This window comes from Chamaea fasciata, unplaced genomic scaffold (genome assembly GCF_029207755.1).
Source record: "Chamaea fasciata isolate MVZ Bird 193981 ecotype frontalis unplaced genomic scaffold, bChaFas1.0.hap1 SCAF_4, whole genome shotgun sequence".
NCBI classification, from domain to species: Eukaryota; Metazoa; Chordata; class Aves; order Passeriformes; family Sylviidae; genus Chamaea; species Chamaea fasciata.
The window spans coordinates 76,672,323-76,741,541 of NW_027094089.1; the positions used below are offsets into that span (position 1 = coordinate 76,672,323).

General features: G+C 55.8%; 1 protein-coding gene across 4 annotated transcripts; it reads left to right on the forward strand.

The window, feature by feature from the left end:
• Positions 1–1,104: 1,104 nt before the first annotated feature.
• Positions 1,105–44,112, forward strand: STARD8 (StAR related lipid transfer domain containing 8). Of its 4 annotated transcripts, XM_066182133.1 has the most exons (15): positions 1,157–1,283; positions 3,558–3,591; positions 33,677–33,748; positions 35,052–35,133; positions 36,190–36,253; positions 36,532–37,892; positions 38,490–38,663; positions 39,121–39,280; positions 39,504–39,702; positions 39,817–40,027; positions 40,222–40,336; positions 40,633–40,848; positions 41,054–41,271; positions 42,184–42,360; positions 42,469–44,112. In XM_066182133.1, the coding sequence occupies exons 1-15, from the start codon at positions 1,239–1,241 to the stop codon at positions 42,584–42,586; spliced, it is 3,246 nt and encodes a 1,081-aa protein (XP_066038230.1). In that variant the 5' UTR covers positions 1,157–1,238; the 3' UTR covers positions 42,587–44,112. The 4 variants fall into 4 exon arrangements, with proteins under 4 accessions (XP_066038233.1, XP_066038230.1, XP_066038234.1 ...); XM_066182136.1 differs by lacking the exon at positions 3,558–3,591 and having other exon boundaries at positions 1,105–1,283; XM_066182137.1 differs by lacking the exons at positions 1,157–1,283; positions 3,558–3,591 and adding an exon at positions 8,151–8,255.
• Positions 44,113–69,219: the final 25,107 nt, after the last annotated feature.

Genomic DNA, 69,219 nt, shown 5'->3' on the forward strand with positions numbered 1-69,219 from the left:
CTGTGCCATGGCCTTCCATGCTTTTTGTTCTTGCCTTATCCCCCTTGTCCTTATGCCCTGGGGCCCCAGCATCCTGTCCTGGCCTGCCCTGTCTGATACATGGCACTGGACACAGCTGCCACAGGGACCAGCTGCTGGGGGTTGGGTAGAGCCATGTCACATCCTGAGCAGAACCACTGTGCTCTGGCTCGTGTTCCCACCCGCAGGTCCCATTGGAGTGGAGCTGACCCCAGACCGAGATGGGCAGTGGGCAGGAGCGATGCCACTGGAGAGCCTGATGCCAGTCCAGGGTGGGTGACAGCCACCAGTGGTCCTGTGGGAGCAGGGCTGAGCCCAGGCATCGCTGTGGATCTGCTTGCCCTTGCTTTTTCCAAACGACTGACACAAATCACCAATTTGTGGGGTGTTTTTATGTGCCTGCAGGAAGAATGCTGGCCCAGGGGGCTGCAACTGAGGAACTGGCAAAAATGTTTGTGATGTGACCTTTTATTGTGGTGCCTGTGAACAGCTGATGTTTGCAGAAGGCAGATGAGGAGCTGTGGGTAGCTGGAGTGAAGGGCTCAGCCGTATTTGGTGGCTGGAGGGGATTGCCCTGTGTTGTTTGCCCTTCTGAGATCCCTGGGTGCCCCTGCTGGTGCTGGGTGCCCCTGCTCTGTGATAGGGATGCCTGCTGTGCCCGTGGTGAGGCCAGCAGCACCTGAGCACCCAGGGTTGGCACCATGGCTGGGTACACCTTGTGCCTCGCAGAGGAGGGTGTGGGAGCTGCTAGTCAGCTCGGGCAGGACCAGAGTGACAATTTGAACCATCCAGGGTTTGGGTTTCTAACGTCGTACATGTGCCTTTGACAGCCAAACTCCCCCTGCCCACTCTCTGGAGTGCCAGTCACCCTTCGCCCCCTTCCCACTGCCTGGTAATGGGGAGCAGCTCGTTGCGTTCCAGGCAGGAAGGAAAACCTGGAGCTGTTTAAAACTCGCAATCTTCAGGGAATTTCAACCGCGTCCAAAGCCCGTTCCCAACCAACTGAGTAACGGTGCAGGGTTTGAATGCTGTCCCGCCTCCGCCGCTGCCTCCTGCTCCTCCCTCCCTCCGTCCCTCCGCGCCGGCCGCCGCTGCCCGCACTGGGCTGTGCCCGGCTCCGCCGCCGCAGCGCTGCCATGGGGGTGCCGGGGGGGGCTCTCCCCGCCGCCGGGGGCAGCGCCGCGGTCTAGGGGGGTCTGCCGGGCCCCCGCCCGCACATCATGCCATTGCTGGATTTCTTCTGGGCTTGCTTCAAAAGAGCCAAGGTAAGGGAGCGCTGCCCCGCGGTCCCCGTCCCTGACACCCTCCAGAAGCCTCTGGAAGGGGCGCTGGGGCCGCGGCCCCGGCGGGGCACGGTTTGCTCACGGTGTCGACGTCTGCTGTGAGGGGTGTCCGAGCCCCACGTGCATGTGAGAGGTTTTAATTTTGGCTGGGCCATGCGTAGGTGCGCTGGTCCCTGTGCCCTAAGCTCGCCCTTTACTGGGTCACCGTGTCCCAACCGCGGCAGCCCTGGGTGGGGGGGGGGCAAGGGGCTGTGCCCGGGGAGCGCGGTGCTGGGCTCTGTATGTGTCTCTATGTCTGTTTGTCCGTGTGTCTGTGTGTCTGTTGCACCCTCAGCCCCCGAGGTGGTCAGCACGTGCCAAGAGGGTCTTGCCGTGCCTGCTTTCATAGTGTGGCCAGGACATCCTTCCAAACCCAGAGGCTCAGGTCACCCGTGGTGTGGCTGTGGAGGGTCAGGGCAGCTGTGAGCAGGATGAAAAAGGAGCAGCGAAGCCAAGGGCCCCCAGTTTTTCATTTTCTGCAGCAGCAGTTCTCATAGCGTGGCGTCTGAGATTTTTCGTTAGGGTTTAATTCTTCATCTGTCACCTTAATAACAAACGGCTCTTCCCTGCCTGCTCCTGAGCACTGTTGGTTCATTGTGTCCCAGCCTATGCAGTGTGGTGGGAGGTGAGCCGGGGAGATTGTGGAGTCATAGTTAGTGTGACTTTTGGGAGTTTCAGATTGGGAAAAGTGGTAAAATCCACTTTTCAGGCAGTGCTGTACACTGGGCTGTGCTGGGTGAGTGGATCTGCTGTGGTGAAATGGATGTGGAATGCACACTGTCCCCCGGGCTTTCAGCGCAATGCTTAAAATAGTTGAGTCTAAAAATGACATTTGTGAAATTCATTGGTAATATTAGTGGCTGTCTTGTCCCTGCTGTCTCGTCCCCACTGTCTCTGGAGAGCTTAGCTGTCCTCATTAACCCTGCTTGTCCCTGTGTGCTCTGTGTTGGCATTGCCATCATCCTGGTGGTGGCACGGACATGGACACCAGGTTCTGCATCCCCACTGGCAGAGCTGCAGCTTGGGATGGCTCCAGCCTGGCCGACACAGACTCTGGTGCCCATGGGTTTCAACCTCCTTGGAAGCACCCAGCAGTCCACTGGCTTCAACCCTTCTCTTTGGCCCAGCATGGGGTCTGGTAGCCCAGATTGCCAGGGCACCCCCCTCCTGGTTGCCTTCAGTGGACACCAGTGGCTTCCTGTAGGGCTGAGGCTTCTGCTTCAGCCTGGACTGGCTCTCTTCCCCATGCCAGTACTGCTCAGCTGCTCACCATGAGCAGGCGAGGAATTCTCACCTTCCTTGCTGAGGAATTTCTTAAACGGGGAGAAACGTGCTGGGCTCTGTCTGGGGGATTAAAACTTTCCAGGTTAAACGAGGTGGATCTGTGGCTAGTAGAAGATTTCATGGGAAAAGGAAGACGTGGGATCAGACTGGGCAATGCCAAAGGATCCAGAGGAGCTGGGTGACCTCCCCTGTGGACACGAACATGCTGTGAGGCCACAGCGATGACTCCAGCCCTGGTGATGGCACCCCTCGGGCAGGAGGTGCTGCTGGAAGCACAGCAGCAGGGACATGGTTAAGCCTGTCTTCCCTGGGTCATCCTCAGCCCTGCTGCCCCGGCAGGAAGAAGGGTCCCGGGGGTCCGTGGGAAAGTCCGGCTCAGCAGTGCAGCGCATTCCTGCAGTGATCCCGCTGGCACCTCTGGGGCAGTGGCACTGGAGGGGCTCCTCTGCACCCAGAGGGGGATTGAGGAGCATCCTGGGCTCTGTGCTCACCTCAGGACTGGGAATGGGGACCTTCTGCTGCTCCTCCAGCAAATTGCTGCTGTCTCCCCAGTGGTGCTGAGGCTGTGCTGCTGGGAATCCCATTTCTCGTGGCTTCCCTTGGGAGCCGGGGTGGTGGGTGCATGCTGGGCACACCATGTTTGCCCAGTGCTCAGGGCCCTTGGGAGTGGCAATGGTGTTTAACAAACAGTGGGGCTGATGCCGTAGGGAGAACCCTTTGCCAGGGCCCTGCTTGTCCTGTGGCTGGAGCAGCATTGCTGGTCCCAGCACTGGATCAGCATTGCTGGTCTCAGGTCACCTCTGGGCAGAGGGGAAGCTGGAGCAGGGACCAAGCCCATATGTGAAGGGGTAGCATTCCACAAATGTGAGAATCAGAATGATTTTTAAAAAAATTATTTCCATTTTTTTTTTCTTTCTTTCTTTCTTTTCACAGAAATTCACGTTGTTAGAAGATAAAAAAGATGCAGGTAAGGTACAGCAATAATTTTTGGGGCAGGAATGCCCTTGCTGTGGGGTGAGCAGGGGTCATGGGAAGAGGATTGTCCTGTTGCTGGATTCTTCTGCCAGCAGTGTGATTTTCCCCCAAAACTGTTATTTTCAAGAGACTATATTTGCAAAGGGACCTTGGTTCCTTTTCAAGTCCTCTTGCCTTTGTGGTGAGCAGCTTTGTGCTGAGCAGGTAATCCTGCTCCCACGGGGAGCTCTAGAGCCTTGGCACTCAGTGCCACGGGCAGGAAGGCCACCCCTGGCTCAGAGTCCCTCGGCTCTGTGTGACTGGAGTGTCTCAGCCATGACTGTGAGGCAGCAGGGACTCGCAGTGCAGCTGCAGGCTGATCCATGAGGATTGTGCACGGCTGCTGCTGCCCTGATCAAACCTCTGCCAAGGTGGGGCACAGGCTGGGGTTTGGGCTGCCCTGCCATGAGGGGTTCGTGGGTGCTGGGGAGGTCAGTGTTGGTCTCTGAGAGCAGGAGGAGGAGTAGGGGTAGGGTGTGTGTGCCAGCAGGATCAGGAACCAGGGATGGGGCTGTGGCTGTGGGGTAGAGCTCCCGCCTTTCATCATCCCACTGGTTGGTGCCATGGGGGTCTCTGTGCAGTGACATCCCCAGAGTCAAACCTGTCCCGTCCTACACAGAGTGGCCCATGGCCATTGGCTCTGGTGGCCCTGGAAGTGGAGGGACCTGGAGCCAGGGTGGCTCCACAGCTTTAGGCACAGGGCTCAGGATATGCCCTGTGGATGGCGGCTCCGCTGTCAGAGGTAGGGACAGTGGGGATGCCCACACTGCTGGCTGGAGCCCTGGCACCATGAAAAGGGAAGACCACCGTGCAGGGAGCCCATGGGATATTCCTGGGGATCTCTGGGTAGTTCCCTGCCCAAAAGGTGATGCACTGAGAGGCCTTGTGTTCTCATGCATGTAAGGGTGAAATGAGCTCTGAGTCTGGCCAGTGAGAGCCCAGAGCACAGGAGAGCACTAGGTAACAAAAGGTGCTTTGTGAGAGAGCCCCTGAGGTATCTTGGGTGGTCTCTGGCCCTTGCACGGGAGAGATTAAGAACATAAATGTCAAGAGCTTGTTAAAAAGAGTTAAAGAGCCCTGTGGAAGGGAAGGGGCAGGGAAGGCTCCTATGGATCACGCTGTGACTGGGATTTTGGGGCAAAGAATATTCATAGGTGTTTTCCCCTTGGTTAAAACTGCCTGTAGAATCCAGGTCTCTCCTGGTGAAGGCTCAATGACACTCACATGACCCCAGCTGACACCTGCCTGTCACATGTCCCTGTCCCAGCTCTGGCTGCTAGAGGGATGCTGGGCAGCCATGGGCTCTGGGGGCAGAAGGAGCAGGAGCCTCATGTCCTGAGCAGGCGCCTCGTGTTCTGAGCAGCTGCACAGTTTCTCACTGTGGGATTTGTCATCTGTGACTTGATGTGATGAGGGCTGTAGCGGCTCCTGGTGTCACTGTGGCCTGCAGTAGCACAGTGCCTGGGGCAGGCTGAGGTCCTCCCTTCCCCATGGATTACACTGGACAGGGAGCAAGCCTGCAGGGGGGTTATGCCCTCCACTGGGAAGAGGCCAGGGCAGGTGCCTGCTGTCCTCTTCACTCATTGTCCCCAGAAGATGCCCAGACAAAGGGGACATTCAGGCTGTGGGCTTGGGGGACACCATTTCCTTCTATTTTGATGACTTTCAGTCTCTTTGGATGGGTGGCACAAGGACTCAAGCTCCCGACACGGTGGCATGAGGCAGGGTGAAGTTGTTTCTGGTTTATCCAAGTAGCTCTTGGCGAAGTGTCGCTTCCATGAGTTCCCAGAGCTTGCCTCTTGACTTTCCCTCTTCAGCACTGCTGCTCTCCCAGCACACGCGGCAAACTCCCTGAACTGCTTTCCAGTTGTGGACAGACCCATTCCCGGCCTGTTCTTTGGGACTGTGGTTGTGCTGCCACATCCCCTTCCCTGAACACCAGCTGGATGGCTTCTTCCCCCAGCACGAAAATACCTGGGTGTGCCACGGCAGCTCCTGCGGCAGTGATGGTGGAAAACAACGTGGATTTCATCTGTCTGCTAGAGGTGATGCTTCAGCCGTGGAGCACCTGGGGACTCCTGTGTCCCTACTCTCCCTCCTGCCACCCTGCCCCACGGCAGAGCCCTCCCTGGCCCACCCTGCAGTCCTCTAGGGCAGCACCCTCGGCTGGGTGGGACACAGAGCCCCCTGAACAGCCCCAAACCAAACCACTGGAACAATCCCAGCTGGGTCGGGTTTCCATGGATTTCCTAACCCTCTGCTTCCTCTCCAGCAGTCACTTCCCATGTATTGTTCTGGACTGAGCAGAAAGGAAAAGCTTGAAGAAAGGAAAGGCTTGCAGCCTGGCCATGCACCTGAAAACTGCATCCTCAGAATAAATTCCTTCCAACAGCAGCAGCAGGCCCTTCCAAAAGGGATCAGGAGGTGCTCTGCCCATGTCATGGAGCAGTGGCTCCTCTTGCTGCTAAAGGACAGGGACAGAGCTGGTGGTTCCTGCCAGCACAAACAGACAGCGGTGACATTGCAGCATTTCAGGGTGGGCTCCTGCGCCTGGATGTGGTGAACTAACAGGGAAAAGCAGCACCAGGGACTCGGCTGAACTTTTGCCCCTGCATGAAATAATAAGGTTGTATTTACCCAGCATCTGGATTACCGAAAATAACCTGCTAAATTTAGCTGTTGTTGATATGTGGTCACAGCTGAGCTGTTCTCCTCTCCCCGCACAAAAATCTCCTGCACTGACTTGGTGGGTTTGTGGCATGAGGCCCCTGTTCCTCACCTGACCTGAGCCCATGCGTGTGATTCCCTGGGTTTGGGAGAGAAGCAGGGCCCGGGATCTGGTTTTATCATTGTCTGAATGTTTTGGAAGAGAGAGGGGCCGGGGGCTGGCAGGGGGCTGTCCTAGGATGTGTGGGCATGCAGGGACCAGTGCTGCTGCTCTTGGCACTGGGGCCACGCTCTGGCTGTGGCATCAGAGCCAGGGAGATCAGAGGGGCCCCATGGAGTGAGTGGGATGCTGGATGTGGCAGCAGGAACCCATTCTGGGCACTTCTGGAACTCGTTGAGAAACTGCTGCTCTTACATGGTGGAAAAGGCAGTCATGGGGTTGGGTGTGGGTGAGAGAGGTGGGAAGTAGAAAAGCTGAACTGAATGTGATTATCTGTGGTTTTGGTGGGACATGTGATGAGGGGATTCTGTGCTGCTCCTTCCTCTTCCTCTTCCCTGCCCTCCTGGGTTCAGTCTTGGCTGGTGAATCACCAATTCTCATTCTTGTGTTCCTCTGCCTGTAAAATCTGTGTAGCTCTGACCCCCTGATGACTGCAGCAGTGACAGAGACCCCTCCCCCAGCTCAGCTCCTTCCTTCTGGGCTTTAATTCCAGGGCTGGAAGTTTTCCCATTTCCTGTAGCTAACAAAATACAGATTCCCCCCCTCTGGACAGCAGGATCTGCTCACAGGTTGGGGGATTTTCTTTGAAGGCCAGAAAGGAAGAGCCTGGGTTAGAGAGAAGGTTTTTCTGTGTTGGTGAGCTTCAGAGGACGTGGGAAGTACAGGGAATGAGCTGGGAAAAGGCCCCTTTAGCCACCTCATGCCCGGAGTGTTGCCAAGTTTTTCTCATGGCAGCAAGGACTGATTGAGGCTGACTGGAAAGTAACTGCAGGCAGGAAAGTACATTTCTTTTTGCATCCTCTGGTGGTTTGCATGAGACTGAAAGGATTGACAGGGAAGTTCCGAGTGTGGTCATTTCCCTGAAATTATTATGAGAACATACACTGAAAACTGGCAGAAAGGTTTGGCTGGGCAATGGTTTTTCTTTGGTCAGCACTTTGACATGCAAACTGCCTTAACATGCACAGGATGGTAATCGTGTGCCTGAAGTAGCCCCTCTGTCCTTCTGGGCAAAGCTGGTGCAAAAGGAGCAGGCATGGGACTGTGGGAGCCTCCTGGGGCTCTGTGATGCTCACGGGAGTTTGTTTTCAAAGCCCGAGAGGTCAGACGGGGGAAAAAGCAGTGTGAGGCGTTGGCAGGCCAGTCCGATCACGTTAATTTCTTCTCCTCTTAATGAAGAGCCCCTGAGTCCTGCCCGGCGCGTCCGCAGGGCTTTGAACATCCGCCCGCCCCCGCGAGCGGAGGCGGCAGCGAGCGCGCCCAGGCGCGGGGTGGCACCGGAGCGGGGGTGACTCAGTTTTGGGAGGATGCAGGTGGAACACGTGGCTAAGCATCACCTTCACCTTGGCCCCTCGTGATGCCCGACCCTGGGGGAAGGGGCTGAGCGGGGTCCCGGGGATGCTGCAGGACGCGGCGCGGGGAGCGGGCGGGAGCATCCCCCAGCGCGAGCGGCTTCCTCGGCCGGAGGCGCGGCCGGGGAGGCTCCGCGGGGGCTGCGGGGAACGGGCGGAAGGAGAGCGGGCGTTCCCCGGGAGTGGCCCCGATCCCGTGCCGGCATCCCGGCGGGGGAGGAGCCGCCGCTCTCGCCCGTCCCGCCGGAGCAGCGATGGGTCTCCGGGACGGGGCCGGGGTCGCGGCTCCGCGCCGGGGCTCCGGGCGCTCCCTGGGGCTGCGGCTCCGCCGCGCCGCGGCCGCGGCTCCGTGCGCGGGGGGACGGCGCGGGCGGGCAGGTGAGTGCGGGGCCCGGGGCTGCGGGGCCAGCCCGGTGCGGGAGCTGCGAGCAGCCCGGTGCGGGGCAGCGCCGAGAGCGGGGACGCCGCGTTTGCTGCGCGGCGAGGCGAGGGACGGGGCCGGCGCAGGGTGGGCTCCGTGCGTGTCAGTGCGGTGGATGCAAAGGACGGGGACGCGACTGAGAGGCTCGGGCTCTGCTTTCTTTCCAAACGCGAGCGGTTTTGGTGGTGTTCTGGGCCGTGCCCGGCTGTCTGTCATGTCTGAGTGATTCCGGTCCCAAAGCCAACTGGGGGTGCTGTTCTGAGCCGACTGGTAAAGGAGATCATCCGCCCGAGGGTCGGTCAGGTGAAAATAACTTCCACTTTTCATCAAAGAAAGGGCATTATTTTGTATTTGATAGTGTTTTAATGATGCTTGTATCAGTCATCTTGTCAAGGCTGTGAAAATGCTTAAGGAGTTTTTGTTCATTTGGAACTCCAGTGCTAAAACTGGTTTGATGTGGCTTGTAAAGATGCCTGTGATAACAGGGTGTGGGTAATGATCTTGCAAGCCATTTATTTTGGGTTGTGTGAAGGAGGAGCTGCTGCTGGCTGGTTTCTCCATTGGCGGTGATGCTTAGTGAACAATTCCACCTCACACCTGGCGACTCCTTCTTTCTGTTGATAAATGATCCCTTCAGGAATGGCCCAAAACACGCTGATTGGACAGGGGCTATTCCCCAGGGATGAGAAAATAGGCTTAATTTGTTGTAGGCGAGGGGGAAGTGGAGTTCTCTAAAGATCTCCCACTGCTGGACCCCGTGCCAGTGATGTTGCCCAGCTCAGTGCTGGCACACGGGGCAAGTTGCAGCCAAGGGCTGTTGGCCCCGTGGATCAGGGGACAAAATCTCTGCAGGGGACAGATTGTTTTGGGATCATCCACATGAGAGCAGGGAGCACAGATCCTCTGTGGGGTCTCCCGGAGGGTCTGTGGTTGGTCCCAGGAGCCAGCCCTGCCAGGAAGATTTTCATGAGATTGCTCCACATCCTGTCTCTTTTCACATGTGCTGGTAACCCTGTGGGTGCTTCCGAGGATGGGCCAGAATGAAAAACCACATTCTTAGACTTGCAAAGTGCCGCCCTTATCTTTGGGACCACAGACTGCTTGGCTTGTCCTGTGTTCCCCGAGCAGCCCTGCAGCACTGAGCCCCTTGTTTCCCTGCCTGCTGCAGCCAGGTCCACATGTCGGCTGGGGACCGGGGTCCTCACCCTCCCCTTGGTGGGACTGTCTGGAAGCAGGGCCAGCAGCAGTAATCCCCCTCACCACCGTTGTGATGAGAGGAGGCTCTGACTCGGGTGGGTGAGGCAGGAACAGTTGGATAATGGAGCTGGTTGCTCATCACTTGCCAGCATTTTTCCTTCCAGGAGCTGGGGGCTTTCTGCTCTGCTTCAGCAGTGGCCACATAATCCAGATTCCTCGGATAAATTCCTGCTGTTTCTCCTAGATCTGTGGCTGCTGTTTTAATTGCCCGGAGCTCTGAGCCAGACACAGGACCCTTGTTGCACAAACCCAGCTCCCATGAATGATGCTGTTGTGTGTGTCTCTGAGCTTCTCTTTTCCTCCCTCTCGCCCTCCTCCTTTGGAAGCCGGGGAATTCAGCACTGGTGAGATCCCGCCTGCTGTGTTCATGCAGCTGGCAACATGGCTCCAGCTGCCATTTCGGGTCTGCCAGTCGGCCTCCTTCCCCTGATTTTCCTCTCATGAAGGACGTTGAAGCCATCCTCCTCCTCTTGGCTGGAGCTGGTTTGCTCACTTCCTGCTGGTGTGAGGCTCAGTGCTGAGGCCAGAGGCTGAAACATCCCTGTGGTCCTGGAAGCTCCAAGTGAATGGGGCAAAGGTGGTTTCTGGGCTCTCTGTGCTGCAGATTCACTGTTCTTAGGGGTGTTGGGGATGCCCTGTGGGCCTGGGGCTCCTTGTGGGATTTTCTGGGTACCCCGTGGTTGGAAGGGCTGCAGTGGCACCAGGGTTCTGCCTTTAGGGGCGGGGGATTGGGAAAAGCCAACAAGTGTTCTGCACTAGGGTGGCTGGACAGAGATAAATGGGGCATCCCAGGGTGGGCAAGGGTGCCAGTACAGGCTGGGCCAGCTCTGCCAGCGAGTGACACCCTTCTTGTGAAAATACCACGAGTTCCTCCTGTTCCTCACCCATAGCAGTGGAAAAATAGGAGCCATGGATAATGCATTAGCAGAGCAGGAGTCCTCTGGCAGCTGGGTTGACACACATGCCCCAGACCCCATCGCCCCATCCCCAGACCCCATGGGTGACTTTCTGGGCTCTGTTTGTATTTATATACCTGAAAGAAAACTGTAACCTTTTTTTCCCCCCCGCGTTTATTCGGGCTGTTGGAAAAGAGCAGCAGTGAAAAGGCCGTGGCGTGCTGGTACAGGATGTGGCCGCCGGGGGTGCGTGGGTTCCCCTTCTGCGGGGGGGTCCCAGCTGGAGCAAAGGTGTTTTTCCCGCGGACTCAGGGTAGTTTTTTGTCCCTCTCTGCCGTTTCCTTGCTGTGACTCTTCCTTGGGGTTTCCTGTGCCAGGGGCAGCAGAGGGAGCCGTGTCCCGCGGGGCCGTGCAAGGATAGCCCCGGGCCCCGCTGGCAGCGGCCGCCCCCCGCTGCCCCCGCCGCCGCCTCTTTCCAGCTCAGCATCTCCGCCAGACCTCCTGCTCTCTGCCTCCACGCCCTCCCTTGTTCCTGCTTCACGCAAGGAACGAGCGGAGAAACGCCTGAAACCTCTGAGCCCACCGCTTTTCCAGTGGCCGTCACCGTGCTGGGACCACCCGGGTGAAAAAACCATCCCTTGGTGTGCTGGTTTTGGGGGTCAGTCAGCACGCCCAGGCTCTGCACCCTGGGCGTGTTTCCAGAGGCTTTGCTCGCTCTCTGTCCCTTTTTCTTCTCTCCCCATGAGCCGGGGAGCTGCACTCTGGCGGGGTTGGGACTTGTGGGGGTCAAGACTCGGCTGGGTCCCGACACGTGGATCCCCCTGACCCCTCCTCTGCCCGCGGGGGCTCACAGCCCTTCACTCCTCACTTAAATGACCTTCCAGTGATCCCCCCAGATCAACAGCTGCTCCCTTCGCTGGGGTTAAGCCCGCGGGGGGGCACCAGCTGCCTGCTGTCACCCCCCTGCCACCCCCTGCCCGCCCCTTGGGTCCAGCTGGGGAGGGGCTCTCACGCACAAAGCTGCGGGAGGACTTTGTAGCCAACAAGAGCCGCATTGAGCAGCCTGTGCTGGAGAACCTTCCCTCCGTGGTGAGAGCCAGGGCAGGGGGGGCTGCGGCTGGGCAGAGGCAGGAGGGAGGTTGGTGAGAGGAGAGTCAGGAGCTTGGGAAGGAAGGAAGGAGATGCGCCTCTCAGACTGTGAAAACAATGGGAAAAAAAATCCTGTTTTTTAACTTGATTCTCTCATTTTGGGAGCTTGGGCATCCCTCCAAGCAGTGATTTCCAGAGGAAAGCTGGTTTCTGGCATCCCTGCAACTTACCTGGTCTCTCTCCTCCTTTTCTGGTCATGCCACCCCAGATTGCTCCCTGCCTCAATCTCACCCTCTGCCTCTTCTGCCTCTTCCTCCATGCTCGGGCTGGTGCTTCCTGACCTCCAGCCCCTTCATCTCTCATTGGTTGCAAAAAATTCTGTCTTCAAGTTAATTTTAAGCACTGTTTTTCCCTCTTGCAAATCACCTGTGGCTGTGCCCGTCTGGTGTGACAGGAGTGTGTGGTCCAGAGCCGGGCTGTGCCGTGAAGAAGGTCCTCCTCATCCTGTGCTGTTCAAATAGTAACTACAGAGCAGTGCAAGGGGATTTTTGGGGACACGAGACCCTGCAAGCAGCCCTGCTGCTCCTCTAAATGCCTCACTGTGTCTTCCACCCCAGCTGTTCCATCTGCTGAGTCTGATGGACAGGGAGAGCTGGGGACAGCCAGGTGTGTCCAGACATTGTCCTGGGGCGCCTCTTTGTGGGGGGAGCAGCCTGAGGGATCCCTGTGGGTGCTCAGCCCTGCAGGGAGGTGGCAGCTGTTGGTGTCCCCATCCTGAGTCCCACGGCCCAGGCCAGGCCCTGCAGTTGCTGCTGCCAGTCTGGGAGTGGAGGGAGTGGGATGGCTGAGCTGGAGGGGGGCATGGGGGCCTGGGGCAGTGCGGGACATGGATGGGGTTTGGGGTTCCACTGGGTTTGGTTTCACATGTGACACAGGACCACAGAATGGTTTGGGTGGGAAGGATCCTTAAAGTTCATCTCATTCCAGCCTCTGCTGTGGAGGAACAACTCCCACTATCCCAGCTTGCTCCAAGCCCCATCCAACCTGGCCTTAGACACTTCCAGGGATGGGGCAGCCACAGCTTCTCTGGGCACCCTGTACCAGGGCCTCCCCACCCTCACAGGGAAGAATTTCACCCCGATATCCCACCTAACCCTTCTCTTTTTCAGTGAGAAGTCATTCCCACTTGTTTTGTCCCTCCATCCCTTGTCCCAAGCTCTCTTGGAGCACCTTTAGGCCCTGGAAGGGGCTCTGAGGTCTACCTGGAGCCTTCTCCAGGTGAACACCCCCAGCTCTGTCCCAGCCTGGCTCCATGGCAGAGGGGTTCCAGCCCTCGGAGCATCCCCATGTCCCCCCTCTGTCGCGGCAGCCCGTTCCCCGGCAGCGGCCGATGTGGCACCGGGGAGCCGCCGCACCTCCAGCGCAGGGCCGGGGGCGGCGGGCGCGGGGCGGTCCCGGGGGCGGCGGGCGGATCGCGGGGCGGGCGGTGCTGGGGAGGGGGAGGCGGATCCCGAGGGGGGAGGGCGGATCCCAGCGGCCCCCGAGCGCAGCCCCGCACCTGCCGCGGCCGCGCTCACACCGACAACAGCCGGAGCCCCGGCTGGCACTGCCCGAGGCTGCCCGCTGGCCCGGGCACCAGGGGTCCCCCTCTGCGCCCTCCATCCTCCTCCAGACCTCTCTCTCCTCCCAGTCCTCTGACAGGTCCCCCGAGAGCGCGGCTGGACGGGGCATAGCCTGAAGGTAAATCGGGAACCTATGGTTTGGGTGCGGGGAGTGAGTGCAGAGAAGGGGGTGGGTTTTGGGAGAAAGCACCCAGCAATCTGCTGTCTTTGCTCCTTGGCTCGGGCTGGGCTGTGGTCCGAATTTTGCACACGCATGGCAGAATCCCTTCCTGAAATCGCTTGCAGCTCTGTGTGTAATGGAGTAAGTAGACAGGAGGTGACAGAGAGATACAGTGGCTGCAAATTGTGCCGGGGAGGTTTAGTTGGATATTAGGAACAATTTCTGCCCTGAAAGGACTGTCCAGCCCTGGCACAGGCTGCCCAAGATAGTGGTGGAGTCACTGTACCTGTAGGGATTTGATAGCTGTGCAGCTGTGGTACTTGGGGACGTGGGTTAGTGGTGGCCTTGGCAGTGCTGGGGGAACAGCTGGGCTCGGTGGTCTCAGCGGACTTTTCTAACCCAGAATGAGGTTCTGTGGTTCACCTGTGGCTCCAGAGAATGCTGCTCAGTCCCTCTGCCTCCAGCAGCACCAGAATGCCGCCAGGTGGGATGTGTGTGCTCTGCCACCGGTGACCATGTCGGGACAGACATGGTGCCTGGATGAGGTGGTTGTTGCTGCAGCCGGGGAGGATGAGAAGCTTGGAGCTGGAACGCAGCTCCTGACAGCCTCGTGCAGTTAACTGGATCCCCCTCTGTCATTGCCGGGCTGAGTCAGTCAGGGCAGTGTGTGGGGTGTGAATCTTCTGCTGCCTTTGGAGCAGCCAGGTTCGGGTTTGGCATGTTCAGCTCCCGGCTCGGCCATGCTGACCTGCACACTGCTGGCAGGATTCAGGAGGGATGTTGGTTTGGGCCACCTGAGTTTTCCCAGGGCTCCTCCTCACCTCCTCTACCTGGGATTAGTGCAAGTAACTTGGCTGCTGGGAAAACACGAATTTGCCATTTGATTCAGTCAGTGAGTTCTTGGAGAAACTGTGCTGATCTCAGGAGACTCCAGATCAGGCCCTCTCGCTGCAGGGGAGGAGGCTGGGCTCTGTGTCCTGGCTTTCAATGCCATGGGCTCATGTTGAAGCTCATTTGGAGCCTTTTGTCGTTGGTAAGGACGGGTGGGTTTGCCGTTCGTGTGTCATTTATCACATTGTGACCCAGCCGTGCTCTGGAGAAGCGTGCTGCCAAGGTGAGAGGCTGCTTCCTCAGGGGCTCTTTGATCGTGCCGAGCTCAAACACCAGCTCTTTGTGCGTTTGGATTTGTGGTTTGTGTTCTAAAATGCTCCATGTGCCGAGGGCTGTAGAGCCTCTTCTACTTAAAGACCTTTGTACATCCAGCTCTTGGGTGTTGGAGTGCATATCGTGAATTTTTGGCAGAAATCCACGCTCTTTTCACTTGTGTACGTGAACTGTTATCAATGGCTGTGCCTTTTTCTGTTTGCATTCTCACCAAAGCCCAGCTGAGGAGGTGCCTGTGCAGCCGCCCCTTGCTGCTCTCGGCACGCGTGTGCCTACAGGAGCAGGGGGCATGGATCAGCTTGCATCCTATCAGTCTCCCTCCATTCTTGTGGGGGAAAAATCAGCTCCCACCCTTATCCTGAGAGCTTGTCAGTATTTTCCGTGTGTGACAAAACACAAAGTCCCAGCACAGAGCAGGTATCAAACCTCCTTCTGAGGGGCAGCTCACATTCATGCCGTGTGCTCACACTTCCTCCAAGAAATCCTTTTCTGTTAAAAGACTGACTGCATAAATCCAGCCGTGCTTCCGCTGAGCATTCCTTGTCTGCATTGCCTCCAATGCCCAAGCCCCAGTGTGTGTTCACAGGACAGGCTGCCAGCGGTTCAGTTTCGTAAGAGAACAAAATGTGGTTGTGCCCAAGGGCACGTCAGTACTTCCCTTTGGTTTTGTACTAATTTCAAAAAGATTTGAAGGTTCTCAAAGTCAATTGAAGTGAGTGGGGGAGCGAAAGGTCGCCCTTTCCCTGAGGGCATGCTGAGGTTGCTGCATGACTTTGGGCAGAGGGACCAAGCTGGGAAGTTGGCTGGCACTGTAGGGTGCAGGCGGCGCCGAGGGTAAATCGCTGCCAGTAGAGAGGAGAACGAAGTCTCCTTCCTTCAAGTGATCACCCCATGAAAAGCCTGAGACAGTTTGCCTGTTGCAGGGGTTTGGGATTTACCTTTGCCCTAAGTGTGGCTTTGGAAGGGCTTTTGCATATGGTGTCTGTGGTGGTTTAATCCTCAAATTCAGGCAGTGTGCTGGCATCGGGGCTGCCGGGAAGGGAATGCCTTTGGAGTGGTCACTGTGGCCCTGATGCATGGGGAGCTGGGGGGTCCTGCGGTGGCGTGGGACTCCTGCCCTGTGCCAGGGCTCATCTCCCTGGCCCAGCAGAGCATCCCCTAACACGGGGGTCTCCTTTCCTCCCCCCAGCCCCATAGCAGAGATGTTGTTCCATCCCTTCTGCCCATTGGATTTGGTGACAAGGATTACCAGAGCCCAGACATGAAAGCTGAGCTATTTTTGTGCACGTAAAAAATTTCAGAAGTGGCGTGGGGGCTGTAAAAGCTGGGATGCCATTGCTCTGCCAGTCTTCCCATCCCATTCCGTGCCCACACTGGTCCTGCTGCAGGAGCAATGTACTCCAAGGCAAGAGGAGCCACGGGAAGTAACAGCTCTCCAAACCATGTCACAGATGAACTGAGCATGGGAATGTCTCCTTGGAACTTGGAGTTTCTTATTTCTCAACTTCTCTTCTTGCACGTGGCGTTCCAGCCCTGCTGGGACGTGTGACAGAGGCGTTTGGGGGGATTTAGCACTGGAGGGAAGCTGTTCTGGAAAGCAGCTGGAGCCTCCAGGGGCTGGTGGCCAGGGCAGAGGAGCGCCTGTGAACCTTTGAGCAGAGCTCCGGAGGGGACTGGCAGTGGCGGCACATTCCAGCGAGGCCGGGGGTCTCCTCAGGGTTAATGATTGAGCTGCTATGGTTCCTGCCATTTGGAGAGGCACCTAGGGAACATGTGAACCTTTCCAGGCTGCGGGGCTGGGCATGGGGATTTAAAGAAACAGGGTCTGTCCCTACATTTCCAGTAAGTGGATACTTTTCTGGCGCCGGAAGGTGATGGCTTCTGGATTTTTGCTGTTTGTTTTCTGATTCATTGGGTGTGTTACCTGCATGTTCGGCATGAGGGTCGTTGTCAGTGTGGAGCTGTGCTGGCCTCACTCTGCCCCATTCCATGCTCATCACCCTCTGCCTGATGATGCAGGTGTGACCCCGATCCCATGGGATGTGGCTCCTAGTGGGTCCCCATGTGTCCCCCGCTTCTGGGTGCTGTGACACCCATGGGTGGCCGTGTCCCCAGCCTGCTGCTGTCTCCTGCGGCTGCTGGGTTAATCATTGACAGGTCCCCGTGCCACGTGGGCTCTGGCCTGGCTGTTTGCAGAGCCCTTATCACCACGGGGCACTTGTCACCCCGTGCCAGTTACAGGCAGAGCAAACGTTAACGGCCGGTGCTGGGAACAACTTTAACAGCCCAGGGGCTCAGCCAGCTCTTATCCCATTGCACTGGAGGCACAGGGAATCCCAGCAGGGGTGCAGTGTCAAAGCCTGGGGGTCTACAGGGGAGACAAGGCTAGTGGGGTGGTCAGGATGAATGGGACACCTGGCTTCTAGAGTGGTCCTGGGATGAACATCTGGATTTCTAGGGGTGCTGCAGCCGAGGCTTGGTCCCATTGCTTAAGTGAGAACAGGAGCTGGCAGCTTCTGCCAGGGTGTCCTGGTGCTGAACCCGAGGGGTCCTGTGTGCCCCAGCTGGGGTGAACTGAGGGATTTTCTGCCCTACAGGTTGGGAGGACAAGAAAGCTGGCGTTTAAAGGAAAAAGGAAGAAAAAAGGAAAAGGAGCAAAGAGGACGAGGTTTTATTGCCAGTGCTGGAGGCTGGGCTGGGGCAGTGGGCCAGGCTGGGGGCAGGAATGGTTCTGAGGCTGCAGGCAGGGGGTTGTTCTGTGGGGTTTGAGAGGGTTGGCTGGTGGCTGGTTCCCTCTGCTCCTCTTGCTGAAACTGGAACTGACCCTGGGCAGGGGTGAGCAGAGGTGTCACAGGGCTGTGGGATGTCACCAGAGTGATGACTCAGAGTACACTTGACCTCATTTCATCATTGGGGAAGAGCAGGATGTCTGGGCAGCCAAGGCTGGTGTTCCAGCTCTATTTTTCCAGGCAGAGGGTTGCCCCATGGCCTCTGGACACCTTCCTAAGCAAATCCTAGGATGGCTGTTGCGTGGCGAGAGCCACTGGCATGAGCCTCCTGGACAGAGACACACTCGGAGCCACACATGGACTGTGTCTGATTTCTCCTGGGGTGAGATTCTGGGAGCTGTGGTGCTGCTTTCTTGGGAGCAGCAAGGATGCAGGAAGCAGTGGTTCTCCCCCAGCTAAAAATAATGGACATACACAAAACACAAAATGAGGGACAAGACAGAAATTGCCTCTCTTCTCCAGGCAGGTGATCTCATGCTGAACCCTGAGTCCTGGCTGCTGCTCTGGACAGACATTCACTTCCCAGCCAAGTGGCAGCTGACCCCACGCTTCCCTTTCCCACGCCTGGCCTCACACCTCCACCAGCTCTTCCAGCACCACTGCTGCACTGAGAAATTCCAGACCACAGCAGGCACTGGAGGCATTTTGCAGCAGCAGCTGAATTGGATCAAACCACACAGTGTGTCTGAGGCTGAAAGCCTCAAGTGCCTGGTTATTAAGGGGACGTTCAGGGGGGTGCTGAGGGGCTGGTCACACAGGGAGTGCTTTGGCTGTGCCCTTGGCCTTGCTCCTGCTTTGGTGTCCTCTGTTGTGCAGAGAGAATGGAATCACCTTCTGTGTGGCTGTGACCTGTGAACGCACGGGAACACTGCCAGATCCTGGCACTGAGCTTATTTATTGTTTTATTTCTTGTGCTGTCCCGTGGTGGAGGGCCTGGGGAGAGTGAGCTCTCTCCTCTCCACACAGGGCTGTTGGATTTGCTCTGTCCTTGACTGACTGTTTGAGGCAGCTGCTTCTCCACGTCCTGGATTTCCTGTATTTCTTCTCTTTTTGCTTTCTTGTGCCTTGTGTCAGGACATTGGTGTGAAGGCAGTGTTTGTGCTTCCTAAGCCTCCACGTGTGTCCCTGCTGGGCTGGAGCAGCTGCAGTGCTGGGCTGGGGGGGCTGCAGGGGGCTGCATCGCCGGGGTACCCCATCCCTGCCCTCCACAGGAAACTCGGGAGCCGTATTTCCATCTGCCAGAGATCCCAGCACACCCCTGAGGCACCCTCGGGGGCGGGGGGGGGGGTGTGACTGACACACTGCACTCAGGGCCCTGGAAGAAAGGCTCTGGGTGGGGAGGGGGGCACAGGTGCAGCCCCCTGCCCTCCCTGGCTGAACTGCAGGACCTCCAGCAATGCCAACAGCTGTGCAAGTTCCCGTTCTGCCCAACGGCTCTGGGAATGGAGCCAGGGCTTTTTGTGAAATCAAGAGTGGGTCCCCAGCTATGAGCTCCTTTCGAGGGTCCCGTGCTTTCCTTGCCAGACAGAGTTTATGTTTAGATTCTGGATTTTGTGGCATTTTTTTCAGGATCTGGCGATGCCACAGATAGCCTCTGGCAAGAAGCTCCTCTCACGTCACCAATTCAGAGTTCCAGACACCTGAAGATTCCCTGAAGCACACAGGGGCTGTATTTGCAGCAGGGGCCGAAGGGGTTAAAGCTGCTTTGCAATGTAATTTAAAAAAAAAAAAAAAAGCCATTTCCTTCATGTCCAGAGACAGTTTATTTTCTGGGCATTCTTCGGGACACAGGGAGGTGCCTTTTCTTTAAGGCATTTCCTGTAAGCAAGTTTATATTTGGCCAGGGGAGGGTGGGGAAAGGAGGTGGGTGCTGGGGAGGGTCCGCGGCCGAGCTGGGTGACCTCAGCTTTTGGCTCCTTGTCCCGAATTGTGGAGGTGGCAGCTGCGGGAGGCGCGGGCCGGGCCGGCTGTCACAGCAGGGCGAGGAACGGGGTCCCGCGGGGTCCCAGGTGTGCCCCACAGTGCTGCTGCCACTGTGATGAGGCTCAGCTGGCATCCACGGGGTGTCCAGGCTGTTTCAGGCCATCCCTCCCGTTATCTTTAAGATGATGAAGATAAGAGCTGCTGAACCCCCTGTTCTTGGTGTGGCTGCCTTCCTTCCCCCAGGACGGCTTTGATTGCCATTGAAAAGTCAGACAAGCCAAGGTGGTAATGCACCAGATCATCAACATTCACTGTGCCCCTGGGGTCGGTAGTGCAGATTTAACTCTTTCCCGGAGGATATTTGATCAGACCTTGATCCTGGGGCAGGGGCTGTAGACAGACCCCGATGCCACAGGCTGGGCTTCCCCAGGCAGCTCGAGCTGCTCCCCGATGTTCCCCGTGCCAAATTTCTTCTCCCCCATTTTGTTTTCTTTTTATTACCGTGATTTCCTAACATCGGAAGAGGCAAGTTATGAAACTGGAGTTATCCAAACACGTCTTGTTTGAAGATAGCGTTTCATCCAGCAGATGCAGCTTCCTGCCCTGTAAATGGTTCCCATTGTTTTGCCTTGGCTCCTGGCCCCGGCAGCGCTGGGGTGTCGCTCCGCTCTGGCAGCCGGAGGAGTGGTGGTCCCAGCATGGAATGGCTGGACTGGGAGCACTGGTGCTCTGCAGGCAGCCTCTGAAAGCACCTGGGGGGCTTCCTGGGGCTGCCTCAGGTTAAAGGCCGTGAGCTGGCAGGGTGCCGGCTCGGTTGGCTGCAAACATCACCTGCAAACTGGGGTTGTGTGCAAGGCCAGAGGTAGCACTGATCTGACGGATGGTGTCTGCATGGCAGGAAGGAGGGAAGAGAAGGTAAATAAAATGAGGTGGTGCTGGTTGTCGTGGTGAGGACAGTTCTCAGCACAAAAGAAGCAGCACACATTTTTAATTCTAATTTTTTTTTTTTTTTAGTGTTGAAATGCAAAGAGGGGGTTCAGAGGTGACCCTCAGGTACTGCTGAGACACTGAGAAGAAATGTTTTCCTCTGAGGGTGGTGAGGCCCTGGCACAGGTTGCCCAGAGGAGCTGGCTGCCCTATCCCTGGGAGTGTTGAAGACCAGGCTGGATGAGGTTTGGAGTAACCTGGTCTGGTGGAAGGTGTCCCTGCCTATGGCAGGGGTTGGAACTGGATAAGCCGAAAGGTCCCTCCCAAGTTAAACCATCCTGTAGGTCCAAAATTCTGTGATTCTACGATCCCTGTGGTGGAGTGGAATGTGGTAAGGGATTGAAGAAGTGGTAACAGTCAGAGTTTGTGGGTGAGCTGCAGTTTTGTGCCTCGCTTTCCCCCTGGGCACGTGGCCACTGCCAGCCTGACCTTGGATGAGTGTCCGGAGCTGTGGCTCCGGCTGGCTCTGGGTAGCTGCAGGATCCCGGGCACAGGGAGGTGCAGCAGGAGCAGGCTGGGACCCGGTGAGTTTTGGGTGGATCATCCTTCTCCACTGGCAGAGCCTGCCTTGAGAGGAGCTGGGTGTGCCCAAATCTCTTCCTCTGACTGAGGAAGCTGTGGCGGGGATCACGCTGTCCCTGGAGCTCAGGCACGGCCACCATGCTGCAGCCACACTGTGAGGGTGCCTCTCTTTGCCTGCTCTCCACAGCCTTCCCACCTGCTTAAGCAGCAGGGATTGTTTTTTAATTAATTTTTTGTTTCTGTGAACGCTGTTATGGGTTGGGGAGCTGCAGCTGTTGGCTCATTAATGAAGTTCTGCAGAACTGTGGCAGGAAGCAGTGCTGGACCCTTGGCTGAGCTCGTGGTTTGACGCTTTTCCTTCCTGCCCTTCTCAGCAGAGCAAACTCACTTCACTGGCCTGTGGCCACCCCCACCTCAGCCCCAGTTCCCTCCCTGCTTTGGGTGTAAATTTTTGCTTTAAGGATTGGGCTGGGGTCCCCCAGGCAGGGTTCTGGGAAAGGACCCTGAGTTTTGTGTCTCTGTTTCTTTGGCCACAGTGGTTGGAGAAGGCAGAGATAGCAAGGTCAGGAGTCTCAGTGATTGGTATTTGATAAGGTTCACTGATATTTTATCAGTGGTCTCCGAGGACAGAAAGAAACTCTGTGAGTTAAGAACATCTCTCTTGGCAGGGCCACGTCCCCCCTGAGTGCTCCCTGCTGGCTCGGGATGGAACTCAAATCCTTGGAGATCCCAGTGTCTCCTCACTGCCAGCACCCACAGAGATCTTGGCTGTTCTTGGGCTGTTCTCTGGCTGTGCTGGCAGAGCCAGTCACGTGCCCAGCTGCTTCACCTGGGATTTACCTGCTCTCAGGTGGTTCGTGCTGCTCCTTGAGCAGGGACTGAGCTGTGAAAGGCTCCTGGCAGCGTGGAGGATGTTGTGTAAGACTGGGTTCCATGGATTATTGAGCATTTGTGTTTCTTGGCCAGGCTCCTCAGCCCGTCGTGGCACAGAGGGATGCACCAGTGGCTTTGTCAGTGCTTTCCCTGATTTTCCAGCACTGCTTCCCTTCAGCTCATTTCCAGCTCTGCCAAGGTCCTGGGTGGGGATGGGCACAGGTGTGTTTTGCAGTGGAAGGGGGAGGAGATGCCATATCCCACCTCTCTCTCTGGGAATGCTCTGGAGACCGAGGAGAGCAAAGATCAGCTCCTGCAGCCCTACTCGGTGCTCTCAGCATGCAGGGACCTTGTGACACTCCACAGTCCTGTGGGTAGGTGGGAATGAAACACTCAGTGAGCAGCCAGCGGGAAGAGCAGCGAGTCCCTGTGCGTGGCGGTCATGGGTCAGTGTCACCTGTGACGTGCCAGGCAGGGCAGTGGAGCATGGCTGGCTGTGTGCACACAACTGTGGCTCAACAAGGCAGTGTTGGCTGAGCAGCCACGTGTCCAGGCACTGGGACTGGGATTTTGGGCAAATCAAGGCATGGGCTGTCTGGGATGGGGCTGGGGGTGGCTGTTGCTTGTCCCCAAAGATCCTGAGGTTGCTAAAGTGTGCTGGGGCTTTAGGTTCCTTTCTGAATACTCGCATGTGAGTCAAAAATTAGTCATCAAATTAGATGGACAGAGTTTTAGAGGAGTGTGAGCTGATTGATTGACCACAAATACATCAGCCAGCAGCACTGGGGGAGAGCTTTGCTGAGGCAAAGGCTTCCTCGAAAACACCACTGGGGCAACTGCTGCACACTGCTGGGACTGGAAAGGAATGTTTGCTTGGGGAAAGATGGGTGTTTTAGAGTGTTCTGAAGGACACAGACCTGACTGCTGGGGATGGCTCCCTCCCTTTGCACAGCTACTGCAGTGGGGGTTTGGCTGGGGAGGTTCTTCCCATCACTGTGTGATCACAGTGGCTATTCCAAAATGACTGTCTTGAGGGCAAAGTGTCCTTAGTATCACCCCTGGGAAGCTCTGAACACAAGTTGGAGCCTTTGCCAGCCCTGGCATCAGCCTGCCATCAGGAGGGGATCTGTCACCCATGAGCAGCCCCATCCTCACCATATCCAGCTGTGAGCACCAGCGAGGCCATTGTGCAGTTGGGCCCAGATGAGAGAACCCCAGTCTTGCTCTGACAAGTCTTTTCCTTACAGAGGGGCTTTCACATGGAAGGGAAGCTGGAACAAACATGCCTGTTCCTGCCAAAGGCGCTGCTCTGCCAGTAACTGGCCTCTGCTTCCTAGTGCAAGCGGTTGATGTGTGGAATTGGGGCTTCCTGCTGCCTGCTGACCCCTGGGCTTCTCCTTGGCCTGATCCCGGGAGCTGTTCCTCTACTCCTGACACTGCTATCGGCAGCCACCACTCTGGCTCCAGTGTGTTTTTGCCGTCACAACTTCCTGTGAGCTGGAATAGCTCTGCCAGGGGTGTGAGCTCCTGTGCCTGTAAATCCCTCAGAAGGCCGGGAAGTGCTTGGTTAATTAACCAAACTGAAGAAGAGCTGTTTGACCCATGTCTGGGAAGAGTTCCACCTGGCTTACAGCAAAGGTCTTGGATTTGGGACTGTCTTTTAGTAGCCACGGAGCAGTCCAGATTCCTTTGTGCATCCTTGTATTCTTCCTGATCTGTGGCTCTCCTCTGTGTCCCTCAAGACTTTGCTTGCCTTGGCTCCTCAGAAATGCTGTTTTTTACATAAAAGGCCCTATTTTGGTCTATGCCTGGGCACAGGGTGGACTTGGCTATGGGAAGTGGCACTGGCAGACCTGGCTTTGTTGGATTCCCAGGTGGGAGGCAGATGGATGGGACCATGTAAGCTGACTCTGCCATTCCCATGATTGGTCTTCCATTGGGATTCAGCATCTTAACTGTCAGACTAGCGCAAGAGTCTCTAATGTTGCTTGAGGCCAGCTTTTGCATCCTGTTTTATAATATTCCCTGACATTCCCCACATTCCTGGCAAGGAGACTTCTGTATTTTTTAAAAATACTCCTTCATCTCTTTGGAAAACTACGACATCCTTTAAGACTTCTTCAAAATGCCACTGTCCTGCTGTACTGGCATCTCCTGTTAGCTCCATAAAGAATGGGACACCTTGAGTTTCAACTCCAGCCCAACAACATCTCCTTCCAGCTGGGAGAAAGGGGAACAAAGAAAGAGGTAGACCATGTGCTCCTGTTTGAGCCAGTGATCTTCCTAAACCTGATGTTCCCACTGTGTTTCCACCCCTGTCTGCAGGTTTCGCTGCCCCCTGTGTTTTTGGGATGATATTGGGCCTGTTACCTGAGCTTCCATCGTTGTCACAGCCTGTCGGGACAGCCAGCTCTGATGGGCTGCGGTCCCCCCTGGGGTCCCCCCTGGGTCCGCAGGGTCTGATCTGCCAGATGTGAGCTGAGGGCGGGTGGGATGTTTTCCAATGCTGTATCCGACAGGGATGAGAGACCTATTCCTGGTGTTTCTCACCAGGAATCAGAAGCAAGATGAGATGATGCTCAGCTCTGGGGATCTCACAGCTCATTCTGGGAATGATTGGTGCCAAAGCACTGGTTTGGCAAGTGCAGGCACAAGGAATGTCGTTTTCATTGTGGAGACTAATCCTGTGTCAGCCACAGCTTCTTGCTTGGACCGTGCTGACCCCTCTGCTTTGGGCTGAGAGGTGAACTGACTCCTGCTGCATGGGGAAGAAACACTCCCTGGGCAGGTGGAGCACACTGGGCTCAGCACAAACCAGAAATTTGTAGGGATTTGGGTGATTTAGTCTGCATATCTCAGATTGCAGGCACTGCTGTTCTTGTCCCTGAGCCATGTTTTTGAGCTTTTAGTTCTCTCTAGTGTCTTGAGGGACTGGGAAATTTATGACAGCCCAGCCTTGGCTGTCAGTTTCCCCATCCCTTGCACGCAGAATCTGCTGAGAGGAGCCTCAGCTGAGGCTCACGGCCAGTGGTTTGAGTAGTTGATGTCTGAAGATGTAGAGGGGCTTTTGGGGTGCCCATCCCTCTCCTTCATCCCGGTGTACTGCCGGACGGTGTCAGACTCCCGACGGGCGCCTCTCCCAGCGCCTGGAGCCGGCACGATGCCGCCCTGCGGGACGCTTTGCTCTCAACCCTTGATTCCTCCGGTTGGAATGGCGAGCTGCGGCTCACCTTGGCGGCACCGGGGGTCCGGAGCCGGGCAGTACAGCCCCGGCTGCCTGCGTTGCGGCGGGGCTGGGAGCGGTCCCGGATGGAGCCCTCCCCGTCGCTCCCACCCCCGCCGTGGCGCTCAGCCCTGCGGGGCCGGGATGTCCTGTTTGCCGGGGCGGCGGGGACACGTCGGCTCGGCACAGCCCTGCGCGGGGGGAAACTGCAGCTCTGCCATGGAGTGCCCGTGGGAAGGGCTCTTGCCCGGTGGACAGCGCTGGGTGGCCGAGGAGGGCGTGAAAGGAGCCCCGGGGTCATGCTGATACTTTTTTCGGCATTTAATCCACGGGTTCCAATGAACAAAGCCGGGATTAACAGCTCCTGCCATGGTGAGTCTTGCTCGTGTCCTAGCCCTGTGTTTGGATTGGGAGGCTCCAGCCAGCAAACGCTCTCGGGGGAGGTGGGAAAGGCTGTAAAATGACCTTTTTTCTTGTTAGAGATTTCTTGGAAGCAGCGTTTCCTGTGCAGCAGGGCGGTTTGCTCTGGCTTTTACACAGCGGGGCGAGGGCAAGAGGGTTCAGAGGAGTCGCTTGTGTTGTTGTTAAGTTGTTGGGGTATTTTTTTTTTTTAATCTTTTCTCGAAAACCAGAATTTCCTTCACTTTTTTTTTTTTTTTTTTTTTTTTTTTTTTTTTTAAGATTTTCTTTTTTTGTTTTTCCCCCCGTGAAGTGCTCCGCAGCTACCGCCCTGCAGGAGCGGGGCTCAGCGGGGTGTGCAGGGAGCCATGTGCCCTGCTGGGACACGGCGCTGGCACCGGGAATGCGGCTGAGCGGGTCAGGGATGAGAGTGGCAGTGACAGAGATGAGATGGCAGTGGCAGAGCACAGGCTGGCCTCAGTCACACCGCCGGGGGCTTCTCCTTCCCCGCTCCGCTCCCCACTGAGGCTGCAGCTTGCAGAAGAGACCTGCAGCCCTGGCAGTATTTGGGTTTTTTTCTGCCAGAGCCAGCCAAGCTGGTGGGAGCGCTGGGAGCGCGGCGTGCCAGCTCTTCCTGACCTCCGATTGTTTCCTGAGCCTGAGCCAAAAAATCCTTTTGTGTGAGCCCGATCCCCCGGCTCTGCCAGGTGGCGAGGGAGGCAGCCGGCATGGCCAGGGGTGCGAGGGTGCTGGTGCCAGCCTTCCTCTGGGATGTGGCATCACCTGTTGACACCAGTTCACTGACTTAAAAGCATTTTTAAGAAGGAGGAGAATAGGAATGAGAAAAGAGCAGGGTTTGGAGCTGTGGGGTGGAGGTGGAAGTGCCCCCGGAGCTGTGGTGAGCGATGTTCAAGCGGTGCCGGTGGGTGTGGGGTGCAGCAGAAGGGGGTCCTGATGGGAGGGACATGTGAGCTGGTGACAGTCCTTCCCCTGTGCACACAGACCCGTGTCCCCCTGAGAAATGTGCCTTGGCTGCATTTTGAAACTCGGAGTTTGGGTTAGGCCTTGATGTGTGGCTGTGCCTGAAGGGGTCCCTGCATGGACAGGGTTCTGTGCCTGCACCCCCGCGGGCTCAGCGGGGCTTTGTGCTCAGTTGCACATCCAGAACTCCTTGGGGTTAAACTCCTGAATTTTGTAGGTCTTTCTGATGTGGGATGGAATTTCAGGAGTTTAATGAGGAGCTTATGCAGGCACCTGTACTTTCCCGGTGCTGCAGGGACCAGTTGATAATCCAAGACTGATGCTGGTGAGGAAGAAGGCAGGATCTTGTGCTGAACTGGGAAATACTTGATTTGGGGTTATTTTTGTGTTGCAGCCTTTAGGAAGGGAAGGAGAGAGTCCTAATGTAACCCTTTGTGCCTCTGCTGGGAATTCAATGCCTGTTTCTTCCTGTGAGGGCTTGTGCCATGCCTGGGCTGTGGCAGTGGCCACCACCAGCTGGGTGTGACAGCCATGCTTGGGGCTCCCTGTCCCTGGGGGCATGTAGGGCTCCCAGCAAAGCTGCTGGAGCCTGAGCATTCTTCATCCAGGAGTGGGGTGGATTTGTGAATCTGTACAACGTGGAAAAAAGCTGCAGCAAGACCACAAGGGAATTCTGCTCCATGGGTTCCTCTGGTAACACATGTGTTTATGCTAAATAAATGCATAAAAGTAGGAGGGAGTTCCCTTGTGTATTAAGGAAGTGACTGTTCTTTAGTGCCTGGATTTAGCAGTAGGAGCTGGGGGTCGTTCCTCGGCGTGGGAAGCACGAGAGCAGCTGGAGCAGGTCTCATCCATGGGAGAGGCAAATGCTCCAATGGGTGATTGGAGCTGACAGCTTCCTGCAGAGCCAGAGCTGATACTGGTTCTGTTTTTTTAGCAAAACTGTTGGTGTTTTCCTTTGGCTTGGCCTTCCTTGGCCTTTGGTGGTGGCTGGTGTTGGGTCTCGTGCAGTACTCCGGATGTTGCCCGCAGTCCATGCTGGGTTTAACGCTCTTCCAGGTGGTGCAAACTGAACTTTTGCTGTTGTCTGTGTTAAAAAACATGAGAAGTGATGGCTCCTCATTGGGAGGTGCAGCCTGGCTGGTACCTGTGGTGGGTGATGGATGCTGTGCCTGGTGCTGCCGAAGCTCCGGCACCACTGGCTGCCCTCGGAGCGACGGCGTCCGCTTGTCCAGACAAAGTGTGCGTGAGATCCACGGGATGGTCAACAGGAAAACGGTGCAATTTTAGAAAGGGTGGACCACAGGATGGGCAAGGTGGATTAATTTTCTTCAGCATCTGAGTAGCTGTTTTCATCTGGCTCCTTATGGATGCCTCATGCCTCAAAGTGTCCAAGGCCAGGTTGGATGGGGCTTGAAGCAGCCTGGGGTAGTAGAAGGTGTCCCTGCCCATGGCAGATGGCCAGGATGAGATGATCTCTAAGGTCCCTTCCAACCCAAACTATTCTGGGATTCTCTTCTAGATTTTTCATTCTGGCTTCAGCAGACACCAAAGAGAAGGAAGAAACTTCCCCATTCGACAGAGGTGGCTGGTGTCTCTGCTGGCAGTGATAGACCTTCTTGGGGTGGTGCACAGGGTGGGCTGGAGCCACAGGCTCTGTCTGCTCTGAGCTTGCTCTGCCATTGCCTTTTCAGAGATGGAACCCCAGGTTCCCTCCATTCTGGGCTTCCTCTCAGACATGGGGGGCTGCTGCTCTGTGCTCTCGGCACAGTGGGACGGTCCTGCCCTCTCTGTTGTTCCTCTGGGGTCAGAGCAGCTGCAGAAATGCAGGTGGGAGAGGCAAGGACGCATCAGGGTCCTCACCTTCCTGGCCTTTTGTTTCTGTTCCTCTCTTTTTCCATCCCGTGTTCCCCCCAGACATCTGCTCTGCAGCTGCAGCCCAAGCAGTGGGATGTGTAACCCCCGAGCTGCCGTAGAGCTCCTGCTCCTGAGTGCTCTGGAGCTGCTGGGAGGAGGTGTCCTGTAGACCAGAGGGGCTACAGGACTCTGAGGAGCTGCCTGGGGGAGTGGGAGTCTCTAACATGTTGTAGGACACTCCTGTAATCATCACAGCAGTGCCAGGGGACACTGGCTTGGTCTCTGCCAACCCCACTGTGTCCTGCTGCCAATGTCCATTGGATGGCATGTCCCAGAGCCCTCTGGTCCTTCCCTCCTGGTGCATCCCATGCCCCTGAGTGTGGCTGTCAACCCTGCCCTGTGGGGTCCGTGAGGATGTTTTGGTGTGAAGAAGGGACTTGGCTTACTGGTGGCCTTGGCAGTGCTGGACTCAATGATCTGAAATGGCTTTCCCAGCTTAAACCATTCCATGATTTCATGATCCTACTCAACATTTTTTTGTGGCTTATATGTCTGCCTCAGTGTTTCCTTCTCATCTTCAGTAAAAGACAGCACTGGCTGCAGACCTGAATTTAGGTTGTTCTGAGTGATTTTTGTGGAAGCAGAGGTATTCCCTGTGCAGGTTGGGCCCAGCTCCTCTCCCAGGTGCCAGCCTGCGAGGGCAGGAGCTGCTTTTGGGTGGACAGGCTCTGCAGCATCGCCTCAGTTTCCTGGTGGCTGCATTCCTGCATTGTGCAGCACAAAGCTCTGCACACTGTGGGTGCAAAGGGCTGGTTGAGCTTTTAGAACAGAATAAACCAGACCTGAGGCTGCTGTTAGGCTTGTTTGAGGGGAGGAAATGAGAGCTACCCCATTCAGCTGATAAGAGTGGTCACACAGAGCCCTGGAGCCCAGCCGAGAGATGCGCGGGGCAGAGATAAGGCAGGGGAGTGCTCTGGGGGGTTCTGATGGTGCTGCTGGGGGTGCTCCATACCCAACCTGCAAGGATTAGGATGCAAATCAGATACAGACACCCAACAGCTACAGTCTCCTTGCCCTGTGGTGGCCAGAGGGGTTCCTGTCTGGGTTGTACCAGCCGATGCTTGCAGACACCGTCCAGCAATTCCTGTGCAATTTCTAAGATCATTTTTACCCCTGGATGTCCCTTGTATTTGTGTTCCCAGCAGCTGTCTGGGACAGGAGCAGGGTGGCAGAAGGCTCTGCTGCTGTTCCCCCTGCCAGGTGCCATCCCCAGGGAGCAATGCCCTTGGAGCACACATTTCAGGGCTGGAGGTGAAGGAGGCATTTGAGCAATTCCTTGCTGGTGACATATCAAGGAGGAGTTCCCAAAGCTTGTGAGACCTATTTACTGTGTGAAGGTTAATTATGGAAAAGCGCTGTGTCTGGGAGAACATCCAAGAGCATTCCTCATTCCTGTCCATGTGCCCTGTCCATGTCTGTGCTGGCAGCTCCAAAGTCTCTGCACTTTGCTGAGTGGAGCTGGAAGCAGGAGGTGCCCGTGGCTGGCAGATGCCCATGGCTGTGTGGGGCTCTGTGTGCCTCCTGCCCCAGGAGCCCAGTTGGGGGGCAGTGAGTCCCAGCTGTGCCCAGTGCCAGGAGGACACTGTGGGGGCTTCCTCCAAAGCCCACTGGGAGGGTCTGGGATTGGCCCTTGGCTGCTGTGGGAATGGTGCTCTGTTTAGGAAGGCAGCTCTGACTTCTCCAGGCAGAGTCAGTCCCTCTGTCCCTGGTACACCTTTCCCCTGGGACACCTGCTTGAGCTCCTCATGTTCTCAAGCAGTGAAGGCACATCCCCCTGGTTCAGGAGAGGTGATGGGACTTTCTGTCATTCCTGTAAAAGGCAGGCAAGAAACTTCTGCTTATAGCCGGGAAGGAAAGTCCCTGTTGTAGGCAGTTTTACTTTCAGGCAGGATGGAAAGAAATCACACCAGAAAGAAAGAAAGAAAGCAGAGCGATTTTTTCCCCTTGGTGCCGGGGGTTGAAGCTTCCCCCGCAGTGCCAGGCAGCTGCTTCCAGCTTTCCATGAGGTAACGTGCGAGCGATTTTGTGGTGGGGTTTTCTCCTCACACACTAATGGGCCGTGTGGGATGTTTTATGGGGATTTGGAACCTTGCTGTGGGAAGCTGAGAGCCTGGCCTGGGACTTCTTGTCAGTTTTGATTGTTAAAGTGAAAGTGCAGAGCTGGGGTTCTGGTAAGTGGCTTTCCTGCCTGTGATTCTGCTGGCCTCCAGTGTTACAGGTTGCTCATTTTAGAGTTTTTATGGAATGTCCTGGGCTTTTCCCACACCTGTTCCAGGCCAGGGTGGGGTGGATGGAGCACCAAAAGCACTTGAGAGAGAGCTGTCAGGCTCCAGCCACCCCACAGCCAGGAGCTGGAGCCACCAGTGGGTTGTCCCAGGGAAATGCCACAGTGCAGTGACTGCAGGAAGGGGATTGGGGAATTTGTCCTTTTTTCCACTTCAGTGTTGGTTTTCATCCTTTTCTTTTGGAACAATGGGAGCCTCTTCTCTTCCTTTACTTTTGATCTCCACCCCCTCCTGGGGGTTTTGGGGCATCAGGGCTCTCTGGTTGGGGGGGTCCAGGCTGGGGGGGCTGGACCGACTCAGGGTGTTTCTGATGGACCGTGGTGGCACCTGGGTTACAGTCTCTGCGCCTTGCTGGGTGCAGGGCATGGGAGAGCTACTGTGGATAGCTTTTCCTTGGGTAACACCATCCAGCCTCAACATCCAGCTGCTGGACAAAGGCAGAGGCTTTGCTGTGAGAGGATTCTCTGGTGGCTCATTGGATTGTGCATCACTGGGAGCTCTTTCCACTGAAGGTCCTGGTGCTGGTTTCTCCTGTGGGATTGTCCAAGTGTTTCCTGAAGGCTCATCTCCCATGGAGAGCTTCCTCTGGAGCATAAAACATAATGGGGCTGCTGGTCTACCTTCCCTGCCTGCAGTCAAGAAACAGGTGGGATTTGTCCCCTTGTTTCCCAGGGATGCATGCACTCTGCCTGTACCCTGTGCCTCCTCCTGCTATGCAGCTGGAGTGGGATGATTTCTGCACCATTTAAACCACAGATCTCAAAGATACTGAGTTGCTATAAGCTCCTGGAAATAGTTTTCTGACCACTGGAGGCAAGGAGACTCTTTCTGAGCCCTGCTGAGGCTGGGTGTAGTGTTTGATGAGCCTAGATTGGGCATCAGAAAATCCTGGCATCTGGGGATGTTGGAAACCCATCTCTGTTGCTGCTGCCTGGGGCTCAGGCTGAGCTGGGTGGAGGGTGGAGGGTGGAGGGTCTCCAGGCAGCAGCCCCTGGGCTCAGGCTGGATTTCCAGTGGAGGCTGCAGCCAGGGATGTGTGCTGGGCTCAGGTCCCATCACCCTGCCCGACAGTGAGGCTCCTGAGAGGTGACAGGGAGGGCTGGGAACACGGCTGGAATGGGTGACCCTGTGCCCAGCACCCGGCCATGCCCCACGGCCGGAGTGTTTGCCTGCCCAGCCTTTCCTGCACTTCCCTGGGAAAGCACGTCCGTGGGAAGGGCGGGAAGAGAAGGAAGCTGGCTGTTGGCTCCCTCTGGGACAGGACACTTGGAAACCTTTTCTGTGACAGTACTTCTATATGAGGGGGGCTCAGCCTGGGCTGGTCAAAGCCCCCCCTGCTCTGGGGGGCTTCTCCCTGTTTGAGGAGCTCTGGGGGGATGCAGGACTTGCCACAGCAGGCAGTGTGGGACCTGGCTCCACAGAGGAGAGGAGAGGTGGAGGTTTGGGGCCCTGGCCCCCTGCCAGCCCGTGCGTGGGGGAGGCGGTGGAGGGAAGGAAATGTCGTGCTCTGACTCCGCATTTCCACCACGATGATGGGTGGCTGAGCCCAGTTGTGCACAGAGCATCCTGCTGCAGCCCTGGACCCTGGCTGCTCCTGGCCGGGGGGGTGGCTGTGGTCAGTGTGGGTGTCCCCAACGGTGCCCAGCCATGCTCTGGTACCAGCTGAGCCCCGCTGTGGGCAGGCATAAGCTCAGCCATGGCCCTGCTCCTGCTGCCCTCCTCCAGACTCATCCCTAGGGCAAGATCCATGGCACAGGTGGGAGCTTGGTGCTTTTGCTTATGGCTGGGGGCACAGGGAGCTGCTGGCTGGGATTGGCCCTATGGAATTTCCATTGGGAGTGAAGGGGCAGCAGAGTCGGGCAGGAGCAGGAACTGGCAGGTCTGGTTGGCAGAGACTGTGGGAAATGCCTGTCCCTGGATCCTGCCCACTCCAGGAGTGTGGGAGGGATCTGCTTCCAGAACTGGCATGGCCAAAGAGCATTCCCAGGGACCACCAGTCTTGTGCCCTCCTGCTGGACAGATGCAGCCATGGGGTGTCCTCCCCACGAGGTGCTGGGTTCTTTGGAAGGGATGTGGTGCTCCACATGGTCCAGCTGACCCAGGACGGCTCCAGGGTTGAGTTCCCCACTGGAATTGCTGGATCTGAGCCCTGTTGGGAGCAGGAGGGGTCACCCTGGGTTTTGGCAGGACTCATGGCATGGCTAATGACAGCTGTGAGGTTTGGATCCAGATCCACATGCTCATTCCGAAACTTCTTTCCAAAACTTGCCAAGTATTTGGGTCCAGGATTTTGGCTTGGTCCTATCCTGAACTGAGCTGCTTATTTGGAGCTTTTTTGTTGTTGTTGTTGTTGCTGCTGTACATTTGGAATTGGGAATGCAAACTATAGCCAGAGCTCTGGCCCAAGGCAGTGGGTGGATGAGGATGAAATCAGGGTATTCCAGTGCTGGGTGGGTCTGGCCTCAGGCCACTCTGTGCTGGGCGTTGCCTCCGGGAGGGACAGACCAGACCCTGAGGCTGCTAAGGCATTTTCTACCCTTGAGGTCAAATGTTGTCACCCACAGCAGTAGAAATGTCACCAGGCCAATGGGTGCTGACACTTGGCAATGACCTGCTGTGGCTGCAGGGGCTCTGGGCTGTTTTCCCTCAAGTTCTCTGAAATGGAGGAATTTCCCAGGAAATACTGCTGGCTGCTGAATGGGCTCATCTGGGCCATGGCTGATCCCTGTGTGAGGGGTGGGAACCAGCTGGGTGAGGGGTGAAGAACCTCACCAGGGATTTGGTGCCCATTGGGACAAACACCAGTGTGAAAGAAGAGGTGGGGAGGGCTGGGTGGTGGGAAGGAGGTGGGGGAGGAAGGGCTCCTTTGGCAGCCTTTGCTCAGGGATGTTTGCAGAAGTGATCAGCACTGAGCTTTGACGAGCTCTGAGCTCATGATTACAAAGAAAGATCTTCCTCTACTGCCTGGCCAAGAACTGTGTTTGGTTTGGTGGGCCCAGAAACAAAGCTTTTCATCAGAAGGTTAAAACTGCGTCTTGTGGCCCTGTCATTCAGGTGGCATCACTGTCACCTCCTGCCCTTTGCCTGGTACTGGCAGAGAGCTGCAGCTGAGCTGAGTCTGCCCAGGACCCTGGTGCTGGTGGGACCCCTGGCTCTGCAGCTGTGCATCTCCTCTGCTCTGTGCACATGGAATGTGGGCTTGGTGTCAGGGCTCTGGGGACAGTGGGCTGTGTTCTTGGGGTGTTGCTGCTGCTGGCGGGATGCTCAGGCTCTTTCTTTGCTTTCTTACAGAAATTGAAGCCAAGAAAGCGTGCGACTGGCTCCGGGCAGCGGGATTCCCCCAGTATGCCCAGCTGTACGAAGGTGAGAGCTGCCTCCTGCCACTGACCCTGCTCTGTACTTGCTCAGAGCCTTTATCTCATCCAGATTCCAAGGGGGGCTGCAGGGACAGCGCCCACAGCTCGAGGGAGAGGAGGGGACAGAGGAGGTTGTTCACTGATTATATGATTGTTATACTTTGAGCCCTTGGCCATGGCCTAGAGAACCAGCCAGTTAACTTCCCTGCATTCCTGAACTTTTCCCCTTCAGGCAGGGCTCTAAGGAATCCTGGGGCGGCTGCTTTGGCCAAGGGCAGCCAGGCTTTGGAGAGCTATCAGCTCTGAAGAGGTTCAGGGAGTGTTTGCCGTGGGTGGGAGCATAGGGGCAGCCAGTGTAAGTAGCGTGGAGAGCGAGCATGTTCTCCCTCCTCCCATCTCTCCCCACTCTCACAACCCCTGCCCTGCTCCAGCCTGTCCTTCCTGAGTGCTTAGCAAGCCCTGCCTGGAGCAGACCCTGTCCCTGTGCCTCCCCGGGCACGGGGCATGGGCACTCCCCAGCTGGCATCCCTACTCCCAGCTCCTGCACCGGGCACCCAGGGTGGTGACAGGGTGGCTGTGGTGGTGGCTCTTGGCTCAGCTGTGTTTATGGGGAAGCTGTGGTGGGATCCTGGTCCCGGCTGGTGCAAGGAACGGCGGCTGCAGCCAGCCCCGTCTGGCTGGACAATAGCGGGAAGCGGCCACAGCCATGGCCATTGTTCTGCCGGGCACTTCTCCCGCCCCTGCAGCACCAGCTCCCCGGTGATGGCTTCATGAGCAGCCTGTTTGCTGCTAGGGCCTATTTTGGGGGGCAGGCCCCACGTACAAGGACAGGCCATGTTCCTGCTGGGACAGCCAGCCCCAGGGGCTGGCCCCAGACAGTGCTCACAGCTGAGCAGCGAGGAGTGCTGGTGCTGGAGTCTGTGAGTGAACTTTCTCCAGCGTCTGTCCACAGAACTTCCCACATCCTCCAAGTGTTTCCCTTCCCATTGTGATCATGCTGCATGCCTTCATGAACAGATGGATTGAGACCGTTAGGGCTGAGGGTCCAGATCCCACATGCATGATCCCAGCAGAACTGTCTCTGAATGCACAGGGTCGAGCAGGGAACTGAATAGAGGCCCTTGGGCATCTTATCACCCTCACCTAATGTACCTGGGAAGAGGCGTGCCCAGGGACCCTGGGCATGCACCACCTCCAGGTCATCTCCAGCCACTTGGAGTTCTCCTCCTCTTCCCATACCCGCTGCTGCCCTTTGTCCCTGATGGAGCAGCTGGCTTGGGATCTGCCACTCATGTCATTTCCCTCCCCAGAGTCATCATTCCCTATTGACATCAGTGCTGTGAAGAAGGACCACAGCTTCCTGGACCAGGATTCCCTCAAATCCCTGTGCAGGTAATGCTCCCTTGCCCACCTCTCACATGGAATCAGCATGGGGATGTGCCACAGACAATGGCAGCAGCCTAGGCTGATGGAGTGGGGGGCTCAGGAGGTGCCTGATGGGGTGGTGGGCTTAGTAGGGTGCCTGCCTTGCACCTTGGCTGGGCTCAGAGCCCGGTCCAGCACTGTCACTCCCTCTGCTGTGAGAACTCAGTTGTTCAGTGAACATTACTGGTGTTGTGTGGTTCCAGGGAAACAACAGGTTTTTATGCTCCATGTGATGCTGGCCATCCCAGTACCAGGCATCACAGCCTGGCTCAGGGTTTCCTCCTGGGCATGGCGCTGCTGCAGCTGCAGGTTTGGGAGCTGCCCAGGAGTGGTGTGCAGGGAGCAGCCGGTGGGGGACTCAAGCAGAGCAAGGCAGAGCTGGCAGCCAAAGCGGGGCACTGACCCGATGGTCTGTCTGGGTGGGCCGTGTGTCACTGCTGCGTGCTGCGGGTGACTCAGGCCTGCCTTGGCTCTCAGGACACGTCATCACACCCATGTCCCTGCGCCGGCTCCACACTGTCCCTCCCACACAGAACAGAGAAGAGGCGGGAACAGGGTCTGTTTCCTATTTGTTTCCCAGCAGAGAGGCTGCTGTGCTGGGCAGGAGGGGACCCCTGCACTGTGATCTGGGTGCAGTGAGGCAGGAGTTGATGGGAGGATCTCTGCGTGTCCCTCCCTCTCTGAGCTTTCAGGTCCTTTAGTCATTCCTTGTCTGGGGCACAGGAGCTTCTGAGGTGATTTTTCTTTAACAGCCTGGAGCACACCACCCCTGCCCACTTACAGCACCGGTGGCCCCAGCAGTTGGCATGGGCATGGCCTGGCTTAGGCTACCATCTGCTGGCACTGTCCCCTTGTTAGTCAGGTGTCCCTCTGACCATGGAACCACAGCAGTGTGTGACAGGTGACAGGCACAGCCAAAGCTCTAAGGCAGGAAAATCAAAAGAAGCCAAAGCCATCCCCTGTGACTGCAGCCGGGCTGGTACACGTGCTGGGACCAGAGTAAAGCCTCGCTGTCTCTTGCAGGAGGCTGATGACCCTGAACACTTGTGCCTCCATGAAGCTGGATGTTCACTTTCAGCGTAAGCAGGTAAGTCCTGAATGCGCAAGGCAGGTGAGGGGGTGCAGGGGATCATGTGCTCCATGGTGGGGCAGTGTCCTGGTGAGCTCTGGGACTGCCCTGGGCACAAAGTGGCTCCTGGAGGCCTCCATTGCCAACTGAGTCCTGAGCTGGTTTAAGGGGATGAACATGCTGCTCTCCTCCCCACCTGGGGCCATGCTGGTGGCTGTGCCCCTCTGAGGGGGGGGATATGCTGACCCTCCTTGGCTCCAGCCAATTGATCATTCCCTGTTCTCAACTGCCCACAGAATGAAGACTCTGAGGAGGAAGGCCAGTGTGCCATCAGCAGTCGGTGGGCCTTCCAGAGGGACAGCAAAAGGTGGTCACGGGTGGGGTCCGCCGACGTCCTGTCCCAGGGCTCAGAGGCCCTGAGTTGCACCATGTGCCCGGTGTCCAGCCGCGAGAGCATCCTTACAGACCTCAGCACCAACCCCGAGGCCACGTCCCTGCACAGCACGGGCAGTGTGGGCAGCGTGGGTGGCACGGGTGGCACGCTGGGCACTGCAGCCATGCCATCCGAGCCCCCATCCCCTCTCCATGCCATCACCACCGCCTCCAGCTGCAGTCAGAGCGAGGGATCTGCACCAGAGCAGCCCTCGGGCCAGGGAGAGGGCTCTAAAGAGAAGCTGAAGAAGCGACGGTCTCGCAGCTTCCTGAAGCGGATCGAGTCCCTGCGAAGGAAGGACAAGGAGAAACCCAGCCCAGACAGGAGGGTGGCTCCACACAGCAGCGCCACTCTCCCACCAGGATGGGGCTCTCTGAAGAGTAACGGGGACCTTACAGCCACCAGGACCAACTCCTCTAAAAGAGGCAACGTTGCTGCCTCTTTACACAGCAAAAAACACTTCTCGGTGTCATACAGGACTAACCGCCTGCTCAGCCCCGGGGGCACCAAGGGGAGCTCTGACCCCAAACGCAGTGGAGTCTACCTGGAGGACTGTGACACTGCCACTGGCGCCGGCGCTGCCTGGGCTGCTGCCGAGTGCCAGCGCCGGGCTCGCCATGGCGATTGCCTGGTTTATATCCCCTGTGACCACAAGCCCGGCACCTTCCCCAGATCCCTCTCCATCGAGAGCTTGTGTCCCCTGGCCGGCAGCTCCCTGACCCACTGGAAGGCAGGGAGCGCGGCCGTGGGGCTGGGCCGGGGCGGCAGCAGCAGCAGCGTGGAGGGCTCATCCTCCCCCAGGGGCTTTGCCCGCCGGCGCCGGGGCTCCTGCAGCTCCCTGGGCAGCCGCGTCAGCGTCTACGACAACGTGCCGGAGTTCGGCAGCAGCGAGGATTTCTGCAAGGACGGGGAGGTGACCTACGAGAACCTCGACGACATCCTGCAGGACATGTGGGGGCTGCAGCAGAAGGTGGAGCTCTGGTGTAAAGCCGTCTCCCCTGGCCTGGATGAGGAGGAAGGGGGCGAGGAAGAGGAGGATGAGGAGGAGTCGGACTCGGGAGGGGAACCGTCCAACCTGCATTTCGAAGAGCAGTCCATGTCGGATGTTGGTACTTCTGCCAGTGACTTTGATAGCACTGGGAACTCCCTCAACGAGGCTGAAGAGATGGAGACACGGGAGCGCCGGGATTCGGGGGTGGGAGCATCACTCACAAGACCCTGCAGGTATCACAGAATCCCGACGTAGTTTGGGTGGGAAGGGACCACAGAGCCCATCTCGTTCCGCACCCCCCTGCTATGGACAGGGACACTTTCCACTAGACCATATTGCTCCAAGCCCCGTCCAGCCTGGCCGTGAGCACTCCCCGGGACGGGGCTGCTGCAGCAGCGAGGGGTGCACAGCCCATGGGTCTGGGGGGCAGCGCCCGATCCCGTCCTCGGTGGGCTGGAGGATCGGATCTTCCCGGGAGGCAGAGGCGGGCGGAGGGAGGGGAGCGCAGCGCGGGGCTCTGGTGCGCTCTGGTGGCCGCAGAGCACCACTGCCACTGCTGCCAGCACCTCAGCGCTGCCGCCACTGCTTGCACAGACCCGTGATTAAAAGTTTTTTTCGTTGACTAATAACAGGGGTGAACGCGGGGGGCACGTGTCTCCCCTTGTGCCACTATTCCCTGGGGCTCTCCCCAGGCGAGCTGTGGCTGTTGCCGAGTTCTGTGGCTTTCCTCACCCAGTTCGGCTGGTGCCAGGGGGTGATGTGGGAGTAACCATGAGGGAGTGGAGAGCAGTGGGGGTTTCCTTAGCTGGGAATGTCCCGTGTGTCCCCAGAAAGCTTCGTTGGCACAGCTTCCAGAACTCGCACCGGCCCAGCCTGAACTCGGCCTCGCTGGAGATCAACCGCCAGTCATCAGCCCAGCTCAACCTGCTCCAGAAGTGCTCCCTGCTCCGGCTCACGGCCATCATGGAGAAGTACTCCGTGCCCCACAAGCAGGCCTGGACCTGGTGAGCTGGGGCCAGGGTGACGAGGATGGGGCCCACATACTGCAGCTCATGCTGTGCCCCCAGCCTGGGGCAGCTTTGGGGTGTGGAGGAGAAGAGCTAAACCATGGGCTGTCTGCTCTGGCAAGTGTGAGCCAGAGCTGAGCCTCAGGCTCCTGGCATCATCCTGGCTTCCAGGGGGTCTCCTGGCATCATCTGCCACTGTATGAGCTGCAGGTGTTTGTACAGCATTGAAAGTGCTGCAGCAACGTAAGGGAATGGGACAGTGGTTTCGTTTCATAGCCAAGTATCAAAGTATTTTATCCTAATAAAAGGTGCTGGCATTCCTGCTGGGAAGCTGCCTTGCTTATATTCCAAATACTGTGGAAATGTGTGTGTGTGTGCGTGTGTGTTCCCAGGGTCCTGCTCTCTTTGTGACGGGCTGCTGAGGGCACCGATGTCTCTCTTTCCCACTCTGCAGGACTGTCCCCAAGTTCATGAAGCGAAGTAAAGTCCCTGACTACAGGGACAAGATGGTTTTTGGGGTGCCGCCCATCGTCAATGTGCAGCGGACGGGTCAGCCTCTGCCCCAAAGCATCCAGCAGGCCATGCGATACTTGCGCAGCCAGTGCCTGGACCAGGTGAGGCCACAGCTGCTGGGCAGCACTACTGGAATATGGGGGAAAAAATAGCTTTAGGGGTCCTGTTGTTCACCTCTTGTGATGTGTGCTGAAGTGGGAAGGTGGAATTGTCTGTGGGAACCCAGCAGCATTCCCTTGGCCTCAGTTAGTATCTCCTCTGGATTCAGTGATGGTCCCTTTGGGGAGGGAGTGTCTTTGCTCACACCCTGCTCTGCCCTGGCAGGTTGGCATTTTCCGCAAGTCTGGGGTGAAGTCCCGGATCCAGGCGCTCCGGCACATGAACGAGACCAGCCCCGACAACGTCAACTACTCAGGGCAGTCCGCGTACGATGTGGCCGACCTGCTGAAGCAATACTTCCGCGACCTGCCCGAGCCCATCTTCACCAGCAAGCTGACCGACACCTTCCTGCAGATCTACCAGTGTAAGGGCCAGGCTGGGGGCAGCTCAGGGTCTTTGGGGAGGAGGGGATGCCTCTGTTTGGATGGAACAGGTGGGTGGTAGCTGTGGGGACGCCCTGCTAACCCCGTGCACACAGTTGTGTCCAAGGAGCAGCGACTGCAGGCGGTGCAGGCCGCCATCATCCTCATGCCGGACGAGAACCGGGAGGTGCTGCAGACCCTGCTCTACTTCCTGAGCGACATTGCCTCGGCTGAGGAGAACCAGATGACGGCTGGGAACCTGGCTGTGTGCCTGGCCCCCTCCATCTTCCACCTCAACGTGTCCAAGAAGGAAAGCACATCGCCCAGGTAAGGGCTGGCTGAGCCCCAGCTCCCCAGTGCCCCTTCCCTGCCTGCTGTGGGAGGGGGCCAGCAGGGAATGATGAGACATGGGGGGACTGTCGGCTCTGCTCTGTGACACAAATGAGAGCCAAGGAGGTCTAGAGGTGCCCAGGGGGTCTAGAGGTTCCCACTGGTGCCAGCACTACCCAATCCCCCCACAGGGCCATACACAAGAGGGGCACCATGGGGAAGCCGGACCAGAAGGACCTCAATGAGAACATGGCCGCGACGCAGGGACTCTCCCACATGATCACCGACTGCAAGAAACTCTTCCAGGTGGGTGGCAATGGTGTCTCAGCCCAGTGCTGCCCATGGAAGGTGTGACCTTGCTGGAAGGTACTGGTCCTGGGTGAGCTGAGGGCACCCTTCCCTCACTGGGACAGCAGCCACCAACGATCCACCCTGGAGCCAAGCCCTGCTATGTCCTGGGGCAGGAAGTGGTGCAGGCTATATGTCCATCCTCCCCTCTCCCTGGGGAATGGGTTATGGTTCTCTGTCTGTCCAGGACCACTCACAAAGTCCCCACAGGATCTCTGTGCCTCCCTGAACATCTGTGTGTTTTTGGCTTGCAGGTCTCTCATGACATCTTGCTGCAGCTGAGCAACTCCTATATGGCTGCAGACGCTTATCCCCACCCCCTGGCTGACTTGGTGTGCCAGGGGGAGAGCAAGGATTTACACTCCTACTTTGAGCAGAGCATCCAGAACCTGCTCAAAGAGTCATCAGAGAAATTCAAGGGGTGGCTGAGCACGCCAGGGCCCCTGAACACAGAGCTGTCCTGCAAAAAGGTGAATGCCACTATGTGAAGAGGTTTAAGAACATGTGGGGAAATATGTATGGGGTGACCCCTCCAGTAGCCAGGGCAGGTCCCACCCCCTCCCTCACTAGCCAGCAGATGGGACTGTGCTGCTCTATGGCAGTGGGAGCCATCAGTGAAGCTGCTCAGGGGGGTCCTGTGGGACAGTCTGTGTGACCCTCACCTCGTCCCCTCAGGTTGGGGATGGGCACCCTCTGCGCCTGTGGAAGGTCTCCACGGACGTTGAGGCCCCTCCCGCCATGGTGCTGCACCGGGTGCTGCGGGAGCGTCACCTGTGGGACGAGGACCTGCTGCAGAGCCGGGTGGTGGAGGCGCTGGACAAAGACATGGAGGTGTACCACTACGTGACAGACAGCATGGCCCCGCACCCGCGCAGGGACTGCATGGTGCTCCGGTGAGGGTGGCCGGGACCCACGGCGGGTTTGGGCTCACTTTGATGAATCCTCTCTGCTCCAGCCTGTCTTGGTTTGGCAAGACAGGTATCTGCCAGGGAAAGCTGAAGTTGGAATGGAGAATGTAGTCCCCTCCCCTCTTTTCCAAATTATTATAATTTTGCAATTGAAAGTTTTTCAGGCAAAGGTTTGGGAACAGGAATAACAGTTTCTTTACTAGAAATACTAACAATACATATGTAGTAGTAAAAAAAACAAACCAAAAAAACCAAGCAAACAAAACGAACAGAAAATCCTAGAAACTCTGACAGAGGCAGAAATGCAATGTGATGCCCTGTTGGTCAGGGTGTTGGAAGCAGTCCAAAGTAAGACCTCCTGGAGTGGCAGATGTGGTTCTGTTGGTGTATAGATGGTCTGGTAGAAAAAGGGTCCAGTAATGGTGAGATGGGTCCATTCTTCTAGAAATCCAGAGGGAACACTAGATGTCTGGTGCTCCTACATCTCAGTTTTTATTTAGTTAGGAGTAGTTTGGCTCCCCACACTGGGTGGAGCATCTCACAATGGCATGATGTAATGTGTCATGTCATTGGTGAGCCTTAATGGCCCATTAACAGAAGATATCCTCCTGGAGGGAGAAGGTCCTGGAAAGAGATAAGGAACAATACCCCACCTAGTCTTATTAGCTGGCCCATTATCAGAAGGCCCCTGCCCCCTCCCCACTGAAGTTACAAGAGATAAAGAAAAAACATCTTCCCAACGGCTTTCAACAGATGAAATAGAACACACATTTTTTTGGTTACATAGCCCAAGACACAGCCCCATCTCCTCCTTCTCGGGCTGTGTGGGGTCCCTTCACTGTCTGATCCCACTGTGGGCCCCGTGGTGGGCACGTGTTGACTCCGGCTCTGTCGCAGGCGCTGGCGCACGGACCTGCCGCGGGGAGCCTGCCTGCTCAGCTCCCTCTCAGTGGAGCACGACAAGGTGCCGGTGGAGGGAGGTGTCAAGGCCATCGTGCTGACGTCCCAGTACCTCATCGAGCCCAGCACCATGGGCCGCTCCCGGGTGACCCACATCTGCAGGGCTGACCTCAGGTAACAGGACGCTCTGGGGAGGGGTTGGAGCAGCAGGATGTGTGGCTCTGTGATATTGCCAGGGTGTCTCCTGCCTACTCACCCCCCTCTGCCTCTTCTGTTCTCCAGGGGCCGGTCTCCCGAGTGGTATAACAGGGTTTTTGGCCACCTCTGTGCCATGGAGCTGGCGAGGATCCGAGACTCTTTCCCAGCCCTGAGTCCCAACGGCCCCGAGACAAAGATCTGAGCCACCAGGAAGATGCTCTGTCCTTTCAGACTTGGACTTACCAGTGGATCTGGACTGGGGCTCTCAGCAGAATGCACGGTGTGGTGAAGTGCCCATGGAGGGGGAGACAGAGGCACATATTTATGAACGTCCTTTCACCCTGGGCTATGCAGTCCCATCCCATGGCCCGGGTGCTGTGGGGCAGGGTGGCCAAAGAGGGGAAGCCATGGTGTCCACAGGAGAGGTGGGGGAGCAGAGGGAAAGAGTGACCATGGGGTGACCCCTGAAGGCAGCCTGTGGCAGGAGCTGGGGCCCCCTACACAAGCCAGGAACAACAGCAGGGGTGCAGGAGCGTGGAGTGAGGCGGGGGGAGCGAGCAGGGAAAACGGGGCCGTGTCCGCAGGTCGCAGTGGGGGGTCAGGAAGTGGAGGGTGGGCAGTGAGGGGGGGCATTGTGTGTGTGGTGTCACCCGGTGGGGACAGCCAGGGAGTCACTGTGTGGTAGTGGAAGAGGCTGCTGTTCTGGGAGGAGGGGGCTGCCTATAGATACACAGGTAGAGCTCAAGTGCCAGCCCTGTCGAGGGGGGCAGATGGAACCTGTTGCAGCATTGGTGTGGAATTCATGGAAGAAGCAGCACTGTACTCCCATGCTTTGCTCTTCCTTGGCTAAAAACCCCTCTCTGCGCGGGGTGTCTCTGAGAGTAGGGGTAGATGGGCCATGTTCCAAGCCAGGCCTTCCCTTAGCCAGCTGACCCATTATTTGCATGGGGCAGGACATTGCTGGAGCCCCGGAGCAACTGCGCCTCAGTGGGAAGCGGCAATACCTGGATAGAGGCATCGTGGTAGGATTGTGGTAGGAGGAGACCCCCTAGACCAGCTCCCCCTTTGTGCAGCTCTCCAAGTTGAGGGCTGTACCTGGAGAGGGAGGAGGGATGGCAGGAGGGGCAGTTGTTTGGGATTCACCCCTCTTTGGGCAGCTACACATGGCCCGTGCCCACCTACTCCCTGCAGACACATCGCCCCCCTTTGCACCCCTTCCTTCCCTTCATGAAGGAACTGTTCATTGGAGCTGTCAGCACCCAGGAGATGACCTGGTTTCTCCATTGAGGCAGGGACCCAAATTCCCAGACGTCGTTCCAACTGGAAGGCAACAAGACCCATGAGCTGGGGACCCCCAATGTCAGTTTGGCCATAACTGTCTGTCTGTCTGTCTTTCGGTAAAAAAGCACAAATCAGCTTCTAGTCTATGTTTTTATATATATGTATTTTATATATATATATATAAAAATATAACTAACATATGGGGATATGAATTTACTCTTGATATTTTTTAAAGTGTTTCTTTTTTTCTATCTATAAATACTTGTACAGGTGGAATATTAATATATAACTCTGGTGGCAGAGCTCAGCACCAGGTGATGCTCACTTAGACCTGGGTATTTTGTATTTAAGGGACTTTTGTTTTGTATTGTATGAAACTACAGCAGTTGTTTGACTTGGATTGGGGCTGCTTGTCCCATCTGTGCAATTAATAAAGTACTAACAAGATCTGCTGGCTGATGAGGGAACTTGTGCTCAGGGCTTCTCCAGCACCAGAGCAGCCCAATGCTGAGCAATGTGTGGCCTTGGGGCAGCCCCTGCATGGGTGAAGAGACTCAAATCCAGCATTTTCCACATCCAGCTGCACTCCAGGGCCTTGCCAGGGTTTGGGGGTTCTCCTGGCATTGCCACCTGCAGCAGGGAGAGCACCTTGAGAAGGAAGAGGAGCATCCAGCATCAGTGGTGCTGATGAAGAAGAACCACATTGTGCTGTTAAATTCGCTGAAGGAGACACTTCTTGCTGCCATTTTGGAAGTAGTGATGGGAATGGGGTGGAACATGCTGGAGTAGATGAAGATGATGGTGATGAAGGTTGCAAGAGTAAAGCCTGGAGAGGAAGAAATCCCTCTGAGCTTGGCTAAAGTGTGGGATTGGCAGCAGCAAGACTGCTCTGGCTTTTAGCACCAATGGGCAAGAGACTTTGGGGCAACCCTGGCTCATCCCAAATCCACTCATGGCCAGGGCTTCAGCACTGGGATGGAGAGGGTACCCTCCCCATTCTGAGATGGAGGCCAAGCTGGCATCTTATCTTCCAGGGCCCCAGCAGGATGGTAGCACTCTACAGATCCACCCAGGCATCCCACTGATGGAGGGCTGTGAGTGCTCAGGGACCCCCATTCCCACAGGGAATCCTGTCTTGCCTCACATCATCCCTATCCCCGCATCCCAAGTCCCTAGCAAATTGAATTAAGAGGTTCCCTACCCCTCTGCACGATGCTGTGCTGGCTGCAGACACTAAATAACAAAAACCTGTGCAAAGCTGGCTGGAGCCATCCCAGGGCTTTTGGAGTCGCCCCAGCCACGCTCTCAAATGTACCCCTGCTCAGCACTGTCAGCTGATCAGTCCAAGAGTGTTTTTCTACAACCCCTGCTTTGCAGATACTAACATTTAAAATCAATTTCTTACTGAAATCCTCCAAGTTTCATTAACAGAGATTTATGCGGTTTTCTTTCCCTGCACATTGTTACAGATTAATCTTTTAAAACCTTAAAAAGCCAGTCCCTACAACTTAGCAAACCCCTGCACTGGGAAATGATTGCAGAGCAGCAACGCCAGGCTCAGTTTGGCTTAATTAGAGATAAAAGGAGAGAAAATCATTCCTTATTAGCCAGTCAGGTAGAAGCTGTACTGTATTTAGAGTGCAAACAGCCCAATTACAGGGAGGAACATGCACAGTTGTCTTTCATTACAGGTACTTGAAAATGTGCATCTGGGGAAAATTAATGATGATTCTCTCCTTCCAAAGAGAAGCTGCAGCCATCCCAGCTGGCTGTGTGGGCCATCCCCAGCACAGGAGTGATGCTTATCCAGCCTGACCATTTGCCCATCCCTGGGATCCCTGCTGTTATCTCAGGCCTGGCAGAAGGATCTTTAAAGGCCTTGCTCAAACCACAGCTCTCAGTGCACAGGTCGCACCTGGCTGGTGGGGTCTGCCTTCCTCCCCACCCCACCTACCCAATGTGCACCTTCACAAATACACCTCACTCTGTGCCACACCTGTGCCAGGACGGGGCCCCCATGGCTCCTCAGCTTCACTCTCTTCATGGGCAGAATGTTCCCCTTGCCCTAAATTAGCCCCAGCCAGGAGAGACCCTCCTGTCTCATGGGATTTAAGCAGTATCTTCATGATTATGGAAGATAATAAATCTGGGGGGCTTCCAGTGGGCTGGAATAACTTTCTTAGGGAATAGGAGTGAACTGGTTTCTCTTCCTGCACTCAGATTGGGTTTTTAACCCTGGGCAGTAGCTCAGCACCACACCCACTCACTCCCACCACTCCCCATGTGGGGATGAGAATGGGAAAGAAAAGGGCAACTTCGTGGGTTGAGATAAGAACAGCTTAGCAATTAATTAAAAAAATATTATAATGCTAATGAAGAGAGAAATAAAACCCAGGAGAAACAAGTGATGCCCAGTACAATCACCCACCCCCTGCTGTCACAGCATCTTTGCATTGTGGTTGTATTTCTCAACACGAGCTTTGTTAGTGGTCCAAGAATTTCCCACCCTTTGGCAGCAGTCCTTATCCAGCTCCTGGGATTGCATCTCCTCCCAAGCCTGGGATGATGTAGGGCTGTTGGACACCTCCCCACACGGGTTCAGCCTCTGGGCTGTGCAGCCCAGCAAATGTTACAATACAGACCCTGAGGAGCTTGGGGAAGGCTTGTGCAACCTCATGGCATAGATTTATGTCCCAGGATTTCAAAGGTGTGACCTCCATGGCAGAACTCTGCAGTCAAGTCCCAGGCAGCCCCTGCTCAAGCATGGCCGTGCAGGCCCCTTCCCACCCAGATGTGTTTGAGCAAACCAAGCCAGCTTTTCCTTTTGCTTTGTTTGCCACTGGGATGATCCCTCAGTTCTCACTCAGGCCTGGCTTCCCTGGAGCTTTTTTTCCCTCTCTCTGGATGAATACCACACCACCTGCCCAGCCTGGCAGTCACACAAACAGGCACTCTGATTTCAGCATCCCTGCAGAACAGACACTGTTTGGTCATGGACAAGGTGGGAATTCAGGCATCCTCACTGCCTGACTCCACTGACAGAGATCTGGGACAAAACCAATCACTTTTACGTAAAAGAAAGGGCTGTGAACCCGTGCAGTGCTCCCAGCCCTGCCAGCACTGGATTGGCACCTTGACAGACACAGCTCCTCTTGAGATCACACACCCAGCTTGGAGAAGGGCCTGCCATGTGTCCTGTGGGATGGTGAGTGGTCCCAGCAGGAATCCCGAGGGATCAGCCCACTTCAGAGCACATCTGCAGCTCCCAGCCTGAGGCACCTCACTGGGCTCTGCATTCCTTTTCTGTTCTCAGATGTAGGAGAAGATCCTTTAGGCCGAAAAGAGATGGAAGTGGGCAAGTGAGAGATAACAGTGCTTTAACTGGGACTTTGCAAGTTAAAAAAGGAACTGAGGCAGAGTCATGATGGAAACAGATTGCACACATCTGACCAGATCCTGTAGGTAAGTGAAGTCAGACAGTCCTTGTGGCAAGGGGAGGACCCCTGTGCTGAAAGAGGCAGAAGACAAGTCTTAAAGCAGGGATGGTTTCGTGGCACAGCGATAAAACAGGATGGAAAGATCGCTGAGCAAGGTGCTCAGATGGTGCTCCAGCTCTCCTTTTAGTGACAGTCACTGAGTCAGTCCCACGTTTTTTAACTGGAATGAGAATGCCCTGCAGATCCCTTGCTGTGATCGCAGAGGTCAGGGGGACCATCCCCAGCTGGTCCATCCTCAGTGCATGTGGCTGCTGCAGCTGGAGCTGGGGCAGCATTGAGGCACTCCCAGGGCACTTCCATGGTAACAACAGATGTGATCCTGCTCCCAAGTGCAATTCATTCTTATGACATCCTGTTTCTGCTGGGGCTATAAGAGGCTTTCTAGGGCAGGACCATGTCACATCACCTGCTGAAGTTGTGTGTGCTGTGGAACAGCTGGCAGGTGAGTGGCTCCTGCTGCCCTGGCCCTGCCCTGCTCTCACTGTTCCCTCAGTGCCTCTAGAAAAGGCAGTTCCACCGTCGGTGCTCTCCCAAAGGTGCTGCTGCCTCTGCAGCCCCGCAGGAGCTGGTGGCATTTCATGTTTCTTCACAAACTGTCCAGGATTTTTACTGTCTCTCATCGAACCCCTGTTTGTCACCCGGTGCAAGTTTATCACATCTGTTATTTCATCAATATTACAAACCCCCCCCCCCCCCCCAATCAAATAAAACCCACCCCCAACAGCGCCACAATCTCTGGTTCCAACTGAGATATCTCCATAAAGCACAACCCCTCCCTGCAAAACCTGCTTTTCCCAGAAACTTCCCCAGCATCCCAGCCCAAACTCCAGATGAAGAAGCAGGGTTTGCAGTAATAACCAAACCTTTAGCAAACATCATTAGTAACAACTTGCCAATGAGCAGAAATAATTACAGGCAATTGCTCTGTGGACAGCCAAGCAGGGAACACCATTTTTTCCATGTAAAACAGGGAAATACAACTAGGGAAAGAGAAGCACCAAAGGGCAAAGGTTGCTGTTTAAGGCTACAAAATGAGGAAAGACACCCGCTCTGAGCCTACACCACCTCCTGCTTGGCTGGCCTTGTGCAGGGGCCAGAACCCACAGCCTCAGGAGCTTTGGCATTCCCGAGGCACAGCTGGCACCATTTGCCTTGTCACCGTGCCCCTGGTGTCCTGCTGCCCCAGCAGGACATGGCACCCCCGTGTTCCCCTGTCCATTGGCCGGGACCCGGCCATCCACACCAGGCTGCTGTGGAACACCTCGGGAGAGTCACAGTAAACTGGTGGCACTTTAGGGCACCGCGGGGAGCGGATTATGCAAATGAGGACATCCGCTTTAATGGCATTCCAGGATTTTTAGTCAAATTTAATTACCTTCCTTCTTCCCCCCTCTCTGTGCCCGTCCCTGATCAAATTAAAACAAACAACCCCCAGCAGAGTGTTTGTGACAGGAATCGTGTTGGAGACTAATTAAAACCTGACGATTGTCACCGCGACGAGCCTGGCAGCCGCCCGTGCCAGGCGGCGGGGGGGACAGGGCAGGCGACACGGGGACAGGAACAGGACAGGTGGCACGGCACTGAATGCTCCCCACGGCAGCTCATCATCCGCACGCTCTTGATCCCGTGTCACCGCTCCTGCCCGTGACACGGCTGGCGGGCAGAGGGAGAAAACGTGGGTCACAATTACTTCTGCAATAATTTAATGGGCTAATTATTAAACCCATGCGGCACCTTCTCCGGGGCGCTGCGGGGGCAGGTGGGGTGGGGTCTGTGCGGGAGTTGCCGTCTGCCGTGGAGCTGGGGAGGGGACAGCTGGGCTGAGCGCCCTGTCACACGTCTGTCCCTTTTAGAGAGACGGTCCTGAGCACACGGGGGCTCAGGCTGGTCCTGGCAGCTCCCCGCTGCACAGCCCAGCGTGAGTCCTGTGTTCCTGTCCTGCTTCCCCTTCCTGGCAAAGCTCCAGGTTTGACCTTGGTGTGGAGAAACCCGCACTGTGCTCTCCCTGAGGATTTTGCCTTTCCCCTGTGGTTTCCAGCGCCTGCGTGCGCTCAATCCCACTGAGATCCAGTCGGCTGCTCTGGTTCCCTGTTCCCCTGGACACACAAGTCCAGCCAGGCTGGGGAGGATTGGATGGATGTTTGCAGGCACTACTTGGCTGAGCAGTGGGAAGGAACAATCTCCCTGTGATGAACCAGCTGTGACCCAACCCCTTGCAACCTCTTGTTACGGCATCGATGAAGTCACTAAATGATCCCTTGTTCATATTCCCGTAAATCAATAGGTCCTGGCGCTGTAACACACTGGCTGGTTCCAGTATTTTAGTTGGGATAGTCCTCAAGGGGAGCTGGGCTCGTTAATTAAATCCATCTAATCAATCTGGTCTGGAAGGGCACCGGTTATTTATTCATCAGAGGCTGCACCGTGCAGCCCAGGCGATCTGAAAGGCAGTAAATAAACATGAAAATGAAAAGCTGAGGCAGCAGAGTTTCCCTGGGCCCGGGAGACTTCAGAGCTGGGTCAGATTATACGGGATCATACCTTTAATTTAACGAAATCCAATAAAAAGTGCACCTGGATTGAACAAAATCCCTGGGTGGGGGGGAGCCACCAGGGCTGACGTGGGATGAGCCCCGGGGGTCAGGGTGTGCTCAAGCCCTGCCCTCTCCGGACAGCCCATCCCTGTCCACACACCCAGGGAGACCTCGGGGCGAGCGCAGCACCTGGCTCAGGCCACGCGTTCCCGAAGCAGCTTCCCATGGGTTGTCCTGCTCAGCCACCTCTGCTGCCGAGGAGCTCAGAGCACGGTGGGGCTCCCGTGTTCCTGGGAAGTTAATTACAAAGAGAGCCTTCCAGGAACTAGGGAAGAGGAAAATCTGAGCTGATGGATGAGAAAAAAAAGGAGGGTGATTTTATCACTTTTCAGCTCACGGTTTGCAGAATTGTTCCCCTCGCTAGTGTGAAATGCTGAGGGAGCCGAGCTGCCGGTAGAGGATGAGCTCCCTCCCATCCCGACCAAGCCTGGTTTTGCCATTGTTGGATGCCAGAGCCAACGTTGTTGTGAATGCAAAGGCCTGCAAATCAGTGCTGAATAAAATACCACTGCTCCGAGTTGGGCATGTCTGAACCCTCGGTCCGCTGGGTTTGCTGTCTCTTGCAGCTTGAAGAGCTGATATATCCCTTCATCTGGCTTGGTTTTCATGCACAAGAGCCTGGATTAACCTCCACGGTGTTGGGATTGCCTAAAAGCATTTCCAGAACAAAGGCAGTGAGGAGTGAGGGCAGGTCTGCTCTGTCCAGCAGCTCTGGGAGTTTTCACCAACCCTGGAATGATGCTCCTGCTGCAGGCAGTGCCTGAGGGATTTGTGGACTGATGGCACAGCTACATACTGGGGTTGGGAGTGGGAATGTGGGTCAGGGACCCACAGGGAAGGACAGGAGGAAGATGAGGCATCACAGTGCCTGTGCGAAGAGACGTTCTTGCACTTCTGCAGGGCCCGAGGAAGAGAGTGGCTGGATGGGGAAGATGATGAGAACCTGACAGAACACAAGCATGGGAAGAAGGACTTGGGAAGAGTGTGGCAGAGACACAACAGAGCAGAGAGCAGCTCTGGCTGGGCCATGGTTGGGGTTTGAGGCTCAGCCCCCCACGCACAGGAATGTTCAGAGCCTGGGTTTGCTCCCCACTGCTTTCCACACCCTTGGGTGACTCTCAGAGGGAGGTGGCTCCCTTGAGACATGGAGGGCAAAGGGATGGGAGGAGGCCTTGGCACTCCCGTGGGTGGTCTAAGCCCGAGTCTGCAGGAAAAAAAGGTGATTCAAGTATGGGTGGGTGCTGAGGCTGTCAGGGCACAGGGAGGGGCACAGGATTAGCCTATAAATCATAATTAATGAATATGCAAAGCTGGGGAGAAGCGTTTATCCCACTGCAGCTCCCTCTCAATGTGAGAACTCTGATCAGATGTCACCCCACCATGGAGTCATTTTCCCAAAGTTCCAGCCACCTGCAACCTGGACACTTCTGCAAAGGGATGCTCTGCCCACATTTTGTGAGTGCACTGCTACTGAGGAACAAGAACCCTTTGGAAACAGCTGCCATGGAGGGGGAAAACTCGAGAGAGCAGGAAGGTGCCCTCAGCCTCCTTCTCTTGCTCCGTGGGATGCATTGGGCTGGCAGAGCCTGCAGCCCTCCCTCCCTGTTCATCCAGCACAGCAGCATCACCCACAGCCCTCACGGTGGGCAGAGTGGGGTCAGGTCCCTGCAGGCCCAGGGCAAGGCTCTGCGATTCCCAAGGGGGCCTTTTCCAAGGGGCAGAGGCCAGACCTGCCTGAGCCCCCCACCCCCTCACCAGCTCCTGCATCCCCCTGGGCTGGATTGGTTCCTCTGGTACCTGCTGATTTCCCTTTCTGATTTCCTGGGAGCTTGCAATTGAGCTCTAATGACAGGAACACAAAACTATTAAGTGGTTTCAGTCATGAAGAAAGAAGCAGGGTTTGCATCCAGATTTGGTCTAATCCAGTGTTTTTCTGAGCTGGTTTCTCCCCCTGCGTCCCAGACTCCTGGTGATTCACCACGACCTCATTACTTCTGAGTTAACACAACGTACTTGGCTGCTGGTAGATGGTTTATTAATTCTGGACTCGTTCCCAACAAGATGTGTCCTATCTAGAGACAAAATGCTTTTATCATGTGTCCCAAGATTCTGGCCAACCCCTTTGGTCTCCAAGCTTGCCTGGGGTGAGGACGAGAGCCCAAGGAATCATAAATATGGTCTTTCAGACAGTTTTTCCTCTGAGGATCAGAAAGCCCAGACACACCTGCCCGAAGGGTGCCCTGGGCAGGGGATGGGGAGGAGACAGTTCATCTCTGTCCCGGTAAGAGCAAAGCACAGGAACTATGTCCTGTTACTGGGATGAACAGAGCACATTCCCCAACACAGCGTGTTCCTGAAATCCCTGAATGGAAAATCCATAGGCCTGGAAATGAGTGCATTTGTTCTCTTGCTGTCTCCATTGTTAGCTGGAGGAACAGCTAACAGAGTGTGTCTTCTCTGGGGGCTGCAGCGGGAAGACAGATGGTGAGAGTGACTCCAGCTGTCAGCCCCTAGAGATGTGTGCAGGAATCAGTGTTTGACATCTGATTTAGCTCTGCTCCCTCCTCAAGTCACCACTGTCCATGGCTCTGAAAGACGTGTGTGCTTCTGAGATGGTTAAATTAAACCTCACCCAAGCGAGGGGCACATGCTCAGCTCCTCAGAAATGTCAGCTGGCAGCTCGTCACCAGGAACCAATGGATCTGGGTTCACTCCCTGGAATCTGGGTGTCTGCCTCCTTCCTCTTGCAGGGCAGAGTTACACTGGCCTGGGAGAGGATTGAGAGCCAAACCAAACAGGCAGAAAAGGGGCATGAGCAGCTTCTGGGAAAGGGGGAGCCTTCGGGGAGCATCCCCTTTCCAGGGCTGGCTCTAGAGTGGGGACAAGCCAAAGGCAGGCCTGCTTAGGGGACAGCTGTGTTACCTGGGCAGGGGACACCCGAGAAGCAGAAACACTGAAGAGAAGAGGGAGGAGGAGGAGGAGGAGGGGGCAGACATTCCACGAGAATCCCCATCTGTGTGGAGAGGGAATATGGGCCAGGGCTGTAACATGTCCCAGATGAGGTGGAAAGGGCTCAGCAGAGCATGAGTCACTGCAGGGGAGGGGAGAACAGCTCTCTGATAAGAGGTGAAGCAACTCCCCGTGGCTGGTTAATCTTCATTCAATGACTGCCAGTGGAGCCTTGCACAAGGCTTGGTGACCTCAGCATTCAACCGCCTCCCTTGGCTGCTCGACAGTCCTTGTGTCCCTCCTGGGCACGTAACAGGTTCTGGTGCCCACAGAGAGTGTGGGGCAGAGAGACATGAGAGCTGCCTGTAGCGTCAATCCAGATGAGGCTGCCTCTGGAGACTCCACCAGGTTCCATTTCCAGCACAGATAGGACTCATCCCATCCCCACTGGCAGGAGAAGCTTAAGTTAAGCGACAGTTTCCATTACCCCAGGTTGCTCCGAGCCCTGTCTAACCTGGGCTTGGACACTTCCTGAGATGAGGCAGCCACAGCTTCCCTAGGAAACCCGTGCCAGGGCCCTGCCACCCTCTGAATAGTCTCAGTCTTCTCTCCCAAGTAAATCTCCCCCAGTGTTTCAGTATTTACCTCCCATCCTTCCCATCGTTCTTCTCTCCCGGTGACCCTCGCCTGTCTCAAACTGCTGCGGGTCTCTCCATGTGTCTGGGCACGATTACCGGTGGATCTGTGTCCCTCTGTGGGTGTGGGTGCGGGTCCGTCCGTGGGTCTGTCCGTGGGTTCGGGTCTGTCCGTGGGTGCGGGTCCGTGCCCGGAGCCGCCGCGCGGGGGCAGGCGGAGACCGCGGGAGGAGCGTGGGACCGGGCTATCGCTCCTCTGGGAATGTCTCCTGGATGGAGGCGAGGCCTGGAGCAGCGGGAGCCCCGCGGGCTGCGCTGTCCTCAGTGGGGTCCGCAAGCTGTCTTGGGAGCGGTAGGACAAACGAGCTCTGAATCCGAACCGATACAGGGCTAGAGGGAACGAATCCACCGGGAACGGGCCCCCACCTTCAGGGGTGAAGGGGTGAACTTGGAGGGTGACAGGGACAGGCAGAGAACGGTCCCCATGAGGTGCGAGAGCACAAGTGAGTGCAGGGAGGGATCTGCACTGGGGGCAAGTCACCAAACTGCTCCCAGACCCACTGCCTGAGCTGCGGGTTCTGCCTGTGTCCATCCTGGAGCCAGAGCCAGGCCATGGGGGTGGATGGCCACACCTGCAGATCCCACAGGCAAACACTTCCAGAGTCACTCTCGTGGGCGCTGCCTGGAGCCAGCACCTGCTCCTGCCGAGAGCATCCTCTTCCGTGGCTGTTCTCTCCCATCTTGGGTTTGTTCCCAGCCCCCCTCTCTCTCTAGTGTGTCCCACTGGAGACACCTGTGTGACAGCGGGATCCTTGTGCCGGGGTGTGGGGCTGGCAGAGGCCCCAGCTGCCACCAACATCCCTGCCTGGGCTGCCGTGGTTGCCGGGGCGATGGATATGATGTGATAAACAGAGGGAAATGGGGATGACGCCAGCAGGGAAAGGGCAGAATGGATTTTATTTCACGTTTATTGAAGCTCAAATTGCCGTAAGAACCAACTTCCTCAGGAGCAAACAAGGGAAACTGAGACCCTCTGGGCTGTGTCTCTCTCTGGGCTTGGAAACAGCCTTTCAGCTGACATCCATGACCTGCTGCTTGAGCTAAGCTGCAGGTTTTCCATGGAATTGTCCATTTACATTTGGATCTCAGAGTGTTTGAGAAGGATCTGCCACAAGTGTGAGTCTGGGGTAGCCACAGCAGGGTGCTCTGCAGGGAGCTGCTCCCTTCTGCAGGATGCACCACTGGACCAGCATGGGAGGTGGGGAAGGAGATGGTGACCCTGAGGAGACAGCAGAGCTCTGCTGCCTCTGACCGTGCTGGGAGGGGGCTCCAGCAGAGGTTATGACTGGTCTAACAGCAGATAAGGAATAAAAAAATCCCAGATTTTCCATCTACATTTGCACAGGCTCTGGTGATTGATGTATTTCCATCTCTTTCTCCCACCTTTCTGGGCTGCAAGATGTAGAGTTGGAGAGACAAGGAAGACACTCAGGGGCTGGACCATGTCCAGGGAAGGGAACAAAGCTGGGGAAGGTCTGGAGCACCACGAGTGGCTGAGGGAGCCCAGAGGGGCCCAGAGAAAAGGAGGCTCAGGGGGATCCTTCTGAGTCTGCACAACTCCCTGACAGGAGGGTGCAGCCAGGTTGGGATTGGGCTCTGCTCTTAGGGAACAGGGACAAGGTGAGAGGAAACCGCCCCAAGCTGTGCCAGGGGAGGCTCAGTTGGATATTAGGGATAATTTCTTCCCCAGAAGGGTGGTGAGGCACTGAGAGAGGCTCCCCAGGGTAGTGGTGGAGTCTCCATCCCTGGAGGGATTTAACAGATGTCCTCTGGAAGAGCTACAGCAAAGGAGTTTAGGGCAGATCAAGTACCTCAGAGATGAATTTCCATCTGTAGGTAACAGTACCCCAATGGGCGGGGGCTCTCCGTGCATCCATGTGTGTCCCCAGCACAGCCCCCAGCACACAGATGGCTCCTGGCCGGAGCAGGGATGAGCCAGCAGTGGTAACGTTATCCTTGCTGCAGATGGAATTGCACTTACTGATATCCAGACCCAGGAGGGCCTGTGTACAGCTCTCTGGCCTGACCTGCAGGGAGGGGAGGGCTGCTCCGAGTGGGAAGGCCAGTGGGAAAATGAGCCAAGGAATGCTGATCTGTACAAAGCCTTCCCAGGTACCCCACTCCACGCAGCTCCTGCTGTCCTGCTTCCAGCCCATCCCACTGCGGGTGAAACAGAGAAGCCCTTTAGGAATTTTAAAGTGTCTACAGGAAATACCTGAAACTCTGTGCAGCAGGAAATGGAAGTGGAGGAGGCTGAGTGGCCGTGAGGGCCGGGACACTGGCCCAGAGCATCCTCACTCTGCTATAGCTGAGAATGTGGAGAGAAAGGGATTATCCACAGCTGGTGAAACAAAGGAAAAAGATTTCCTTTTAGAGAAGGGGAAGGATCCTCTGCACTCACTTACAGAATTCCTGGTTGGATAATCCCCTGAGCAGAGGGGAAATGTGCTGCTGGTGCTGATGGAGATCATTTATGGGTGAAATTATTGGTGATTTATGTTTTCACTCAGGTGGATGAGAGCAGAAATCCATGGAGAAATGGAGGCAGAGGCCAGGAGACTTGGCTGTGCATTTCTTCCCCATGCCCCGCTTTGTAAGGCTCTGTCCCCCACTCATCTGCCCTCCCCACTGATCCCTGTTCCTGCCATCCCAATGGATTGATGAGCTTGGAAGTGGCTCCAGCCTGCCCAGGACAGGTCCCACAGGTACTACCTGTCTCCAGAGATGTCCATCTCTTCTCGCCACAAGACCCACTTGAGACCCTCTGGGGAGAACAGACAGGGGTGCCTTGGGGGGAGGAGGAGAAGGAGGAAGAGGAAGAGGAGGAGGAGGAGGAGGAGGGCAGCAGGTTGAGGACACACATCTGCCGTTGGGAGCCTGTTGGGAACTGAGCACCCCCTCACCCTCTGGTCTCCTCATCAGTGACGAACACGTGCACCAAGGGCCACCACAATGAAATATATATTTATAACAATCATCATTATTATTCTTTCATCAATTTTCTCTCCCGTGGATGGAGCCTGGCAGAGACTTCAGAGCAGGCAGAACTGCTAAAGCAGAAAGTAATGGTGCCCCCAGGACGAATAAACGGAGCACTTCAAACCAGCAGATGCTGCGGAAAGCCCCAGTGCAGGAAATATCTGCGGAATGAATCGGGAGCTTTATGGAGCTGGGGCTGAAGGGCTGTAGGAAAGTTCACCAGCCCAGGAGGGGAAGGAAAATAGGGAGGACCAGGAGCTTGCACCTCCTAGTGTGGGGCTGGCACCCTGCGGAGTGGGACTGGCACCTCAGGGTGTGGGTACTGGTGTGGGATGAATCCCTTGATGGTTTAGGGTCTGACGTCAGCCCTGATGGGAAAGACAAGCTGTTCCCTGCTCCAAATCACCTGTGTAGGAACCAGCAGTTTAAAGAAACCCCAGGAAAAGCTGAGGGGTCCCAGATGGGCACAGGCCCAACCCTAAGGAAGGAGGGAAAGGGCTCTGACAGGTACAGGAGCTGAGGAGCAATAACTGCAGCAGCATCCTCTGGACAATGGGAGGCCCCTGCTCCTACTCCTCCTCACACTTTGCAGCTCCACTGATACCCACACTCCCAGCCCTGGTTTGGGGACCCCTGGGCAGGGCCTCAGGAAATGGGACCCAAAGGACAGACGTCATCACTGACTGTGCACAGCCACCACTGCTGCCCAGTGCCAAGAAAAAAATCAATAAACCAAGAAAACAAGGTTCCTGTCCTGAAAAGCCTTCAGACTCAGGCAATCCAGCAACAGCTGGGACAAAGGCATTCCTGCATGTGCTGCTGAGTATTGGCACGTGTCTCCTAGTTCCAAGTTGGTTTTTTTTTGTTGTTTTTTTTTTTTTTCCTTTCTTTTTTTTTTTTTTTAATAGTACATCATAAAATAATGCTCTATATTCTATATATTTTTATGGGCAGCAGGAGAGCAGTAGAGGGCAGGGATGGCAGGAGGCTGGCCAGGAGGAGGGAGGCTGGGGGAAGGAGTCTCTAGAAGAGCACCAAGGTGGGCAAGTACCCTGGAAGCAGGACCTGGGCTGGGACAGAGGTAGGGGAGCAGCACCTGGGGAAGGGATAGGTGAGGTTCAGCATGGCCAGAGCAGAGCAGGGGGAGGGAGGGGTGGCTGGAGAAGGGGCACACACTGGATGCTGCATTGTTCACAGCCAAGAAAGCACAGAGGGATGGAAAGCTCTGACAAATTGCCCTCAGCCCAGCCCTCAGGTCCCTCTGAGATGGCCACAGGTAGGACTGCTGCTGCCCAGCTCTGTTGTATTTCTCTGGGGACTGGTTTTTCCCCAGGACCCCCTAAAGCTTGTAACTATGTATTTTGACCCCTTCCTTCCTTTGTTGACACAATTGGCTGAGTACAGCCATCCTTTTTTGAGTGGGAGACTACATAAGACCTCTGTACTTCCTTGTGCTTTCTCTTGCCCCCTTGGAACACTTTGAGAATAAATGCCTTGGAACAATCCTGGGGTAAGAGCCTCTTTTGGAATCTTTTATCCTGTCCCCTGACATATCCCTCCAAAGCCTCTCAAGAAACTGAGCTAGCCCTGGGGGGCTGAGGGGGGATATTTCACAGAGGAGATGGCACCATAGCATGGAAGAGATGCACCATGGCATGGACGAGATGGCACCATGGCATCAGGGCACCATGGACAAGCCCTTGTCTTTAGCCTGAGGGTGCAGGAGACTGACATTTCCCAGATAGCCATCCCTTGGTGGCTGAGGGAATGTGAACCAGTGACAGCAAGACCTGAAAACGGGTTCTCAGGAATTAGAATATTTCTGGGAGTCGAAGGGCAAAGGGCTTTGATGAGACAATTCAGCGTCACACCAGATCTTCCCCACTTCTCTGCGGCGTCCCCAGGCCCTTTAAGCAGTGTCCATGTCCTGGGGCCTGCTCTGTCCCCACAGGTGTGGGATTCATCCGCCGGGCCAGGCACGGAGCAGAGCCCAGCTGGCACCCAGGCCTTGGCTGCGCGACGGGCCTCATTAGACGCTTAATTTTCAAGATGTTCACTAACTTTACGGGCTCTCTCCTGGCCGAGAGCGGGAGCTCGGCTGTGGTCCCCGGTGGCGTCTGTGGGCCGTGCCACCGGAGCGCGGCATGCCAGGGCCTGCGCCGCCGCCGTGGGTGGCAGGGCCGGGCCGGAGCCTGCCCGCCCGTGCCAGGCGTGTTCCTGCAGCCCTTCCTGGGCCATCCCCAGGTGATTCTTTCCCTTTGCTCCCTGCCCCTGGGGGCGGCTCCAAGCCTTTGATTCCACAGGCTTGTCAGGACACTTCGGCAGCTCCAGAAGATGCGTGTAAACGCGGCGATTGAAAAAAAAAAAACAAACCCGTGGTTCCAGGGGCTGTGCTGAGGCTAAAAATGGCACTGAGGTAGCCCGGAGATAGAGGGGGTTGCCACAATAAATGATCTGGTTTTTTAAGCTCCCAGGAGCTCACACCTGGGGCACAACTGGGGATGTGGGAGGGGGCGAAGGCCTGGAGAGGACTCACCCCCAGAAGACAGCAAGGAAGAGAATGTGTTGCTCTAGGGTCCAGGGAAGACTCTCTGACTGTTTAGGGAGGAAGGAAGAAGCAATTTTTAGATAAAGTGACTGGACTGGCCTGACAACCACATTGTTTATTAGCAGAAAGTTGGAGGATTTCAGAGAGAAAATGTTATGAAGGTCATTTATTCTGTTCAGCTCTACAGAGCAGCCAGGGCCTCACTGTTCCTGGCCAGAGATGGAACAGCTCATGGATGTTCTCCATGTAAAATACAGCTGGGAAAGGAAGGTCACTTCTTTCCTCCTTCCTTTATCATTTCACACTTTTCTCTCACCACATCAGAGCTACCTTTTTCTGAGTCACATATTTACAGGTGCTAAAGTTGAGCCCCAACCAGGGGAGCTTGGCAGGGAGGGGAAAGTGGTTTTGGTCATGGAACTGAGCAGGGTCCAGTGTGGAAACTGCACCGGCCCCTTCTCTGCACAGCATCAGCTGCAGGTACTGCCACAGGGATGCTCTGTTGGTTGGGCCCTTGGTGCGCTTGCAGCAGAGGGTCCCACTGACAGTGCTCAGCAAAGCTCTCATTAATGCACTCCTTGCTCTGCATTTGGGGTGATCAGGTCTTCAGAACCTGCTCTGGCCCCTCCTTGCCCTCAGTCCTCCCCCCCCAGGCCTATCTGCCTTCCTGGGGCTGTATTTGTCTTTGCAGCTTCGAGGAGGAGTCGGAATGGGAGCAGGAATAGTGGCTGGAGCAGCAATAGTGACTGAAGCAGGAAGGGCAGCTGGAGCAGGAGTGGTGGCTCTTGCTGTGCCAGGCACATGAGCTCTCTCCAAGCCAGCTGGAGGAGAAAGAGCTCTTCCTTGGAGCATTCAGGGTATCCCTCTCCGTTCCCCAAACAGACAGGCTGTGGCCAGCAGTTAATATCCCTCTGGCGCAGTGCCCTGCCCAGGCAGGGTGGCAGGCTCTTCTTTTAATAACTTATTTATCTTTCCTTATTGCAGGAATGATGACAGTTTTCATTATTAAGCTGCTAGGTAATGGTGTAGCCTTTGGTGGGAGCTGACTCATCATCCCCTCTTTGCTGACGGCTGGATTCAGTTCCCTGGGAGAACTGTGACAGGAGCAGGACGAGCACTGCCCATCACTGCTGCAGCTCGGGGGCTGGCAGGGCCAGGGCTGCACAGTCACACTGGGCACACGTCCTGTGAGGCTTGGGCTCCCCAGTGATGCTCCCTGTCCCCCAGTGCTGTCCCCCTCTCTGCTGTCCTCTTGTCGCTGTGTTCCAGAGAGGAGCTGGTGCATCCCTTGCCGTGGTGGTGCCACAGCAGGGACACTGGGGACATCGAGCACAAGGCGATGGGAAGCACAGAGGCAGTGCCATGAGCCCAGCTCAGCCCCAGCGCCCATGCAGGGGTGGCAGGGATGTGGAGAGAGGTCTCCAACTCCTGCCTTGCCCTGAAAGTAGCATCCTCCTCCCCAGCCCAAGGATTTGGAAACCACCAGTCCACAGTGGTTGTGTGTGGGCACCATGGAGCTGGAGGGAAGCCATGGAACAGCTGGAGAGGCTCTCCCTGCCCTGCTCAGCCTGGTGCTCCTCTGGCCAGGGGGAGCTCCCTGGGGATGGTGACACTGGGGTGACACTTGTGGCAATGCCAACAAAATGAGGGCAGAACAGAAGGGAGTCACCTCCTACACCTGGGAGTCAGCCATGTGCCTGTGCCAGGGATACAGCACTGCCACCATCACCGTACTGTGCTGGCAGCGGCAGCAATGATATGTGAAATCAATTAAACATGACCCATTTTTAATTAGATGTACAAACATGCCTAAAGTTAAATGAGGGCTCTTTATAAAGAAAGAATGCAGTGTGGTACCATGTTAAATGAGAAACTCATGTACTTCCCAAGTGGGAGCTTCCCAGATTTACACGTGGAGCTGCCTTTGCAAAGCAGCCCTTCTCCTGCTGCTTGGCAGGGGCAGGTTCCCACAGCAGGGATGTCTGGCTGTGGGGACAGGGACCCGCACTGCCACGGCCACTGCTGGGGCTGGCAGCTGGGAGGGGGCCTGATCCTGCACCTCCAGAAGCCTTAAAGCCACCGGATGGTCCCCAGTGTGTGCCCAGCTCCCATGTCAGCTGTGCTGGCAGCTCCTGCTGCCCCCTCCTCGCCCCCCCCAGCTGGACCCCCCTGCTGGGCTCATCTATCCCTTCCAGATGTACACCTTGAATGCACACCTTGCTGCCCTTTCAGAGGGGAAGAAACCAGGAAAAAAGTGAACCAGTTTCTAATTATGCCTTGTTTGCTTTCATTTAGAGCTAATTCAGCCCACACAAAAGTTACTCACCCTATTAAAAGAAACACATATTAAAAAAAAAAAAAACAAACAAACAACAAAAAACACACAAAAAAACCCCCCCAACCCACAGATGCCTATTCATTTTAGACTGTAGAAATTAAGTTGTGGCTATTTCCACCTTTCCCCCTCTGATTACAAACTATTTGCATCTCAAAACAAACCATCTTTAATTTGGACCTAAAGTTGCAGGGCTCTTCTCTCTGGCCCGTATAGTGAAGCAAGTGGCACAGCCTTGAACACTTCCAGGGAACTTCCACAGCTTCTCTGGGCACCCTGTGCCGGGGCCTCACCACACAGGGAAGAATTCCCACCTGACCCTTCTTCTCTGTGTCTTGGGGTGGAAAGAAGCCATTCCATGTCCTGTCCCTTCATCCCTTGTCCCAAGTCCCTCTCTAGCTCTCTTGAAGCCCCTTCAGGCACTGGAAGAGGCTCTGAGGTCTCTCTGGAGCCTTCTCTGCTCCAGGTGAACACCCCTAGCTCTCCCAGCCTGAACTCTTTGCTGGGGCTCTGCCTGTGCTACCAAGGGCCAGGACTGGGGACACTGTGGATGTCCCCTCAGCCATGCTGCCAGAGGCTGTGTGGGAGATGGACAGGTGTGACTGCTCCCTCCTCTCCTGTGTGTTTTGGCAACCTGTGGGCATTTTGACAGAATCGCTGTGATTCAAAACGATTTGCCAAGACTTTTCCCTCATCCAAGCTCCCTGCTGTGCGTGTGGCTGGTGCAAGCCCTGGGCACCCAGTGCCCTGAGGCACAGGGCACTGCCCTGCTCCCACCCCCAGCAGCTCCAGCATCTGGTTCCTGGGGCATATCAGCCAGTGTTCCCCTCGAATAACATTCCAGAGATGTTTACAAGATACATACTGAAAATAAATACACAAAAAGAGAATTTATTAAAAATAATAAAGCTGAGAAGCTGTGGAACTCCTCGCCTGCCCTGCTGGCATTGCACAGTGCCCGGGGGGCTGCCCACAGACTGGGATGGGGCAGCCCTGCAGAGTTTTGGGAGATGAATGGGGCTGTCTGCTTTTCCCATCCTCATGTTTCACGTTTGGAGCAGGGCATGGAGCTGGGAACAGCCATTCTTCCCGGGGCCAGGCTGCTGCAGGTCCCACCCTGCCCGGGTCCCCCTCCCCACCTCCCCGTGCCCCCCAGGATGCTGCGCTCAGAGCAGAGCGTGAGGCAGCTCGGAAGTGCTGTGCCAGAGGAGGAAAAAGCAGCCTATTAATTAACAGCAAATGTACAGTTAATGGGGCTTTTCCCTTCCTAAACAATTCATCAAAATGATTTCATCGAAATTTAGCTGATGGGGCGCGAAACGCAGCTGCTCTGTCCTGCTCTGCGCTTTTTCTGTCCTGGCAGGAGCGGAACGCTGAGAGTGCAGCCGCAGATTTGGGATTCACGGCGCTGCAGGATGGAGGCTCTGGGAGTGAGTCAGTGCCTCTGCCACTGCCAGAACTCAGAAGATAAAGGGGCTGTAAGTGAAGGAGTTCCACTGCACCAAGATGACAGAGCACTCACCCCTCTCTTTACACATTTACTCCTTTACTGCCTCAAGTTCATTTCAGTGTGGAGCAGAAATTCCTGTTGGGCCCGTCTGGGGACCGCAATAGAGCCAAGGGAGGAAGGCCAGGCTGGCTCTTGGGGATGCTGTCCTGGATATGTCCTGCTGTTATCCAGTTCACCTGGGTAACAGACCGAGCCCAGGAATGGCCTAACTTCACAAAATACTTCAAAAAACAATGAGGTTGTTAAAGTTTTAGTGGGTTTTTTTTTAAGATTGCTCTCATATAGGAAGAGGGAAACCAGCTGTTTACGGCTTTAAAGGCTTGGGTTTTCCCTTAGAAGTCACAGTGGTTTTGGAATTTAAATGCATAGAGAAAACCTAGGAAACTCTGCAATATTTTGAAGTGTTTCTTCCACCTGGACTGAGGGCAGGCACCATGCTCGGGGCAGCAGAGCACCCAGAGTCGGATGAGATGGAATGGGATGGAACAGAATGAAGTAGGATAGAGTAGAATAAAATAAAATAGAGTAAGAATTAGAATAGAATAAGAATACGGATAAAAATAACAATAGACCAAGACTCGAATACGAATAAAACTAAGAATAAGAATAAGGTAAAATATTATATTTTCAGCTGGGAGGGACTGACAAAATCAATCTGTTCCAACCACCTGATTCCTTCAGGAAGCTCAAGCACATTAAGGGCACTGTCCAAATGCCTCTGACACCCTGAGAGGCTTGGGACATTGACCCTCTCTCCGGGAAGCCTGTTCCGGAGATGTGGGGTGGGAGCTGCAGCGATGGACAAACAGGATCCAGCTGCCAGAGGAGCAAATCCTGGAGCCTCACAACTTTCCCATCCAGCCATGAAACAATCTGCTGATTTTATTGAAACCAGATCGCCGGCTCCATCTTGCAGCCGCTGCTCCAGCGGGTTCGGCACGTCCAGCAGCCTCCGGGAACTGCCTGCCCTGCGAGGGGAGCGGTGAGGGGGGCACAGGAGAGGCCAGCTGGCCACGTTCCCACCACGGCCTTGCCCACACTCACAGCATGGACACATGTTTTTTAGGAAGGTGGATCAGGCACTGCCAGGGTCTGGAGAAGCTCCTTGGAGCCCTCACTGTTCCCATGCAGTAGCACAGAACACTCCCTGTGAAAGTCCAGGTTCATCCAGAAGGTCGTGACTGAAATGAGGAAAACCATTCAAACCTGGGATCCCTTGTCTTTGTGGTGGTGGCACTGGAGCCTCTCTGGACTGAGAGAGTGCAAGGACAAAATTGGATTTCTTCTGGAAACGCTGCAAAGCCTGGAGATTTTGGACTGGTGGAAATCAACCCTGGTGAGCCAAGCAGAGACAAGAGAGGTTCACACAGGGGCTCAATGATGTCACCAGCTGGCAAGTGCTGCCACACGCTTGCTGCTAGGGCTGGAAAGTGTGAACAAAAAACAGGATTTGCTCTTGGTTCACAAACCTGGATTTGGGACTGAGCCTTGACAAGCTCAGGGAGGGTTCTGCATGTCCAGAGGGCTTTGATGGGGTCCCCAAGGGAGCTCATCTGTCCCCAGAGATGGAGGGATGTGTGCAACAGGATGAAACCCTCCAGCCATGGCAGACTGCCCTTTAACATAGCAGGAGGAGATACAAACTGGGGGGATTGCAGTGGGACCCTCTGAGTCACTGCTGAGGCGTGGCGGGGGTCCCACACCATTCCTGAGGGTCCCAGTGTGGATGCCATGGAGGGGCTGATGGAGGGGCTTCATTTGCATCTGCAGTTCCTGGGCAGGGAAAGCATCAGCATTCGTGTTGCTAAGGAACTCCAGCAAGGTCCACCCTACCCAAAACCGCCAGCACTTGGAAATCAGAGGCACCATCCCACCTGGCACTGTCCCTCTGCCCCTGATGGGACAGTGTCAGGCTTGGGGGGTGAGGGAGGATGGCTGGTGCAGGACCCCAGCCTGCTCCCTGCCTTCCCTCCCTGGGAAGGTATCCCTGCTCACCAGGCAGAGGGACAGTGGGTGCAGCCACTCAGATGTGCTTAGAGATACCCTTGATGTGCTTGGAGGCACCTCAGGTGTGCTTAGAGACCCCCCAGATATGCTTAGAGACACCCCAGGTGTGCTTAGAGACATCCCAGGTGTGCTCACAGACCCCAGAGCTGCTCATGACCCCCCAGATTTGCTCACAAACTCCATATTAGCTCATGTAACTCAGAACTGTTCACCGACCCCAGATCTGCTTGTGAGCCCCCAGGTTTTCTCTCTTGGGTTAATTTATCTCTCACCAGCAGCGTCAGGGCAGAGTGAGGGCCTCCCATGGGACACAGGGATCATCTTTGTGCAAGGAATTCACCCGGGTGTGCTGCAAATACGTCTCCCAGGATGAGGACTTAATCCTGGCAGCCCCTTTCCATGCAGGAAAATATCCTGAATGTTTTAACAAGGCAGAGAATCATCCAGCTCCTCACCTCCCCTCTCGGCTCAGAGACACCATTCCCAAATTTCCACAGGGATGTAAGCAAGGCAATAACTAGGGATGATGGGCTCCTCTCTAGGACCACTTGCCTGCAGTCTGTTAAAGAGATATTTCGGGCACTCTTTTTGTCTCCAGAGCTTGAGGTTTTTGTGAAACAGAACGAATTAACAAACCCCGGAGCTGGCTGATTTCAGCTGAGTGTTTTGATGAATAATGTGCCATAATGGGCCCAAACAAGCTGGGGAGTTTATCTCATCCCACTGCACATCCCATTCCATGCTGCATCCGCTCGCTCCCAGCCCTCCTGCCCCGGCTCTGATTGGAGAGTCTGTTCTCCTCCATCATCTGCTCTGGCTGCTCCAAAATGGAATATTTCGAGGATTCTAGAGAGAAGGGGGGGTTTGTCTGCCAGAAAGCCCTTCTGCCGAGAGGCGTCTGCAGGAAGCTGAGCACAATCAACTTGTAAAGTTGGGAAATTCGCTCAAAATGCAAATCCTGTCCCTCTGGCTTGGATCCCAGCACAGCGCAGGTCACGGAGGTGAGGAGCAAACATGGCCCCAGGTATTCACAGCTTCCCAAACCAAACACCTGAGCTGGTTTGGGAACTGATCCATCATTTCCATTTCCGTACATATTTATTACACTCAGGTCTCCTCAGCACTGGGTAAAAAACAAGTGCAAATTGAGCCATTGATTGATTAATTTATCGTTCTGTGCATTTACCAATTGGTTTTTATTTCTTTGTCTGAAAAATACCCACAAGCCTTAAAAGCCAGATTCCTGCTGATGTCTAGTAAACTGAATTACAAAAAAAGATGAGGGAAACCTGCAGGTCAGTTTGTGGTTCCCACTCCTGAGCTGGGATGCTGAGAGCTCCTGAGGCATCATCCTGAAGATGCTCTGGGTAGGATCACAGGACCACAGGATCATTTAGGTTGGAAAAGACCTCTGAGATCTTTGAGTTGGTGGTGCTATGTGTTCCTATTTATAAATTAACTAGATCTCAAATGCACTTGTGACTGTTGTGGGTTCCCTGGCTGGCAGGATCTACTGGTTGGACACCATGCAGTTCTGACCTTCAGCAGCACAGGGAGGGGCTGGACATGGAAACGGGCTCCCCAGAAAAGTGGTCATGGCCCCAAGAGTTCACAGAGCATTTGGACAGTGTTCTCAGGAACATGGAAGGATTTTGGGGCTGTCATGTGCAGGGCCAGGAGTTGAACCCTGATCCTTGTGGATCCTGTGTGATTTGCACACAGGTGAGTCCGAGGGGTCACCCACAGCTCAAGTGGTGGGCGAGGGGTGAAGAGCTCTTCATCTCCATCCAGTTCTGAACCACAGCTCTTCCTTTCTCTAATCCATGGACAAGACATCAGGAGGAGCAGCATTCCTCAGGGAGCACTTCAGGGAGGGGTTTGTATCGGCCCAACACAAAGGCTATTCTGCAGCACTGGGATGTTTAACCTTGGCTAGGAGGAATGTCTGTGCTATTGTAATGCACAAAATTAATTGTCCTAACCCAAAGAGACCTGACCGATGCTGGGCAGCTCCCAGCAAATTCCCAGATTTATGCTATCCCAAATAACTGCATTCATTAGGGACTGGCATCTTTTGCCCTGCAGCTTCCCCCAGGGCACAGACCTTCACCCTTGCCCTGGATGTCTGGTGGGGGGATAGAGGGTGCCCAGGTGGGCAGCTCTGCCAGATGAGCAGGCAGCTGGTGCCGGTGTGCAGGAGCTGGCAGGGATGTGGTGCTTGCTGTGCTGGAGCCTTGCTCCCCTCTCCTCCCTCATTCACCAGATTTCCTGTTGTGGGACAAATCTGCTTTATGTGTAAATCTGTCAGCAGCAAGAAGTCAGCGAGTTTCCCTAAGTGAGCTTTTCGTGTATTTTTAATAAAGGCCACTCTGTGTTTACTGGCAAAGACGATCAATATCGGCTCATAATTCACGAAGGATCCCACTGGTCTGTAACGACCTGCGGTCAGAGCACACAGCGAGCCTTGTCCACAGCCTCTGCCAGCCCCCGGAGGGTCCAGCTGCCTTCTGCCTCTGCCCAGCAGAGGGTCACTCCCCTTGGAGCCGTTTCCTCCTCGTGTCCTGAGGTGGCGATGGCAGGAGCCCACAGCTCAAGCTATCCTGGCTGGGCACTACTGCTCACCCCTTCCCTGCCACAGCCTGAGGGAGAATAATCTGTTTACATGTATCCCCTCGGCCCCAGGCTGCTCCCAGAGCTGTGGGGTGAGCTCTGATGGGGCTGGATGGGGCACCCACTCCCAAGGTGCCCGTGGGTGGACATGCTGAGCCCCTGGCAGTGGCTGCCCCACTCTCTGACCACATGACATCCCCCCTGTGCCCAGAACCAGCTGTGGCAGTGGCTGCAGGGAAGTTTGGGCTGGCTGTGATGAGGGAGGGAGGGAGGAGAGAGGGAATAGGAGACTAATGCCTTAACAAATTTGATTTCAGAGCAAACGAGCTGGCTGCTGTTGTGCAGCACTGGTAACCTGGTTTTGTGTTGCCGGCTGCACTGGGAAGCACGGCTATTTTTAGGTTATTTTTAGGCTCTTAATGCTAGTGGAAGAAAAGAAAAATAAGGGGGGGGGGGGAAGGAAGAATGTATAAGCCCTGAGGTAAATAACTGGGTCTGGGTGGAATTGGGGTAAGCTCTGAAGGTACATCTGGAGCTGCTTTTCTCAGTGAGCCCCGTCTGAGGTCCAAGCAGGGGTGTCCAGGCACACCACCTCAGGGTGGTGCCTCTTCCAGGGAGACGATTGGGACACACCTAGGGACACTGGAGTTACAGGAGGGTCAGAAGAGACTCAGGCTCAGAGATGGCCCAGAGGCTTGTCCTGCTGCAGGGTCACCACATCCTGGCCATCTCTGCAGCTCTCCCAGTCCTGATCCTCATGGTCTGTGGGTGGAGCCATGCATCCCCCCCATGCTCTGCCTGCAGCTCCCTGCCCACTCCCCAGTCACTGTTAATGCCTTTAGCTGGGGTTTGCTCCAAGCAGCTACTGAGTTCATTGCCCTGAACTTTGGAACCAAAAAGGGAGGGGAGTTTCAGATAAATGTTCCATCAAGCTTTTGTTTGCATGGGATGGTGCAGGGATAAACCATCCTGGGGATGTCAAAGCTCTAAGGACTGGTGGGAGCTGAGACCATGGAGCAAGCAGGAGCTGGCTGGAGTTACTGTCTGTGGGAAGGCGCTCGGCTGGTTATCCCAAACATCAATTTGGAATGATCAGCTCACTTCCCCTTCACAAAGCAGATCCCTGGGAAGTTTACAATGGGGAGACAAATTAATAGCCCAGAACTTTTTTGTCGGGCCAAGCATGTGGCTGTGTCTGAAGAAGAGGCCAGGCTTGTGAGCAGCATTTGAGGATGGGCTTCCCAAGGAGCCCTCAGCTTGACTGGAAACCCTTGGAGATGGATTTGGGGTCTTGATGAGCCCTGTGGCTGGCTGGAGCTGCAACATAGCTGGATGTGTGGTGTCCCCTGCTGGGAGAGGGGCTGCTCTCGGCCCCTCAGGACACTTCAGGCTATTTCTATCCCTATGGCTTTTATTCCAGTTGGATTTTGGCAGAATGAACCTCAGCAGCCTGGGAAGAGTTGCTCATACATGGCCTTGGGCTCGGGTGGACTCCCACTCTCAGGGGCTGGGGAGCAAAGTCAGGCAGGCACTGCAGAAACAGACAATTTCTGATCAAATATTCAGCCTGAGCTGCCTTTGAAACTGCTGCTAATCCCTCTTTGGACACGGCTGGGATTGCATTTCCCAAATACCAGCGCAAGGATGTATTTGCACTGCATAAACCTGATCTGTGTTAACATTTTTCCCTTTACACTTTGGTCCCATTTCCCACATCTCGAGGTGTGAGAAGCTCACCCTATGAAGGGTTCGTCACCTGGTGTGTAGGTCTCTGCCAGTGGCCAGGGGTCTCCCAGGCTTCTGGCTCCCCAGTGGGACCCTTGCCCTCCC

Excerpts from the sequence above, each read along its gene's own strand:
- STARD8 (XM_066182133.1), top strand. The coding sequence starts at position 1,239 with ATGCCATTGCTGGATTTCTTCTGGGCTTGCTTCAAAAGAGCCAAG. Across the intron at positions 39,281-39,503 it reads GCAGCCAGTGCCTGGACCAG|GTTGGCATTTTCCGCAAGTC; the intron begins GTGAGGCCACAG and ends CTGCCCTGGCAG. Across the intron at positions 40,337-40,632 it reads ACTGCAAGAAACTCTTCCAG|GTCTCTCATGACATCTTGCT; the intron begins GTGGGTGGCAAT and ends TTTGGCTTGCAG.